Here is a 60948-nt window from a genome sequence, read left to right as displayed (position 1 = left end):
CAAAGAACACACAAGGGCTAGCAAAAATGTTGAAAAATTGCGATCCGCCAAAGCCAGAATGGGAAGATTATGATATTAAAACCTACCGGAAAGGATGTAAGTATCTATTTTAAAGATAAACATAAAGCAATTTCTTTGTAAATATGAATTCAGTGAATAAATTACGCCTTTAAACTGATCCCTCAGTAAAATATAATTGTTTTACTTTAAATGACATTTTCTCGTGCACGAGAACTATGCAGCAAAGCTGAAGTAACATCAGATCTAGGAAATGAAACAGATTTAGGAAGAGGAAAGCGATCCAGAAACAAGAAACGACACCATTCTAGCAGCAGCAATGAAGAAAACAGTGATAACTCTAAGAAGAGAAAGCTCTCTAAAAATAGAGATGAGAAATCAAATACAAGTAGTTCTTATCATTTTAAATAAATTATTAATAGTTTTAATCATGAAATTAAATATTAGATATGGACAAACCAAATGAAAAATCCAAGCATAAAACAAAAACATTACCTCAACCACCCCAGTTCAAACCAAATAAGGAAATGGAGTGTAAGACGTCTAAAAAATTTTAATAATGCATCTTAATTGTAGTTTTTTCTAAAACTTATTTTAAAATATAGCTTCCGGCACTAAGCCAAATGAGACTGCTGCTTTGCCCGGAATTAGCGGCGAAAAAGAAAGTAGTTCTGACCCAAAGGAACAAGACTTTACCGAGACAGAAGATTGTAATAATTGCATTTCCACGGAAAAGGAAAAATCGCCTTCACCTTTGCCCACGGAGTCAGAAGCATTTGAAGTTCAGGACGTTATTGGTAGATTATGTTTTTAATCAGTAACTATACACTCATTATTATAAAATCTAATGTTACTAATTAAAATGAAGACAATCCGGACAGTAACGTCGAAGAGTCTGAAAACACCAGCCTGAAATCTGCTGTGCAGATCGTGCAGAAACGTCTTGATAGTGTGACCTCCAAAAAGTCTAGTAATTTCCAATGCAAATTTCCTGCATTCCATATAAATATTTTGGAATTTTCTTTAACTAATATGCCTGTTATGTTTTTAACATGTATAGTCAATATGAGTGGAGAATTGGAAACTTCAAGGGAACACTTTGTGGCGGATAGTGATGGCTGTATGTCGGGTAAATAATATTGTAAAGTCCGAATAGCTCATGTGAACAAACTTTTCTCTTTAGGCTTTGATGATTCAATCAAAAATCCTCGATCAACGCCGAAAGAATTGTCTTCATCAATGACCCAAACACCAATTCGTAAAGAAACTACTAGTACTAATGGTAATGTTGTCAATTCAATTTCCATTTTCATAGCATTTAATGTTATACGTATATTAGTCGCTGCATTTAGCGCATGAATTTATAAAATTTTCATTAAAACAGATGAAAAATTTCGGAAAGCGGTCTTAATTATGCTTTCGGATCTCAACACTAAACTGGATGTAGTTCAGAAAGTGATTTCTGAAAAATTTGAAAGTCCTATTGTGACTAATATACAGGATATTCCATCTCTGTCTCTTAACTCTGAAGATAAAGTCAATGAGTTCGAAGAGTATATTAGTTATCCAGAAAAAAGAAGCAAAGCTGTAATATTAGCAAAATCACCTCGTATAATTGCTCTAATGGTATTCAAAAACCTGCTCCTTAATTTTTAGGTAATTGTTTTAGGATCTTGGGGTGGTAAAAAGATAGGCGATACAACAAGGCGTATATTAGTAAATACTATATCACACACCCTTGCCCTCAATATGAATTGGAATGGAGCCAATGGTAAAATTGGAATGAAAAGTCTGCAGCTAAGACGTCTGATTATTGGTATGGTACGGTAATATTTTCTTTTACCAATTTCTAACGTATTTTTTTAGATGCGGTAAGACAAAACCCTAAGTTGAGACTTGCTAGAGAGTATGATATCGAGCAGTCAATGCAAACATGGTTGAAGCATGCCCCAGATAGAAATGGCGGACGATTGCAAAGAAAGAGTAATGCTAGACGAGATCTACCTTTAGAACGTGAACGGGGAAGACATTTATCTGAAACTTCGGAAAGAGACGGACAATTACAACGTGAACGGGGAAGACGTTTATCTGAAACTTCGGATAGAGACGGACAATTACAACATGAATCGCGAAGACATGCATTGGTTAGAAAAGAACCGGAAAGAGAGGATTCTGCAAAAAGGTTTCGCGAGTTACGCCACCACAAAAGCAGAGGAGCTCGACGCAGTATTTTTGACGATTATTACTAAAGAAGCAAGAACTTTCAATTATTTTTATTTTCAAGTCTCCAAAAGTTTTGGAATTTTCTATATATTTCGTTAATAAAACTGTAACGTGGATAACTTCATTAAAGAAATGTTTTTCGAAAATATTATGTATTTACGCGTCGGATTTCAATGCTAATTAGTCGGGTTTCAACGCTAAATGGGGTCGGGTTTCAACGCTAAATGGGGTCGGGTTTCAACGCTAAGAAGGGTCGGGTTTCAACGCTAAAAAGGGTCGAGTTTCAACGCTAAAAAGGGTCGGGTTTCAACGCTAAAAAGGGTCGGGTTTCGACGCTAAAAAGGGTCGGGTTTCGACGCTAAAAAGGGTCGGGTTTCAACGCTAAAAAGGGTCGGGTTTCAACGCTAAAAAGGGTCGGGTTTCAATACTAAAAAGGGTCGGGTTTCAACGCTAAAAAGGGTCGGGTTTCAATACTAAAAAGGGTCGGGTTTCAATACGAAAAATGTTCGGGCTTCAATACTTAAAAGGGTCGGGTTTCAATACTTAAAAGGGTCGGGTTTCAATACGTTTTAATGTCCTTTTTTATATTCCTAATTTGAGTCGGGTTTCAGTCCTTTACCTAAAGCTTACCGACACTGATCCGGAAGGACATTTTACCTCAATGAGGGGCATTGGGCCGACAGTGTTTTGGCTCTCCAAAGAACAGTCGGGCCACCCGAAATCAGGCACTGTCGGACAGGAGACTATTGCTACTGGGGGACATTTAGTGATTGGTTATATTTTTAGAGCAAAACAATGATTAAGGATATCGAAGGTAAATCTTTACTGATTTTGAACCTTGGCATTCCTGTCTATGATTCACCCCACCCATTGTCACCCCATATTAATAACATAATATCATAAGTTAATAAGATATGCTTCATAAGTATGACACAACCTAGACTTATAAATGATAGAGACCTACTGAGAGCTAGTTTGAGAACGACAAGCGAGAATTGACAATACTCGGCTTTGCAGGATTTCTATCTTCCTATTTAGTCTATACTAAGCCTTTGACAGCGCCTCACAAGGCGTCGCTTTACCCTGAATCTAAGACGTTTCAAGACAAGTTCTCATTAACCACTGACAAAGTTTTGGAACATATCATATCCTTTTACTATAATATTTCTACCTGGAAATAATAATTTACGGTTCCTCTGTGCTCAAAAACCACTCGCATGTAGGGGTGTTTGAAGATATCATCGCAACTATATATGTTGTGATCAATGTCTACAGTCAATTTTGTCGACAGGTTCGCTTTGAAGACTTCCAATAAAATGAAAGAGCCGACGAAATAGGTGGCCAAAATAACCTTCTTGGCGGCTTCGTACGCGTTCCCCAATAGTCTAGAGGATTAGGGGAACAATCATGCTCTCTATGAGGAATGCATGAAACTATGCACAATGATAAATAAGTGAAAGCATAGCCCTAGGACTGTTCACGAGCCGAGCTGAGCGAGCTTTTTAAAAGCTCGGCTCGGCTCGAGTCAAAAAAACGGCGGCTCGGCTCGACTCGAGCCGAGCTGGGTCTTGGCTCGGCTCTAGCTCGGCTCGGCTCGAAAATGATCGAGCCGAGCCGAGCTGGCTCGATTAACATATACATGTTTAAAAAAAATTGCTACTACCAACGTCAAACTTGAGAATGACTATAAATGCCATCCCATGTTTAGGAATGTAGTGGTTCAGTAAAACCCGCTCTTTAAAATATGCTCAAGGTTAGAGACGAGAGATTTTTCCCACGCTTTATTTCATGTAAAAATACAACGGAACGCTATTGGTGGAGAGAATAAAGACTAAAAGGAAAGCACTATATCAGTGACTAAGCTCGCGAGCCGGCTCGCGAGTCGGCTCGGCTCGATGCCTATCGGCTCGGCTCGGCTCGACCATAAAAAAGCTCGCTCGTTAATTAATCGAGCCGCAAAAGTGGCGGCTCGGCTCGGCTCGAACTCGGCTCGCTCGTCACGAGCCCGAGCTGGCTCGAGCTCGTGAACAGTCCTACATAGCCCCTTCGAAGAACTGAGATACTTGATCTGTTAGACAACATATATTTGGCATGTTTTTCCTATAGAGGCACCTCATATGAAAATTCCGCTCTGGGGGCATATATATATTTGGAAGCTCGTCGTCATTGTGCAAATTTCCACGATTTCTTCAAAAAGTGTATGATTTTCAATATATTGTCATTTATTTTCTAGCCTACAAAATTTCGTAGACCCCGACAAGAAAACGGTGTACTCTCGGTACCAATCGGTTGGCAATCGTCAAGAAATTGAACAAGAAGAGAAAGAGAACGATAAACGTCCACACTTTCGAAAGACAGTGGTTATTTGGTATATTATTATTATTGTTGTTGAGGAGGGTACGCGCCCTAGCACCGATGCCAAAGGCATATTGTGCATCCTCGTATTCAGGCCTTGAAAAGGCCCGTAGCAGCAGCGTAGCGAAGAATTCACTCCACCGTAATAGAGGAGACCCGCGAGGGTTCCAAAGTGTGTGAATCAAAATATTCTAGTCTAAGCGAGGCGAAGCAGTCGCACTCGCAAAGTACGTGTGCGGATGTTTCTTCCTTCTCCTGACACGACCTGCAAAGATGGTCGTCGGCGAAACCCATCAGATGGAGGTGCCTATAAAGCCGACAGTGCCCGGTCAGAAGACCAGTGGCCAGCCTAATATCCCATCTGCTGAGCGCAATTAGGTCTCTGGCACGAGACCTGCAGGGACCATTGACTAAAAGTTTTGTCTGTCTCTGGCCCTCCATGTTATGCCAGAGCTGGTTTTGTATGACAGTCAACCTGTCATGCACACACCGTTTGACGTGCCTGTAGGGGATGGGGATGGCCGGCTCCGGCCCCAATAGCTTGGCCTCCGCACCCCTTTTCGCAAATCTATCGGCTTGCTCATTGCCATGATATCCGCTATGCCCTGGCACCCAGTACAACAGAACCCTGTTGCAGGATGCCAGTCGCGCTAGCAGATCAAGGCAGCTGCGCACCAGTTGAGAGGTAATCTGACACTGGTTCAGCGCGTTCAGGGCGGCCTGACTGTCAGAATAAATTCTCACAGTCCTTCCGGTATACCCTTTGTTAATACAGTAATCTGCGCAATAACAGATCGCGGCAATTTCCGCCTGGAACACACTAGCGAAGGTGCCCAGGCAAGCAGAAAAGCCGACCCTTGTGGTTTGGCAGTAATAGCCGGCGCCAGCGCCGGAATCAGTCTTGGAACCATCGGTGAACCAAATAGTTTCACCCTCAGTGGTATAAGAAGTCTCTAAAGATGAAACGTGTACGCACCTTCGGAAGAAAGACTTCAATAATTCCACTCAGTGATATTTGGTACTAGGGTTTATGAAAATAAGACAACATGTTATGTTCGTAGAACCGAATCGGGTGGCTAAAAGTTCGATTTAACCATTGCAAATAAGGCAATGACGCAGAGCTCACATATGTGAAAAGAGATTAAATATCTCTTTCCTAAAACAGAATGCAAACCAGTTAAATTGTTCTCTTCCTTTCGCAGTTCCACCTGCACGAATAAGACCGTTCTAGTCCGAATTTAAGACTTACCGTGTTATTCGTATTATCGCTGGGAATATACGTCACGTTAATACTGCCAAAAAATATTCAACACTTAACCTAAACGCCAGTAAGCTGTTAACTTATTCAAAATTTACCTGCCTCTCGGATATCCTACGAATTCATCAACTAGCCTATCTCCTTCTTGTTACTTTCTCAGGTCCATAGTTCTCTTTATAAAGTCATACTTTTTCTAAAATGAGACTTTAAAGCAAGTCTCGACTCCAGCGATGCCCCTTAAATATCTTCCCTGCTTAACACAAAATTTTCTCTCTGTACAGACGCGACCCTTACGGTTAATGTATGAACTACACCTATCAAAGTCTAATTTTTTTAAGTTGAGAAATGAACATTATTATTGTGCTAAACATTTAAAGATTTATTTTAGAATGATATAAATAAAATTTTTTATATTATCATTAAATGAAGTTTATGCAATTTGGAACATATAGATGGCGCTCTAAAAGTAATATTTACTCTTGACCTCTAAAAGATACAGGATCTTGGGGGTTTTTTGTTGTGATGAAGGAGACCAGAATTTACCAGATTTGGGAGAGGAAATTCCTCAAACACCTCCCGGTTTACAACGCAGTAAAAAATATACATTTTGGAAATATTATATCCGAGGGGATGGGCAAAACCTTTTCGTGATAATATTTTAGTCGACTTTAGTATGAATTATTAAAATAAACCAAGACTAATTATAATTTTAACGATTTTATATTTTAAACAATTTAATTTAAAGCATGGATGTAAAATCACTAGCATTATTACATAGTAGTGACTTACACCTCGGAAATAATCCTTTCCTAAATATTTGTTTTTAATTTCGACAAATCGAGCTAACCCCGCCTTACTGATATTTGTCTGAATGGGCATTTTTGATGTCAGACGGTCGAAACACCAAACGATCGCTTTAGAGCTTTGTCTCTGCCTGTATTTGGACTTCTGTCAGTTTTGGTGAATACTGGCCAAAATAACCGGAACAGTCTGGGCCTGATCAAAGTAATCATTGTACAACACCGCACTTTTGACTAAACTAAAACTGTATCACTTATGTGTTCAAGTAATCTTATAATGTGTGAACAAACCAGAAAAAAGTCCATTTCTAAAATGGGACCAGAAAACAAAGGGGCGGTAATTGGCGTAAGCCTCCAGAAAAGTAAATGAAATATAAACATTTGCACAATAGATATTTTATTTGAAACGGCTTGTATGCATCTCTCTTAGAGTGGAAGAAGCTGGCCCATCCACCATACCCCGATTTCGGTGAATTCTTTTTGGGTGGTCTGAATCCAGTTCTTTTCTCTTCTTCATAGAACCCTATAATACGAAAAGCCTTTCAAAATTATATTCACTAAAGGAATAGCTTATTTACACATACAGTGAAATTTTCTCTTTTTGAAAAGATAAGCCTCATTAGGTCTGGAATATATGCATAATCCTTTGGTTCAAAAACAGGTACAACGTACCAGGCTTTTGTCCTCTTGCTGAAGGCTCGGGTATCACTATGTATAAGCGCAAAACTGTTAATAGGTGAAAGGAAATAAATCATCCGCATCTTATACCGAAGTTTGCCATCTTTTGTAGTGGCTTGTTTTCTATCAGTGTGATAATTATGATCAATGCAAGCAAGTACAATCCTCATGTTGTAGCTCTGATAGCTTATACGTGAATTTAAAAAGAGATTATTAAACTTAACATTAATTTAATAATAATTAGTTCATACCTGAATGCAAATCGTTTTGGAGCATACACCAAAATAAGACTATGGTAGCTCTCTAGAAAGCCAGTGTGTCTATGAAACGTCGTACATTAATAATTTTAGTTGAAACTAGATAATCATTGAGTGACCTTCATTTTTGGTCGAATGAATACCTCTCAAAAGTCTTACCTAAATCTCACGTAATAGTGCATATTTCTCCATAAATATGGGCGTTTTATAATATTTTTCAACTCCTTGAAAGCTGGTGAATTTGGTTTCAACCACTTATGTTGAGCTATTTCATCTTCTGTCAGATCATCATGCTTGCAACGTAAAGGGCCCCTAAAACCTAATGGCATCCCCCAGGAATGCCGGTTTATAACATGATGAAGTGTCATATTCCACAAACACTGTATTCATTTTATCAAATTTCAATGAAGGATAATAAATAGGGATGCGCATTATTGGCCTACCTTCATCCGTTCTACACTACCCTCGCATTTTCTTGCACGGTACCAAAAATGTCGTCTAATCATGGGAGCCCAGTCAGCTAAATCTTCACAATCCGTTTTGTTAGAAGCCTAGAAATGTATTTTGGACTAAATATATTCGTTCAGACCGAAAAGATTGAGAATTCATTTGACAATTACTTCAACCAGCCTACTAGTAATATTTTTGCTACCATGCCAAACATCCAAGGAGTGTTTAATTCCTTTAAACTTCCCGCCTCTTTCTATAAATTTTACATTTGTTTTTAGAGCGCAAGAATTAAAAAAATATTTTTATGGTTATGCCTACTCATAGCTGCAGCTATTGATGAATGGGCATCAGTTGCTATTTCAATCATTTCAACTCCGAAATTTTTGCCTAATTCAATGGCTTCGGATGTTGCCAATTCGAAGGCCATTAATTCCATATTGGCGCTCTTCCCTTTAGCATGCCTTACATCTCTGTTTTTGACTGAAATAATTTTTTTGCTTTTGCAATCAGCTAAAGTGTAGGAACAGAACATGGATGTGTGACCAGGGCTGTCATTACGCCCATCACCCGCCAAAACTAAACGTTTTCCACTCAAAGTCTGGAGAGTTTCCCTCTGAGTTTTCTTCCAAAATTCTTTAACCGCTAGTGCAATAAAATGCTCTTGATAACTAAACATATTAGAATTCGTTCATTAATGCAAGAAGTTGTGCTGCCTGAGGTGGCTAACAATTCTATCGAACTTTTGATCTTGCAGAGAAGCCAAACACACGGGCGCCAAGAGTCTGTGTTTCTTGGTGCAAAGGAAATAACCTAAGTAGGCGGCCCATCCCTGTGATGTTTGCTTCTCTTATGGAATTAATAAGATGGTTTAGAGAGAGTAAGGATGACGGTATAAACCCAAAAATTTTACCCCCCTTCTTTCCCCCCTTTTCAGGGGGGGGGGGTAAAATTTTTTGGTTTATACCGACATCCCTGGGGTAGGGGGATATGGGGGGGAATTGATGAAGTCACGTGATGGTGTTGCGGGGGGGAGGAGAGGGGGGGAATTGACGACGTCACGTGATGTTGTTGGCGGGAAATTTGAATTGGTGCGTCCTTGTTGATGGATGTTTTAGGGGTATATTTTAGCGTCTTTGGTGATGCTTGTTGTCGATTGTTGCGCCACCTAGTGGTGGGGTTTTCTTTATTTTATGATGTGGCTAATTTTAGGCTTATTGTATGGTAGATCTTCCTTGTTGGTGGATGTTTTGGGGGTATATTTTAGCGTCTTTGGTGATGCTTGTTGTCGATTGTTGCGCCACCTGGGGGTGGGGTTTTTTATTTTATGATGTGGCTAATTTTAGGCTTTTTCTATGGTAGATCTTCCTTGTTGGTGGATGTTTTGGGGGTATATTTTAGCGTCTTTGGTGATGCTTGTTGTCGATTGTTGCGCCACCTGGGGGTGGGGTTTTTTATTTTATGATGTGGCTAATTTTAGGCTTTTTCTATGGTAGATCTTGAAAAAAATGCTATTGTAGGCTTAATTCTGAGAGAGCGGTATAAGGAGGGTTTTTTGTTTGGATGTAGTTTTTTTTGTATTGTATTAATTCATTCGAAAAAATTCCACAGAACTACAATTCGGGCCCTTAATATGTGGTTAAAATTTCAAAGAGATTCATAAATTAGTTTATTTTATGAAAAATAAAGTTGCTAAGGGTGGTTTTCATTTCCATAAAATTAATCACACCTTTTGATGAAAAACAGGAATTTTTCCCATAGAAATAACATGGGAAATTTTTCGAAAAAAACAAATCGGTTATTCGTGATTTAGGAAAACTATACGTTGGTTAGTTTTGGGAACGGTCTTAAATTAAACTTTAAACCTTTTTCTAGGACCATTTTTAAGGTTTTTGAGAAAAATTAATTTTAAGTATGTTTAATTTTAAATTTCAAAAACTACCCCAATCTGCGATATTTTGGCATGGATACACTGTTTTATTAGCAAATATCAGCGCAACCAATATTGGCCTTTTTTACGTATAGTTGCCTCATAATAATCCGATTGTTTATTCTTAATGCCTTTTGGTTGAAATGGCCTATCGATAGTCAGATAAGACTGCTTTAATAGCTCTTTTCCCCTTTTTCACCCCGTTTGTGGCCGCCATTTTTTTTAAGGGGAAAAAAATTTGAGAGTGGGTCCTTTTTCGTTGTCATTTTCATATATTTTGAGGATTTGCTCATGGATGGATTTTAAATATAATATAAAGTAGGTTTCAAGCTTTAATATAAGCCCAATTTCATAATTTTCCACCTTTTTATTGTCCCACAATCTATTTCTAAACTTGGCACTTTTTTTAAGGCGGTGAAATTGCGCTAAGCCTTGGCTTATCGCTAATTTTGCCATTTAAAAAAATGTTTACCTCTCGTTGCCCGTTACTTCGCCTTCTCGTATCGTCGAATTTTTAAAGTTTAGACTTTGAAAGTAGTGCTTAGTTTTCTTAAATATTACTTAATTGTATAAATTTTAATATTATAATTGCGTAAAACGAATTCAATGTTTTTTGTTGATGGAACGCGCCTTGCATTTGAATTTCGTTCCCTCGAAACTACCCCCTTTAAGTTACTGGCCGGACTCCGCCGGAGGCTTTTTCTTTATCGCCGCGGTCGCTCCTTCAGCCCCAAAAACAGCTGTAGTGAGAATTGTTATTTACTAAAATGTATACGCTCAGTGTGTTGTTGTGTTTGCATTTTAATGCTTCTAATCGTAGTGCGTGTCGAGGTTTACGAATCCAACGTGTGTTGCGAAATGAAAATCAAGGGTGGATACTATATGATCTATGCTTTAAAAGGAATTTGACGGCGAAAGTCAAGCAAAACGGTATTAGGCCTTGCCAAAAGTTGACAGCTATAGCAAGCCTTCCTCCGATAATCATTATCACATGTCAATGATGTAAGAAATTGACCCTCGGATATCCTGTGACTAGGAGATGGTTATAAAGTTACTAAGTCTCGATTTTGGAGGTAGATACTGTCTAGTGACACTTAAAGTAACGATTTAATCTTATAAACAGACTACCATCATAAGCCCATATCGTAAATTAACCGATGTTGATATCAAAGCTTAATAATTTTTTTTAACTCCATGAATCTTAAATATCAACATCAAAAATTATCTACTGAAAGAGATAACTACTTATATTCCATTCAAATTTCTCGCAACATATCAAATTAACGAGTAGAAATGTGCAAATGAAGTTCAAACTGATTAATTGGGCAAATTCCTATATTGTTCACCGTTACCGATCACAGATAGATTTGCGTCCTTCAGTAGTGTTTATTATGCTTGTGAAATGGTAAGCGAAATCTGCGATTAAAGTTTAAAATAGACATGAGCAAAAAGGGCTTTATAAATATCAACTCGGTGACTAAAATTAAATTTAAAATAAATCATTTGCATAATGCACATTTTAGATTTTTAATTACAGTACTAACGCTTCCCACGAAAAGAATGTATAATTGTCAGCCTTTTCCAACAGTATCATTAGGTGTTTATGAAATTAAAAATAAATAATTTTTTTTGGTTTAATTATTGATGGTTGTTAAAGAGGTTTGGACTACCTTAATCTGGTCTCTGATGGAGAAAGCTCTGCGTTAGTGTAAACAATAGTTTTTAAACTGAATCATGGGATGGTTTAGTTATTATTTAGTGACAATTATTAGGTAACAGTTAAATTTGAAAATTTTTTGCTGTCCATAACTCTGTTTTAAAAATTATAATTTCTAATTTTGTAAAATAATTATCTCTTTACGATAAATACAGTTTATTTCCCTAACTTTCAACTTAGGCCCTCGACTATGGGAGCATCTAGTTGTGCTGCCCCCAGATAGTTTCTTATATCACTCTAAGAAAAATTAATTATGTTAGGAACGAAATGATTAACGTAAGTTGATGAAGAAATTCATTATTATTTAATAGATATTTTTCATAACAGTAATTACATTAATCACCCATTTATGTTAGTATAAATGATTTGTGTTAATATACAACATGTGATTTAGTGGAATAATTATAAAAATTGATGAAGCCAGAGCTAAAGAATTAAAATTGAATAGGCATAAAACAGCGATTAGAGCTCGACTTTATCTCTCCATTGTCAACGTCACTTTATCTTAATCCATAATTGAAAATTATCCACAGATCTTGCGTGTTAAATCGTATTATATCCACAACTTTATTTATAAATAATTGGTTATCCACTGATTTGTGGATAATGGATAGAAAATGTCGAGCTCTAATTGCGATATAGCTAAAATCAATCCCACTGGCTATTTATAATACAATATAACCTTTGTCCTATGTCTACTGTTTTGAAAAAGTACTGATATGATTTACTGTGTTAAAAAAAATAATTATAACATCAGGATTGTTTGGCTCTACAGCTTTGAAAATGATTAAAAACACGTTTTATTTTGGAAGTATTTTTATTTGTGGAATTTAAAACATAAAATACTAATACAGTTTTTTTTAATTAAATAATTATTAATAAATTTGAATAATTGTTAATAATTTTAAATAATTGGTATTTTGTAAATTTTAAATAATTGGTATTTTGTAAATTTTAAATAATTGGTATTTTGTAAATTTAAAATAATTTTTAATTAGTAAAATCATGTAAAATCAAGTAATGTTAGAGAAATAATTATGTTAAAAGATGTTTGGATGATTAATGGTTTATATATTTTAATGAATAATGATGAGTGGTTAATAAATTTTTGACGTTAAATGATGATGCTACCTAAAAACCATAGGATTGTATTATAAGTTGGAACACAAGAAAGCAGTTGACCTGTATAATATCAAAAGTTCATAGAAAACAAAAAGTATCATTCCCTGAATTGAGTTAGCATCGTGTAATATGAGAAAATCGCCATAACGCTTACAAAACCGTGTGTTTTTGTTTCCCTTGCAACCGTAGCAAGTGTCATAATAAAGTGGACGATGTTATAGTTTGGATCGCTAACATTGAGTACTTATAGCTTACATATATCGTAAATCTTTGACCACAAAAATTTTATTTATTGGTTGAGGTGGGTCGTTTGCTTCTCATTTCACATGGTGCTATAGACAAGGGCTGGGAACTATGATAAAAGTATACTTTTGGTTTTCAACTATAAGCCTTTGATAATACCATAAGTTAACGTTTCGATTGTTTTTAACTTCTAACACGAAATGCGTTGTGAATGATTCTTCTTTCAATACCGTTTTACGTTTTCCACAAATTTTTGATAACGCTGCCGATAATTTTGATAAATATAGTACGATTAGGTCAATGCTTCGGTCTAATGATATATTGCCTTTTTTGTTGACGCAACGGAAACATCTTAAACTTGTTGAGACTTGTCCTAATAATGCCCTCGGGGCAACCACCTGTAATCAATTAAATGCTTGAACCCCCTTGTAGGATGAATCACCAACCCCTATTAATAAAGCAATAAATCACTCTAAAAATAAATTCCATTGATAACCTTGCACTACAAATGGTTCTACAGAAAGCCATTAAGACACGCCTGGACATGTTCACGTATACCTAAAACACAGATGGGGATAAAGGTGTACACCCCCCCCTTTTCAATGTCATAAAACCTGGTGGGTGGTCCAATTAAAGAAAGGACAAAATAAATTCCATTGATAACAATACAACTGGTTCGACCACGCCCCCAAAAGCCATTACGACACGTCTGAACGTGTTTACGTATAAGTAAAAACAGATTGGGATAAATTCTTTTGTTATGAACCATGTTCGACCCCCCTCCTCCCCCCTTAATGTCATATAACACACACCTGGGTGGCCAAAAGGCGATTTTGTAAACTATAGAGAGTCATTTCACTTCCGAACTCTGGAGAGAAAGGTTGGTGACAAGGCTAGTAAGAGATCACGTGTTTCCTCCGATGCACCTTACGTAATATGTAATTCTTGTTTTGGTAAAAATGTCCCTTAAAATGTGTGCTAAATAGAAAACATATGAGACAGTCTAGCCATATTCGTGTATACTTTACTCGGAAATGTTAAGATCGGTAAGTTTTTTAGCATAATAAGTTATATTCCGGTATATTTCATTCATCTGACCACATCTCTTTCGGTATGGCCGAAAATGTTCATGAAAACCTCAAAAAACTAGGGTATGCCCCCATGCCACGTACGGGTCATCTACACTGCCCTCATTGTGATGGGACTTTAAAAGACGTGCCTGACTGCGGCCAATTAAATTATTTCTGCACATCACTTGACTGTGCGCACTTCAGACGTTGTGTTTTAGTTCAAACCAAAAACCTTATCCGTATGTCGACCCATAAAGAGCGAAGACATCTTCTTGACGAGCGAAACTTTTGTACTCTGTGCGGTGAGTTTAAAGACCGAATTAAGGACTTGTGCCCGTGTTACAAATGGACAGATGATTCACCAGAGATTTAAATCAGGTACGGCAGTGACTTTTGAGATGAAATAGAATTTTGGAAGCATCATAGTTAATACAAATCAACTTTTGCTTCATAAAAAAAGGGTATGTTTCACTTTGCATCATAACAATGTTTGTATTTTAGTCGATATTCATGTGTACTTTAGTAATAGTCAGCTATAACCTTTGCATGTATTTTATATAAGTCACGTGTAATCTACTATTATTCGTATGAAATTCAGTATTAGTTTATAATAATAAGCCACTTGTGCATGATAAAATTGGTGTTTTTTAAGGTAGTATTATATAAATGCCAGTATTTTATTCAATATTCATGTGTATTTTAGTAGTAGTTAGCTATAACGTTTGCATGTATTTTATATAAATCACGTGTAATTTAGTATTATTCGTATGAAATTCAGTATTAGTTTCTAATAAGCCACTCGTGCAGGATAAAATTGGTGATTTTTTAGGTAGTATTATATAAATGCCTGTATTTTAATCAATATTCATGGGTATTTTAGTAGTAGTAGTCAGCTATAACCTTTGCATGTATTTTATATAAATCACGTGTAATTTAGTATTGTTTGTATTAAGTTCAGCATTAGTATATAATAAGGCACTTGTGCAGGGTAAAATTGGTGTTTTTTAAGGTAGTATTATATAAATGCCAGTATTTTATTCAATATTAATGGGTATTTTAGTAGTAGTCAGCTATAACCTTTGCATGTATTTTATATAAATCCCATGTAGTTTAGTATTATTATTCGTATAGAAAATCGGTATTAGTCTCTAATAAGCCACTTGTGCAGGGTAACATTGGTGTTTTTTAAGGTAGTATTATATAAATGCCAGTATTTTAATCAATATTCATGTGTATTTTAGTAGTATTCGTATGAAAAAACGGTAGTAATTTTTCTATGAAAAATCAGATTTTCGTGCTCATTAAATGTTCTAAACCTAATACAAACTCTGATTCTTCCGCCTATACAACTAGAATAACCTAACATAAGCCATTGTTTCAGGATCTATCATAGAATAACTTAGCATAAGCCTATGGTTCAAGAACTAGTATAGTATAAACCTACCAGGATCTACAATAGAATAACCTAGCATAAGACTATATTTTTCAGCATTTACCAAGAATAAACCTAGCAAAAGTCCATGTTTCAAGCTCTAATATAGTATAAACCTACTAGGATCTACCATAGAATAAACCAAGCATAAGCATATCTTTCAGCATTTACCAAAGAATAAACCTAGCAAAAGCCTATCTTTTCAGGATCTACCATAACATAAGCCTAGCATAAGCCTACCCCTACAGGTATCAGCCACGTGATGTCATCAAAAATTAGTGCTGACGCCATCAAGAAAACCACCACCAGGTTATTCTACCTATAAATAAAAAGCCGACGGGGATAAATTCCATTCGTTACGCTTTAGCCACGCCCCCTTTTAAGGTCCTAAATCACCTGGTATGTAGCCAAGAAAGGACAATATAAAAGCATCAGTCAATATACCCTCAGGCTAATTATCAACCCGAACTCTCAAGAAAACCGCGCAAATGCACTCGTTAGACTATGGGGATGAATGTTATGCCGTTTTCGGGGTGAATACGAGCCAAGTCTACTTTTGACAGAAAAGGATAGATTCATTGTTACCATATCAGAAGACGTTTTGAAGGAATTTATGGAGGAGTGGACGGAGATCTATTCAGCGACTGGGGTAATTATCGTTACTTAAACTTGAAAATAAAAGTAACCGTTATGGAGGGGAGATAGTATTCAACGCGGGTAGCGTCTTCACTCTAACACAGACTGAGGCATGGAAACTGAACGATAAATTTAGTTTTATGAAATTTCACTACAACCTTTTGAATGATCAAGTTATAAAATGCATGTACGAAGCTATTTTAAAACGCCTAGGATCTACCATAGAATAACCTAGCATTAGAGTATATTTTTGCAGCATTTACCAAAGAATCTAATACAGCATAAGCCTGCCAGGATCTACCATAGAATAAGTCTAAAATACCAAAAGCCTATCTTTTTCAGCATTTACAAAAGAATAAACGTTGCATAAGCCTATCTTTCACGATCCAATATAGCATAAACCTACCAGGATCTGCCATAAAATAAGCCTACAATAGCATAAACCTATCTTTTTCGGCATTTACCATAAAATAAGCCTACAATAGCATAAACCTATCTTTTTCGGCATTTACCATAGACTAAGCCTATCATAAACCTATCTTTCATGATCTAATATAGCATAAACCTACCAGGATCTGCCATAGAATAAGCCTGCAATAGCATAAACCTATCTAATATAGCATAAACCTACCAGGATCTACCATAAAATAAGCCTACAATAGCATAAAAACATATTTTCAGGATCTAATATAGCATAAACCAACCAGGATCTACCATAGAAAAAAAACCTACCTTTTTGAGGATACACAATAGCATAAGCGTAAGAGGATCTACCATAAATTAAGCCTACAATAGCATAAGCCTATCTTTTCAGGATCTACCATAGCATAAGCCTATTTTTTTCAAGATCTACCATAGAAAAAGCCTAAAATTAGCCACATCATAAAATAAAAAACCCCACCCCCAGGTGGCGCAACAATCGACAACAAGCATCACCAAAGACGCTAAAATATACCCCCAAAACATCCACCAACAAGGAAGATCTACCATACAATAAGCCTAAAATTAGCCACATCATAAAATAAAGAAAACCCCACCACTAGGTGGCGCAACAATCGACAACAAGCATCACCAAAGACGCTTAAATATACCCCTAAAACATCCACCAACAAGGACGCACCAATTCAAATTTCCCGCCAACAACATCACGTGACGTCGTCAATTCCCCCCCCTCTCCTCCCCCCGCAACACCATCACGTGACGTCATCAATTCCCCCCATATCCCCCTACCCCAGGGATGTCAGTATAAACCAAAAAATTTTACCCCCCCCCTGAAAGGGGGGGAAAGAAGGGGGTAAAATTTTTGGGTTTATACCGTCATCCTTACTCTCTCTCTGTTTAGTCATAGTTCTACTACTATAGTGAGAGCTAAATTCCATTGATGTGGTCTAACTCCCTTTCCAAGCCTTATCTCAACATGCTGCTTTTTCTTGTTTTCACTAACTGCTTCGTTTATAGTTCAAGGTAAATTGGTTTGCTATATGAGATTTCCATAAGAAAGGACCATTTCACTTGACAATATGACGAACCTTATAGATCTTTCAATAGACCGTTTTAGTAGGGGGTAGAACAGGTTCAATATTGGGACATACAAAGGGGCTGATCCGTTGCAGGTGCTAAAAAGGGAGATGAAAGGCAAAGGATTAACACCCCCCCCCCGCGTATTTTCCTCTGAATCACATTGAAGTGGTTTGTACAGTTCTTCGTTTCAATATTCCCATTCCATACCGTAAAGTTTAGTCGTAACCCTTCCCAAAAATATTTTTCAACAATTTATTTCTTATGTTGCCAATTGCAATGGCGGAATCAAGCCGGATGGCTACAACTATGTCGTGCAATTGTAAAAACAATTGCGATAAACGCGTTAGTCGCAGGGGCTTATGTCCTTTTGTAAAAGCGGGCAAAATTTGCAATAGCAATTGTACGTGCGGAGTTGTTAACGGTAAAGTAATAGGGTGTGTTAATGTGGGAACAAAGGAGAGCCGTGAACTTAGGGAGATAGCTTCAGACAGTGAAGAGGAAGACATCATAAAAAAACAAAGGCAAGCAAGAAAACCGTCACCAGAGAGTGAAGACCTAAGAAATTAAAGAGAAACCCCTGAAAGGGACGATTATTCAGTAAGTACAATTTTTTCCAAATAAAGCAGGACCAACTTGTATTTGTAAAAGCCATTCAGGAAAATAAAAGGGAGAACAAAAGGCAAACTTTGGACGCCAGCCCTGAAATGCGTCAAGGACCTGTTGGGTTGGGTGGCCAGAGAAGTCTGATCTCTTTACTTCTCCTTTTCATTATTCCTCCATGGCAGATGGAAAATATATTACCATCGTCATTTTAGGTTTTGAGACCTCATCAGTGTCAATAGTAAAAAGTATTTTAATATAAAATAGGATAATAATCAGCAAGCGAAGCGGCCCAAAAAGATAAAGAAAAAGAATTCTATGCCAAAGACAACTGGCAAAAGGCCTAGAGGGTCTAAGGCCAAAATGCACAAATCTCTCGCCGATGAAATGGCAAAAATAGACAAAAACTACAAAAAGCAATTAGAATCCAGTATGAACCAGATGAAAGAAGACCTACTGGTAATTAAGGAATTGATTTTTACAAAATTCAAGATTAATTGTTTCATTCCTACCCGCCCCACATAGAAGAGCTTTCGCCTTTGAGTACAGCCCAAAAGTACGAACTGCTCCTAAAATGCGGCTTACTTTTACCTAATTTTCACCAGCTTTTTGGAGAAGGTATATATTTATCAAAAGCTTATCAAACTCGATCTCCAGAAACTAAAAATTAATATTTATATTGTTAAAGCTAGTAGCAGTTCTGGGTCCCCCCTCCCAGTCCAGAAGACCCAACTGCTGCACCTGGTTTTTGTGTTTCTCGAATGTGCAGAGAAATGCCATTCGAAAATGAAAACGTATGTTGCGGGAATTTGGATTGCTATTCCGAAACAATTATTTTTACTGGATCATGCCTTCAGCCATTCTTCCTCGTAATGAACATGAGGATGAGGCACGAAGTTTTGGACGAAGAGGACATGAGAGAAATTAACCATGATAGATTGCGCTTCGCTGCCTATAATAATTTATTTTTGATGCTGCACGGAAGATTGGGGAGAAATAATAGGGTCGTATTGCCAGCATGCTGTATTCAAAAAATTAGAGATAGGTTTCCAAGCCCCGATGGGCAATATAGAGGGTTTTCAAATGGATACCCCGATTTAAAAGCACTGGCAATCCATATTTTTTATTTTTGTAAATTTCTAATAAAGAAATAATACGGCGCTATGAGCACGCCATGCCCAATCATAGTTGCATTTTTTTACACCGATTCAGGCTGAACATTTTACAGAACATCTAGTGACATTTTCTGGGATGGACCATTCCATGAATTACTTCCAGGGAAACCAACACTGATATTCGGGGCTTTCCCCCTCACGCCATAGAGAGGTAGTCAAAGCTCACTACATGCGGTGGGCTATGCGGTAGAGAGGGGGTGTAGACTATGTTTCCCTCCATCTGGGGACGCTGTTGTAAAAGCTTTGGTCCCATTGAACCGAATTCCCATTCGACAGAAGGGGGTTTTTTTTGGGGTCCCATTCGACCGAACGTAGCCAAAGGTGCGATTTTATTATAGTCCCATTGGACCGAAATTCTATTGAACTGAAAGAAGACATACTGTGTGGTTTTGCATTAAATATATTTTTAATTTCACAACTTATTATTGTTAAAATAAATGTGAGTTGAAAATGTATTACTGCACTTATTTTAACTACGTTTTAATTACGGCGAACCTCACCTCACCTACCCTATCCTAACCTAACCTAACCAATCGTAACCTAACCTAACCCAACCCAACCTTGTTTGGAGGTAAAAAGATTATTTATATGAGTATTAAAAGCCCGCCTCTTACCACGAACAATTTATAAGCAATAATAGAAATATTTTGGAAAAGATGTCAGATAATTAATTGGAGAATATTTTGGAAAAGGTGGCAGCTAATTAATAGGAGAATATTTTGGAAAAGGTGGCAGCTAATTAATAGGAAAATCTTTTGGAAAAGGTTGCAGCTAATTAATAGGAGAATATTTTGAAAAAGGTGGCAGCTAATTAATAGGAAAATCTTTTGGAAAAGGTGGCAGCTAATTAATAGGAGAATATTTTAGAAAAGGTGGTAGCTAATTAATAGGAGAATATTTTGGAAAAGGTGGAAGCTAATTAACAGGAGAATGTTTTGGAAAAGGTGGTAGCTAATTAGTAGGAGAATGTTTTGGAAAAGGTTGCAGCTAATTAATAGGAGAATATTTTGAAAAAGGTGGCAGCTAATTAATAGGAAAATCTTTTGGAAAAGGTGGCAGCTAATTAATAGGAGAATGTTTTGGAAAAGGTGGTAGCTATTTAAAGGGAGAATATTTTGGAAAAGGTGGTAGCTATTTAAAGGGAGAATATTTTGGAAAAGGTGGTAGCTAATTAAAAGGAGCATATTTTGGAAAAGGTGTCAACGAATTATTGGAACCAAACCAAACCAAACCTAAACTAACCTAAGCTAACCTAACCTAAGCTAACCTAACCTAAGCTAACCTAACCTAAGCTAACCTAACCTAACCTATGCTAACCTAACCTATGCTAGCCTAACCTAACCTAACCTAAGCTAAACTAATCTAACCTAACCTAACCTAACCCACCCGAAACCAAAATATTAAAATTTTAATTTAAAATTTGAAGACATTGATGGAACTACCATTAAGACTGCACTTCATTTTAAGCACAATTTGTTTATTAATTCTATATATCACTTGCCTTGAAAGGAATGAAAGCGAGCGTTTTAATTAGTATTACGAAACATTTACTTTTAATATTATTAACATATCTTTCGGAGATTCGAACCAACAACCTATCGCTTCGCAGTCCAACATCGTATCCACTACACCACCGAATCGCTGACGGCTACAGTGTTTCAAGTTATATTCATGTATTTTTAAGGGGCATATTCGGACGATTGGGATTTCGGTCCATCAAGAATATAGCCATTGGGCTGGAAATCTAAAATCATTGCGGGATATTCGGTCGAATGGGATTTCGGTCCATTGGGAATTCGGTTGAAAGGAACGATACCTTGTAAAAGGGGATACTGAACGCGCACAGTAGGGGGATTACACTGAGTTAAAGATAAAGAGTATGACGTTTGCATACGTAGTACTGCCATTATACTCTTTCAAAATGATGCAAAGGTTCACTAATGTCGATTATGAAACCACTACAACCGCAAACTACGTGTTTATTTCGAATAGCGCTACATTTATTGTGTATTAGGCAGATCCTCTTAAATATCACCATGTTTCAGATGAATACTTCAGTGCCTTCAAAGCTATACTAAATGTACTTTCAATAGCGAAGAGAAGTACAGCTCTAGTTTTATAGGTATTGTAGTTTCAAGAAAAAAACTTTATAGAAATTACAGGGGGGTAACGGCGTCACGCAAGGGGCAAACCACAAAAATAAATTTCCCGCAACATTCTCAGGTGTTCTCAGGTCTACTCTTTAAGTGAAAATGGTGAAGGCGAACATCCCCTCAGGTTCAGGTCGCTTTCTATCCCTGATCAGTCACGCACGCCCTTTCCCTTTCACCGGTTATCTTGTTATCTTAATCGCGCATAAAAAAAATCCTATTTTCAAAGATGCAGATCAGGTTCGTCTCACCTAATGTTCAATACATTAAAGCCTTCATACAGGTATTTCTATCGGCATTACTATAGCGTTATTTAATTATAAATTATTAGCTGATTTCTGGAACAGGGATGGTTTATAGAAGGAAAACTTCAATATATCCACTATAACATATACCACCAAACCACAGGGGGGCTGATCTGAGCGACGTCGTTTGTAAAAGATTAGAACTTTAGGTCAGTGCTCCTCCCCCTTAATCGGCCCTTCAAATTTCCCTCTTCTTTCTAGTCAGGGGGGAGGGGTACGTATTTAAAGCGCTATTTCACCAGGTTAGTGACATTCATTTTGCACCAGTCCTAGGGCATTTGTAGCCCTTCATTCCCCCACTAATGTATCACACCTCCTCCTTTGAGCAAAGTTTCAGAGCTACCTGTTTTCACTCCAGGGGTTTTTTTTGCCATCCTCCCCCCACAAATATAGTGGGGCGATAAAATAGTATCATTGGTTTGCCTAAGGGAAGAATGGGGTGGGCTTGGAAGAAAGTTAACATTGTAAAAACCATTTTATGGTTCTAAAGGGTCCCAAATTTACCTTATTTTTATCTAGCATCGCCTCCAAGGGGTCGGACAGGGTCATAAAATCCAAATAGATACATAAAAAATGGTTCACCAATGTCAATTCAAATTAAGACCAAAATTTAACAAATGGCTACTCATCTTCCAAATCCAACATCCTGCATGCTATCACCCAAAGTGTCCGTCCCCACCATAGTCTATCCCTGACCGAAATGAACCAGTTCCCAAAAGTTTCCACAAACTGGGATTCCAACTATTACCCTTTCAACGCGTTTTGCTGTTTTTTGTGTAGATCTACCAAAGAGGAGAGAGAGGGAGATAGAAACGCGCTTTAAAAAATCCGCCGAAAGATGGGAAAATAAGGAGGTAGTAAAACAACTTTCTTTACGTTTAGTTTTAGGACGCACATCCTTTGACCATGGGGGGATTAACCTCCTCGCCTTATCTCTGTCATCCCCTACGTCAACTGTGCGCGAGAAAGCTGCGCTCAGGCGCCGCGGTGGGTGTCCCGTAGATATACCCCTCGTTTTCACCACGCATGGATCACGGCTGCCTAAACTGATTTTCTCTCCCTCTTTCTCTCCTCTTTGGATCTACCAGGTGTTATTCTTAATTTCTTTGAACTGAAGATAAAATGGAGAAAAACGGCCCACCCTCTTTTTCTATTCAATATGATTTCTTAGAAGGACCTTTATTCCCCATGGAGGAGTCACACGTGACTAAGAGTTCTAGTTTTGATTGTTCGTTTTTTATGATGTGTTACTGGCTAAGGGCAGAAAAAGTTGTGCAAAAATGCTGTACTCACTTATAGAAGGTATCACTTCCAAAAAAGTAAATATTTGCCATTTTCATGAATAGAGCAATCTTCCCATACATGTTTCCTGATAAGGGAATTGCACTAGCCACAACTAAATTCCCCGATCTAATTCCTTCAAACAAAGGTTGACTCTCCCACTTTCCCTAAACATTAAAAATAAAAACAAAATAAATAAAAAGTATGGCGCTCAGAGTCTGGTATTTTGTTTTCGTTGAAAACCTATTTACTTTAGTGTGCCTAGAAGCGTCACCTCCTGACCCAGAGCATTGCCATTGGAACATTATAGCTGTTCCAATCACTTTCATGGTGTAACTTAGTGGCATACAACATCCGTTGCACGTTTTACCATACGCTTTCTTAACAAACTGAGTTAAAATGCTAATATTAATTAGCGCCAAGTAATCAGCGACATCTCGCTCGTCACTCTTTGTAGAAGAAATTGTTGGCTAAAATTTAAAGTGAACATTTTATAAGAATACTAGGCATAAGATGAGTATCATTAATCTGTTCTTACATGGTTAAGTTGCTCAACGATAAGGTCAGGATAATCAGGTCAGGATAATCAGACTCATCATTTTCCTATTATTACATTCCAATTATAAACAAATTAGTCAATAACTATTATATAATACATTCTTCCTTCCATAATAAATGGTCAATTTATATATAATTCCCTCCCCCCAAGTATACATAGTTGTTACTGAAGGTTTTTTATCTCAGTGAGGCAGGGGACTGCCCAGAGAGAGGCTAGCAGTTCAGTTAGAGCCAGTGCTTGACTAACTTGCCTCTAGCCCCTTTAGTGAAAACTATCTATATGAAATCATTCAAATTAACTTTACCTCATCTTCATCACACTCCGTAAAAGTATTTTAAAAGTTTAATTCATTTTCCACTTCATTTCTAAATTATAAATATATGTTATGTAATAGGACTAATAAAACCGCCAAATAAATACATACTCTATTTCTGACATAGACCCATAGTCTTCTACGTGATTTTTGCTGATGCTACTTTGAGTAGCTAAGCTATTGGTTTTATTCGCCCTGATTTGAAAATATTTATAATCATGATAGGAGATCTATTTATAAAAACTTACAGATCACCAATTTCTTCATTTTCATTAATTACAGTAAGGCCTGTCTTTCTATAAATAAATGTAAATTAAAATTTTCATATCGGAATTAGGATTTAAAAAACTTGCATTGGTGAAATCGCGTCAAAAAGTTTCTTTCGTTTTACAGACGGACTTTTATTTTGACTAAAAGGAGTTGAAACTGAAGGCTTTTTCCTTAATTTACTTTTAGGAGTGAGGGACTTTGGTGAAAATTGGTTAATAACCTCACGCAGCCGCTCAGGCGTATCACAGTCTGATTCTACAGCCAAACCATATGTAATATGGCTAACTAAGCTGACAAATGATCTTAAAGTTATAGGCATATCTTGATAAAAGGATTATAATTAATTATTCTTCATACCAGGCTTTACTGTTGGCTCCCTAACATACGTGTGAATCTGAAAATCAGTTTGAGTTGAAATACTTCTAGTGAATATTTCAGTTTGAGATGAAACTGATGGTGGCATTTGTTTTCTAGTATTAGATTGCTTTAAGCTGAAAATGTGTTATTGAACATGACCATTTGGGTAGGATTACAGAAAGACTGACAAAACTCATTTCTTACAATATTCCAAGTAACATTTCGGCAAAAGCTTCATTTGTTACACCAATTTTGGTTCTTTCCAATTGCCAAAGCTCGAACACTGAGGCAATATTTATTTTTTTGACCTGTGGTGGTTTACTACTAGGAAGCGGTTTCGCTTTGCCTTTATACAAAATTTAATTTTTATATCAAGCATGCCTTGGACATATTTACGAGTTAATTTAGAAGAAATATATATAAAATTACCTGTAGACATCTTCTTTTATCTTCATTTATTCTCAAACGTTGAAAAAACTCGAAATGCCGCCTCATTCACAAAGAGCTTCGAAAACCTCGCGACTGACTTAATCCGCCTATCCGCGTCTCCCTCCCGGACCGGTCTTATGAGAAAAATACGGCAAAAAGAGAAAGCCAACCACTTATCCGAGATTTTTGGACTTACAACTAACCGAGTTTTTTCCCCAGAAATCGTTTGGCTGTTGTGAGTCCTGAGCTTACTATAATAGAGAGTCTTAGCAATGAATAGCCAATAGTAGTTTAGGACCAGTCAACTCCACCCCTTGACTGTGGTGACATCTAGTGGCCCGTATTTAAACTAGACCCCAGCCGAGACTTGCTTTAATGGTATAATAGACAGCTCTACCGTATGCGTGCAATATCTGTAGCTTCGTGTTGTTATCAACATCAGCTTCGACACAATCATTAAAGTTGAAATAAGATGATAGGCAATTAAAATCATTTGCTATTGAATTATGCCAATCAATTACGGTTTTCGTGTTCTTCTCAACATTCTTTTTAAGTTTACCTCGACTTATATTTTGATAAATATTTAAAAAGTCATTGCACAATCTTTTCACGAGTCCCGTTACTCCAAAGTTTGGTCGTTCTTCCGCTGCTGAAGGATAATTATTTGTAAATCTTAAATGGAACTCTCTTTGAAATTCATTTCAAAAGTTTTTATCAAAATTGCGGTCGCTTAATTCTAATAACATTTTATGAACAACCTCGACTAGCTCAAATTGTTCCATCTAGCCCGTAATCAGAAAAATATCACAGTTAACGCCACAATTCCACTAAACTATAAGCCTTTGCATTAGTGAGTCTGGCAGACTACGTACAATAACACTAAAAGCAGTGCCGGAACTGTACATGGGTCTTCTTGAACTATTTTTTAGAAGGCAAAAAGAAGGGCCCGGATTTAATTCTCATATTTCCCAAGCTTGGGTGGACGGTGGAAAAATGGATCCTAACGAGATTGAAGTTAAAAAGTCTTCTTTAAGGCATATTAAGACTGATCGCCTTTACAATAGACTTGGAGGTGGTACTTTAGGAGAAATGTGGAAACTGAACTAAAACAATATGCAAAAGCAAAAACAAAGAGACGAAGCTCATTTGTTATACAGAAACACCGAGCTCCTACCAAAAGATGACACCTGCGTTAGTTATGCTGAACAGCGGGAGCATGTTTTTACCAGCTACAGTTTTAATTCCATATGAATCTGAAATTAGCAGAATTGTCGTCGCAGAATACAAGAAGTGGATGCTCAGCAATAGTCCCTCAAGAAGCATTTGTAAGTAATTTATTGAGAATTAATGTTAGAATATTGACCTATTATATTAATATCTGCCCTAATTAATTGTATTGAAAATAATGGCCCGTGTCACTAGTGCTGAGCGATTGAAACAAATGTTCCATTAAATGGTAATAACTATCCCGGCTGTTATGCAACAAGGTTTTAAACACAAAGATTTAGAAAACCCATTTAGCAACGAAAAATTGGTCATGCTAAAATTGCAGATATGGTCAGGGGGCAAATCAGTAGACGAAATGAAATAAGAGGCAAGAGAAGTAAAGGTGGCCAAACGTTACGCTGCAAGCTAAGAAAACCTAAATAAGAGTATAAAAATTGAGGGAAAAAAGTTGAAAAAACCAAAATAATACCTCTCCGAGTCAAGAGGTCTACTACTACAAACTTATTTACCTAGATATGGAATTATTTCTCTTTTTTTGAAATAAAAATTTACAAATTATTGAAGCAGTATTCCAAGCATTGCGAATATAAAGTAGAGCAGACGACATTTTACATCAAATAAGGATAAATCTTGGACACATGGAAATCAGTAAATGGGGAAAAGAACAGGAAATGAAGTGTATAGATTTTGGAGAGATATAACCTTTATGTGTTCGAAAAGGCCCAATTGCCTACGCATCAACTGTTAACCCTATATTCTTATAGCTACATTCACAACTGGTTAGCAGTATAAACACTACTGTCTCGTTTCACCTCAACGATTTTCTTAGTTTGCCAACGTGAGTGTTAACGTTAAATATCACCAAACCTGACTTGACGTTAGACGCACTGAGAGTCAATACGCACCACAATAAGAATGAAAACTTCTAAGCTATAACCCGATAACGATTAGTCCTTTCACTGATCTAATTGCCACCATGATGCATTAATCTATTATTAAATCTAAACCTGATTATTTAAACGTGTAATTAACTTTCGGCTCACTCTGAACCGTTAATGTTCCTTCACTACAGACACGAAATTAAAAACCAACAGTTTAGTTCACCTCAAGTCTTAATTATTTACTCTTTGGTTCACTAAGCCTATTGCTGATAATACTTGATTTACCCGATTGAGTCCAGGCCTAAGCTTCCTTCTTGAAATCTTTATAGCAAGGATCATTCTATATACAGATGTAGTATAGCTTAAGAAATACACAAACAGCAATTTCAAATAATAATATTAAAAAATATCCTTGGAATATCAAAATGAAACATAGCTTTAAAGCTAGAAAAGTACTAAATGCTTCGTAGTCACGAAAAATATTTCCACATATTCACTTTATATTATGGAAAAAGTGAGTATTAAGGTTCTGTAGGATTTCTTTACACATCAAAGCAAAGCGAACTGCTAACGCAGCGCGCTAGTGTAACAACGGACGGACACACACAGACAAAAACATAGACTGCTTTTTAACTCTTTCCGTATTAATTTTGAATTGAGAAACAAGATTATCTTAAATATTAAAATAAATAGGGTACAAATACTGTATAAGTACCCTGGTAATAGTAAAACAGTCAACGTGGTCGTCCCTTAGCAAAAACGTTGAACTGACCGGTCCCAGGTGCCTAGAAAGGCTTAAAAAAGTGTATGACAAACATATTTCGACCTGACTCCATCCCATGATGAGACTTTGCATGAGACTTTATACAGTGTATAATAATAAATGTGTTTATTTCCAAATCAAGTTGGCAATATGGATCGCCAATTTACTTTTTCCGAAAATACAACGGCAAGAGTTCAACTCTTCTATGGGGATGAAGCTATTCCCGCAAGAGGGCGCGCAAGAGGCCGCCGAGGTGCATTAAGGGCCATAGGGCGACCCGCCCGAAGCCGTGGGGCGGCGATCGGTTGACCAGGGAGACGACCTGGAAGGCCCCAAGGCCCTGGGGCGATCGCTCGACCTGGTTGTGAAAATATGAGCGTTAGGTGTAGAAGTAGCTGATGGAAAATTGTTTGAGCATTATCCCATGGAAACCAACACATATATAGAAGTTTCCTTTTAAAATGAATGATTACAAAACTTTGCCCAGGAAATGACGATACTGACTTGGTTTCAATTTACCAATCACGTAAAAAAACCGTCGCAACGCTAAAAGTTCTTATTCAGAGAGCTTGAACTCTGTATATAGCAATGATTGTCACGGTCTTATTCGAAAAAAAGGAAGAAATATGAATCGTGCTATATACACAGTCGAAGTTTAAGGGTTATGAGGCTACGTTTCCGAGTTTATCTTAAAGGACCACCGACAACAGAATCAAAATTTTCTTGTTTTCTGTACAGGGTGATAGATTTTATATCAAATATTATTCCTCTTAAAGGATTTAATTATTAAAAATTTATTTAAAATGTTATTACAAAAAGTTCAAATTGTATAGGATAGCCGCTCAGATTTTAAAGATTCTAGGTTTAACTCCCGTGCAGCGCCTCTCTAGGGAATTTAGTGTAACTATCGACGCCAGCTGATCGTAACTTCCGCTCATTTCTAAGAGATAGACCGTAGCTCCCACGAGTGCGCGTCGGGTCTAGCCAAGGCTTACAGGAAATTTTTCGGATTATGTTAGTTTACTATAATTATGGCTGAGTGTCCAGATCCCGCAAACGTAAGCTATTTAGAGGAATCGTCGAGCAATGACAGTAATTCAGATAGCTCAGAAGATGACCAACAGGAGTATAATGATGACATAATTAGGCCAAGAAGGGTTGTGAATGTGATGCCATATAGGTTTGAACCTATTGAAAGTAGCAGTTCAGAGTCTGATACTGAACTATCAGGGACAGAAAGTTCTGATTTAGATGACAATGCGCATAATGTAGGACCTAGGCAAGGGAACACAGATTGGTATGTTTTATTCAACAATTTGAAACCAAAAATAAGCTTCACTAAAGCGATATTTTTCTTTCCAAAATCTAAAAGGTGTCAGTGTTTTTGTTGCGTTCCAATGTTAAGCGAACATGAAAGCATCTGTTGTTTTGAAAATCCGAAGGTAGTGGAGCTTAAGAGTGATGCTAGAAACTGTGTAACCGGAGAAGATTTCTTTGTTCAAGGATGTTTCAATGTTCACGCCTTGTATTATGCGTTCCACCGATATAGCAGGCGTCAGAGAAATCCCGAAGATGATATACACCAGTATGGTTTCAAATGCTTTTTCCTTTTAACTTTTATCATTCATATTGTTTATTTCTGCTATAGACAGTACCGCTACTGTGCATACCGCGCTTTTACAGCACGCGTTTATGGGCAGTTGGGTAAAAATGTCAGGAGACCATTGCCAAGTTGCGCTGTATCAAAAATTAAAGAAACCTTCCCATCTGAAGAATATTCAGGATTCAAATATCCACGCCGATGAAAGAAATGCATTATAACTTTTTTAACTTTCCTGTTATTTTAATTTTAAGGGAATTTCAATATTTTTGCGCTAGTTTACCAAATGAAACTTTTTTGTGATAGTTGGCCAAATAATTAACAGAAATACTGTTAATGATAAAATAGTATTAGTATGATAATTACGGCTTAAAATAAGAATTATTCCTGTTATAATAATTTTTTATTTTAAGGGAATTGCAATATTTTTGCGCTAGTTTACCAAATGAAACTTTTTTGTGATACTTGGCCAAAAAATTAACATAAAAACTGTTAATGATAAAATAGTATTAATATGATAATTACAACTTAAAATGAGAATTACTACTGTTGTAATAATTTTTAATTTGAATAGAATTGTAATATTTCAGTCTGTGATTATTATATTATATAAATCACAATATTTAAGATTTATTAAATTTGTGATAATCATACTATGTGAGTGGTATTACTATTTTTATATATATAAATGAAATTAAATAATTTTTCATATCAAAAACTCATACATTTAGTTTCTTTTCACGTACCTAGACTGAAAATCTTTAATTGCGTCTTCCATTTTTGGTCGTTTGTAGGAAGACGGGAGGCTTGGAAGGGGCGTAAAAGTGGTTGTTTTACCTTCTTCGTAACTTGAAATAGTTTTTAATACATCGAATAGTTCCGTCATCAGTTTTTCAAAATATTCATATGAGCTTTCTACTTTAATTTTCTTTAAACTATGTTCGCCAGCTTTCACTTTGGGATAGACCAGTTTGTAACGTAAAGTTCCTTCTTCAGTTGTAGCTTGCTTTTTGTTACTGTTTTCGTTGAAGTGCAAGGCAGCTATTATTAGTCGAGCATTCATTCCACGTAAAGAATAGTGCGTTGACTTGGGAGCAAAGTGGTTTATTACGCTATGAAAAACTTCCGCGCTGGAAGTCTGTTCGTAAGGTGAAAGCTGCTTAATGTCCCGCATGAGCCTAAATGACATTTTTTCCAATTCTAAATACGCATCACTTTCTCTTATCAACCATTTTCGACTTGGTCCTTCAAGTTCTCCATGTTCACAACAACCAAATGGCCCGTCGTGTCCCTCATGAATGTCGAGAATGTGATTTAACATGGATAGCCATTTTGCCACCATTAACTCTGGATGACCATCACTTGTCGAAGCTAGCCAGTAGATGTGGTTAGAAATACTATTGGCCCATTCACTAAGAATTGAAAATTTCTTTTTCTTCCCCAGTGTTTTCAATTTACTGGCAAATCCTTTGCTTATATGCCAACAATCAAACATATGCACTATATCTGGATGACACTTTTTCAAATATGACCTAATTTGAACGTGACGATCCGTAATAATATGACTGATTGACACCTCGTTTTTAAGGAAGTCCAAGCAGCGAATCCGGGCTTCTTTTTCCATGTAGGAGCTCCCTCCAACTTCATTTGATTGTACCAATGAGAAATGTATAACTTTGTTTTCAGTTGTTTCAACAATCGTATAACTTCCGTACTTGGCCTAGAAACCTGGAGAATCTGAGCGACCATCTCCAGCCAGAATTAATTTCTTTCCTTTGTAATTTTCAAACATACGTTTTTGTTCATTCTTCCATAGCCGCTCAATTGACGGAAACAAGTAACTCGACTGAATTCTAAAATAAGTTTTATAAGAACAAGTTTCCACACCAAGAAAATTTAACATTCGTAGAACAGTTTTAGGGCAAGATCCTGTAAACAAAATTGCGGCTGAAAGTAAAATATTTCCTTCTACTCGCTTCTTAGTGCTGTTGATTTCATTTTGCCAGTAAGTTATATTTCTACATGTCATCTTTTGACACGTTGCAGTCACTTTCAGTAATGATCCTTTCACTTGAACCACCAAAAAAGAATTAGACAGGCACAGGAAACACAACTTTAGCAGTTTTAAAATGCAAGATTCATTCACAATGAACTTCCTGTCTTTAGCGGGTGCTGTGCTCATTATGGATTTGGCAGGACTAGTTTCTACTTCTGATATTGATGGGCGGTAGCTTAAATCAAATGAGTTTGGCTCAATGATATCGGAATCGTATTCCGCATCACTAACACAAGGTGTTGAAGAAAATATCTGTTCCCTGAGGTCAGTTTGTAATCCCCTATCTTCAAATGTTTTTGCTTCTGGTAGCAAAACTCGAAGAGTTTCGTTTGATTGAAACCATTTGAACCCAACATCATTTTGCAAAGATATTCTTGTCTGTGTACCTCTTGTCGCCATTGTTACAGAAGCTTGCGAAAATTTACATTTGGTGATTGGTTTTCCGTTTGAACGCTTATTCCTTTCTTGGAGGGTGGTGAGACGCTTGGTCCAGAGTAACTAGTGGAACTGGCCGTTAATCTTGATTGGGTTGGAATTTCATTGTCGTCACAAGCTTGAACGTCTTCTGGTATATTATTATGACCATATGTTCGTAAACGTTTAGGAACCAAGCCTTCTCCAGGGTCCTTTTCCATACTTGTCCCAAGAAATGGTACAGAAAGTGGTTTAAGAATCTTCCTTTTTTCCCTTTAGTAACGATAATATCGTCTTGGCTAAAATGCTTTGAGCAAATAACGGAAACTTTGTTAGGTCTCCACTCTTTACCACGATTTGTAGCCAAAATCCACTTTCCAGTAAGCTCATCATTACCTTTAGAGAAAAAATATCAGTCAAAACTGCCCACAAAGCCACAAGTGCAAAACGCACTTTTTTGCTAAGTTTATTATTACCTTTAGGAAAGAAATGTAAACTGTAGGTACCATCTTGAGCTAAATCGTCACTACAACTTGTACATCCAAGAATCGCGCATCGTTTATTGTAAGGCATCGCAAAATAAATCTCGATCAAATGGTAATTAACTAGCGATAACGGATAATTGAAAAAATTAGCCGAGGCCTTATACCACAAGACCGCCGCCATAGAATGATAGAAATTCGATCACTGTCAGCGGAAAACCGGAAATGAAACTCGACGCGAAAGATGGCGCTACACGTAGGTTCTTTCTGGCGGTCTAACTAAACTTTTGGGGGGGGGTGAAACTGTATCTTTCGTTGTTAATTACCTAATTAAATTTTTATCGTATTCTGATGAAAATTGGAGATTAACCATTTTTTGGTGTCCTCTAAATATTTTCATGTTTTTAAACAATTTTTTTCTGGTGACGGTTCTCCTTTAAGAGGATTTTAAAAATTTTCTTCGCTTTTGTTAAAGAATTAATGAAGTTGTTCCTACTGTACAAATCTTTCTCAGTTTGGTACGATTATCTCTTTTTATAATAGTACAGAAATGAACCAAACAAGTAGGTAGTAAATGGCGTTTCTAACTCAGTGGTATTCAAAGGTATCGACGCCATTTTTTTTCTCGGTGGTATTATTTTCTGGGCGCCATTTTGTTTTTCTCTGACGTCATCTTTTATCCGAAATTTCTGGCGGAAAGTTTGAAAATATTAAGCCTTGTCAGATAAGCAAGGTCAAAGTTCATTGTGATATTCAAAATCCCTGGCTTGCTGATAAGCAAGCAATCAAAGATAATTAATTTTGTTGTCCACACAATCGAACCAAAAGATTCAATTAGAAATAAATAGCCCCTAAAACAATTATGTTTATTAGGAGTGAAACCTTCCTCTTTCATAAAATTTTCATAATTGGCCCCTAATTTATGGAAGACCCCCTTAACAACTCTAATAAAAGCGCCATCTAGTACACACATAGGGTGAAAATATTTCCTCTATGAAACTGGATATTTCCCCACTTAAAATCGACACGCACAGGCCTAGATATCTCGGAGACTCCGATCTGACCAAATGAGATCTCACTAATTATAGTAATTTTGCGTTTAAAACGTCACACAGCTGGGATTAAAAAAAATTACTTCGAAATGCCAAAAAAATAAGACGATTTGTGAAATTATAGGAATTTTAGGACCTCTGGTGGCCGTGGCAATGTATTATTCTAGAGGGCCGGTAGGCCCTTCTAGATAAGAACCCACACCCTCCCGTAATGTTAAAGAAATAATTCACAGATTTTAGGCTTAGCGTCCCATAGAAAAAGCATGGGATTTTTGGTGGTCCACTCCATCGAATAACTCAGAAACTACTGCGAAGTTAAGGTTCGGAACACTTTTGAATTATCAAGCAACTATTAAATGTTGAACTTCTGAAGTTTGATTAAGAACAATTAAGTCTAAGTATTTTATTTTAAATAATTTATAAATCATGGTAAAACCGTTAAATATATTACACTGTTTGCATAGCATTTTATTCAGCCTCCATCGGGTTTGTGGCGCATAGGATAACGCGTCTGCCTATAAAGCAGAAGATTGCAGGTTCGAGTCCTGGCAAGCTCGTTGTTTATTTTTACAGATCTTTTATTCAACTTAAATGAAATAATCCTATAAATACAATGTTTAGATAATTTTTTGTTACGAAGTACGGGCTTGTGGCGTAATGGATAACGCGTTTGCATTCGAGGCAAAACATTGCAGGTTCGAGTCTTGGAAAGCTCGTTGTCCATTTTTGATGAAGAATCTTAGAATATATAAGGGAAAATTCTTAAGTAACAAATTTTCAATGAAATGTGCGCGTGCTGGCGCGTGGTTTAGACATAACTTTTTTTTAAATCTATACAAAAAGGTCAACTAAACTTAATTGAGTCACTAACCGCCTTTTCATATGAAATAAGTTACCACCCGCCTATCTATGGTGAATTAATTTACCACCCGCCTACCAATTGTGAATTAATTTACCACTCCCCTGCCAAATGATTTAAAATTTTAATCTTTCCCATAAAATAATGAGAGGCACTTGGAGTGAGCCAATATGCTCATGAACATCTTACTGGAACATCGAATTAGTGACGTTTGACAATCATATAATTATTTTTATAATATATTAATACAAATTAAGGCTGAAGGAACAGATATTATATAAAAAAGACTTGGTTTGCCCAAGCCTTAAAAACAAAACGATAAGAGTTTTTCCAGTTGTCTGAAGCGCCGATATTATTTTTTTCTATTGAATTTTAAAGACAATCCGTATTTTACTACTCTTTAGAATTTAATTCAATCACCTGATTTTACTGCTAATGGATTAGTTTCCTATAAATAAATTGAAATAAAAAATTACTTATCTCAGATTTTTCAACAACAACTCCATTTTCCTGAAGCATTTTATCATGCATTTATTATGTTGAGGGATATTGTGTAAATTTAATCAAATTAACACTTTCTTTTTTAATTTCGGAGAATTTTCATTTCAAAAAGTTTTAAACACATCAAGTTTTCATGATGTTGTCAACAAAAATAGCAACTCAACCAACACTTCTAAAATCTTCCCCACAAGCACTGATATACACAGTTCAATAATTGTGACTGTGCCTAAAGAAGAAACGAACCCCTTCATCAAATATAAGAAAGGTGATAACAGCCCCCTTTGTATTCGAAAAGACCGCATATAATACATTATTAATGAGAGTATTATTTGAAAATTAAAGTACGTTCTCCCTTGAAAAGAAAAAAATTCACGATAAAATGTTTCACGAAAATGGAATCGTTCTTGAAAAATCTGAGATAAGTAATTTTTTATTTCAATTAATTTATAGGAAACTAATCCATTAGCAGTAAAATCAGGGGATTGAATTAAATTCTAAAGAATAGTAAAATACGGATTGTCTTTAAAATTCAATAGAAAAAAATAATATCGGCGCTTCAGACAACTGGAAAAACTCTTATCGTTTTGTTTTTAAGGCTTGGGCAAACCAAGTCTTTTTTATATAATTTTACTAAGCATTGACATCACAATTTTCTAAGAGTGGCAGTTTTGCCAGTTTAATGGTAAATTAGGGGCAGCATAAGCATTAAGCAGACGGTATTTACCCATTGTAGCTGACAGCCTAGGTAAGTATTAATCTGTCTTAACTCACTGTTCACGTGGCAGGAACAACATATCTCCAATGAGGAATGGGCTGGGGCTTGCCTTCACAGTAAACTGCATGACATTTTCCTTTTTTCCGACGCTTCAACGTGTAGTTTTTCTCTACGGCTCTTACGCATTTTAGCCCAATTTTGGACTTTTTAGTTACTGAAGCTTGTTGAGGGCCTTCCAGCTCTGACAGTAGTTTCAAGTAAAAAATTCGGACTATACTGTATAAGGAAAATTTCGAAAGGGCCCCCAAAAGCCACAGGCCCGCCCGCAGTTGCGGGCTCTGCTCCCCTGTAGTTACGCCACTGTAGTTACGCGTCAAAGTCCTGGACCCCCTTCCACGGGACGGGGGAGAGGTATGAAAGAAGAGGCGGGACATAGCGACAGAGGTAAAAACGAATTAAGAATTTTTCGCCGTCCCTGTCAGCAATGTCATCAAAACGTAGTTTAAGTGATAGGGCTCGGGGATCGGTTAACTATTATTCAAACATATTGACATACCAAATTTTACAAAACGAAGATTATTAAAAGTATTCCGTCTCGATTTGTTTTAGAAAAATGTTTATTGATGCAATTATTAGTCGTAAGTACTTTTTCCGAAAAACTAAATTTTTCAACATAATCAGAAGACTTTTACTGAAAAAAAGTTTCTTTGCGATACGTTTCATACGATTTCCAATAAAAAATTATGATCCATACGTTTCTAAATACAAGAGCCGAGACGAATTTAGTTTCTAAACACAGGTCCACCAGCCAGTGAAAAAAACCGGAAATACATAGTTCAAATTGGCAAAATATTGCCAAGGTCTTTAGCAAAGGCTTAAGCGTTTAACAATTTCCTCTGTATCCCCAATAATTCTAATGAGGACCTAAAATGTATCACTGAAGGGTGTAATTAACTTTCGGCTCACTCTGAACCGTTAACACCTCTTGTAAGAGGACACGAAACAAGGTCAATTCTGGTTTAAATCTAGGGTATCTTATTTCATAGACCCAATCACTTCAACACTTATTGAGAGGCGAAGTATTAAAATCCATATAATGCAGTGAAGTTAAAAGTTGCGTTTACACTATATATAAATGTAGTAAAGCTGAATTAAAAAGTAAACACCAAATTTGAAATGTTAATATCAAAAGATGTTCTTGGAATATTGAGATGAAACAGAGATTTATAGCTACACAACTACTAAAAGAATCGTAATGCCGAAAAATATTTAAAATATTGCCATTTAATATTCTGCAAAAAGGAAATGTTATCGTTTTGTAAGAGATCTTATCATCCTACTCGCTTTATATTAACTTTGATACGCGTATAGTGTTTAGATTTAGATGCAATCTTCATTACTCGTTCTATATAAACTCTCAATTGTGTCATTACATAGAAATAAGTTTATCTTAAATAATTAATTAAATATAAATGATATTAATTATTTTAATCGCCAGTAAATAACTTTAAAAATAGTTAAATCGTTTAAAATAAAGATGTTCCTATTATCTTTCGAAACTTTGCTAATATTGCCTTTTAAAGTGAAGGGTACCCCTCTTGCCCGCTTTTTTCAAATTTTGGGATATATATACGATTCGTTTCCATTATAATAATAGATAAATAACGCATTCGCGTGAACCGATGGTGGAAGCCCTGCCATTGGGAGGCTAGACGTTTCTCGTAACCCTTGCCGATCGCCGCGTATATCTTGAAACCAAACGATGACGAAGGAAAAGAAGCCAGAATGTACTGACTGGCGTCCATGTGGAATGGACAAAGACCTGAAGATGGTGGTGCATAGAAGCTGGTGTCAATGTGGAATTGACGAAGAATAGAAGATGGTGGTGCTTTGAAGCCAGCAAGTACAGACTGGTGTCCATGTGGAGTGGACGAAAACCAAAGCTGGTGGTGTTGGAACTCAAGTTGAATAGCCAGAGGAGACAAACCCAAATTTCCGTGAACTGTCAATGCAGTCCGGAAATTGGCAACACGTTTACTCCGATACGCAAACTGCGAACGCGGTCACGTGGGGTCTGACAGACAGACACACAGACACGGCCGGTGTAATACCTCTCCGTGACATACGTCACTCGGAGAGGTAAAAAGTTTCTTTACGGATTATCGTCATTACTATTAATTAATACTTAATTAATATTATATTTGGCTATCTCCATATTTCATGGTTTTTAGGGTCAAAAAGCAAAAAAAAGGTCTTATGAACAACGTCGTGTCACTTTGCCGTTGGCATGTATATATTATGCAAAATATTCGCGAAATTTATGGTAAACCTGGAAAATTCCGGTTGCCTTAACACTGTAGTGTATAAAGATTAGTTTAGTTTTGATTTTATCCGTTTGAACGAAACTTAATTGGCTGGATCAGTGTTAAAGTATTTCGAAATTAAAAGTAAATTTAATAGCTTTTAGAAGAACAAACTTGCAGTGTATATAACTTAGTTTAGATTGGAGTAGTTTTGTTTTTATCGATTTGAACTAATTATGGTTCTGTTAATAATAAAAGTAAATTTAATAGCTTTCAGAAGTAGAAACTATAGGATATATCATTTTATGGATATTAATAAATAAATGTTTACGATCTATTTCAATAGCTTATTTTTCACATTATCGTGATTAAACGTTATTAGGAGTGAGTAGGCGACTATTAACTTTCCGCAAGTACCATACCGGGACTCGAAATAGAGTCGTTTCCATGCATATCTAAGTTTGTTATTCTCTTTTAGGATACGAAAAATCCATTTAACAGTTAATTTAGTAAAAGCAAAACAGCAGGAACACTTACTTTTTAACTTAATCTACTATACCATTTTTATACATATTTAACCATCTACCAAATTAAGTTAAGCACGCGATGAAATATAAAACGACTCATTATTCTTGTTATTCAAACCAAAAAAGAACGCTCAGTATCTTTATCAAACTATTCGCGCCAACTGTCCGATAACGAAGACCAACTGAAGAAATTAGCAATGAATCAGATTAAAATTGAGTATAGGCCGTCCAGTTTCTTCAAATACCGGTACGTTTTAAAGGTGCCTTTTTACATCGATAAATCATAAAAATATGGTGTATTAATCCAACTAATATATAAGTAGAACTCAACAAATTATTTCATACATTTCAGATACTCTGAACCATTCCCTACCAATTATGGGACAATTGCTGTAATATGTTCGTCAATCTTACGCTGTTTCTTTATAAAATTGCATAAGTTTTAAACCCTTGTTGCAGGAGTCATGGGGCATGAGCAATCAGGCTTTAAAATACAAATACAGCAAGGAGTATTTAGAACGTGCCTGCAATGTCAAGTAGGAATTTAACAAAATATTGTCTCTTTCATTAGACAGTTACTTTAACAATACAGGGTGTTTCTGGAAAGTCTGGCACAAATTAACAGGCATGTTCCTTGGGTCAAAAGGAGTCCGAAAGGTCCTATGACGTTTTGGGGTAAAGCGCTCCGTTGCGACGTTATGGGCTCTCAAAAGTAAGCCGAAAAACAAGGAGATTTTGCAGAATTATAGCACTAGAATTGTGGTTTTGACCCAATTGTTTTCGATTATTGAGCATAAGTCAATAATTCGAATGAACCCCTTAAGTTTTACAATATTTCGAATGAATCCCTTAAATTTTACAATAAATCGAATCGGACCCATTAATTTTACAATAATTTGAATCGGACCCATTAATTTTACAATAATTTGAATCGAACCCATTAATTTTACAATAATTCGTATTGAACCCATTACATTTACAATAATTCGTATTGAACCCATTACTTTTACAATAATTCGAATCGAACCCCATTACTTTTACAATAATTCGAATGAAACCCAATTACATTGTTCTACAAAAATTGTTCAAAATGGGCACCATCAACGTTTAAGCAAACTTGCGCGCGTACGCCATGAAGCACGTTAAGGTACACACATTTAAGCCGTCTGTAAAAAACCTACAACTTCTGACGTTGAAAATTACCCTAATGTTTAGACCAACACAGCAGGGGGGAAATTCGAATTATTGTAAATGTAATGGGTTCAATTCGAATTATTGTAAATGTAATGGGTTCAATACGAATTATTGTAAATGTAATGGGTTCAATACGAATTATTGTAAAATTAATGGGTCCGATTCAAATTACTGTAAAATTAATGGATCCGATTCGATTTATTGTAAAATTTAAGGGGTTCATTCGAATTATTGTAAAGGTTAAGGGGTTCATTCGAATTAATATTGTTAAAGTAATGGGGCTCATTCGAATTATTGTAAAAGTAATGTGTCTAATTCAAATAAAGAATAAAAGACTGGTCAGTTACCAGTACATCTGAACAAACAAGTAACCGATATCTGAGCTACTTTCCTTACCTTTAATTACAATCATTAATAATAACAAAGGGATTAACGCTTTTGGCCGTTTAATACGTTCATTGTCTTCCACTAGGTTTGAACTTATTTCGATCCTTGACTTATGCTCAATAATCGAAAACAATTGGGTCAAAACCACAATTCTAGTGCTATAATTCTGCAAAATCTCCTTGTTTTTCGGATTACTTTTGAGAGCCCGTAACGTCGCAACGGAGCGCTTTACCCCAAAACGTCATAGGACCTTTCGGTCTCCTTTTGACCCAAGGAACGTGCCTGTTAATTTGTGCCAGACTTTCCAGAAACACCCTGTATATATTTTCTCTCGAAGAATTAATTACGAAGACCATAAAATAGATTACATGGACCTTGTCAAAATATTCGATTCACCAATGGATTTCTATGTATTATTCATACCTTTAAAATTTTGTGAAATAAGAAATTTTAATTTAACCATTATTTTAAAGGATAAACACGTCATAGCTTATCCTGTTCAAAGTTCATTCTTTGAAAAACTGAAAGGTGTATTTATACCTTCCTCGCCCTTTGTTACCAGTAGCACCGTCATCGTAACTGGTCCACCAAAAAAAATAGTCTCAACTACTCTCTCATTTTTAGCCATTAATTTGCAGGTGAAGAATTATATCCTAATTTATTAATGCTACGAACAGTTATAACCACAAAATTCCGGTTGTGTACCCTAAAACAGTATTGAAAATATTCAAATAGGTCGTAACGTTATTGATCACGTCAGTAATTTTAGTCTCGGCAATTGTGACATTTCATTGGATTCTCAGGCGTCGATTCCACATATTGTCTCCGAAGCGAATTATCAAGAAGCTTTTAAATCTTATGTTCAATAACATGTGGAACAACACGTCATTGCTATGCGCTGAACGTGAGCAGCATCTTAATACCATTAAATATACACAATCACTCGTAACTAATTGATTTTTCGCAGCGATTAATAATATATCACAGGAAGTAACCGTTCGACTTATTTCTTCAGTTTGGTTGATTAGCGTTACGATCATTTTATTCTTTTTGGGATGTTTCTTGAGATCTGAGTTTACAACAGAGACATACGACACCCTCAACTCATTGGAAGACGTAATGGCGTCCAAATTAAAACCCAAAATTCTTGAAGGAGGCTCTGCCCACGAATATCTTAAGATTTTGGTAAGATTATCTTCATTAATGATTGAAAATGACTCCAATTTGAACTACATTCATAATATTAAAGTTAACCCCTTTGCTGTTTCCACTCATTCGTGTTTCTTGCAAAGTAGTTTGCATCAAATAATTCAAAACTAATCATTTTCAGGCTACTGAGGATGAAGGTGTCAATAAGTGGTTCAAAAGTCTGACAAAGAACAATTTCTGTACTCTTGTGGATCTGTTAGATATAGACGGATTGTATTGTTGTTTTGTATTGTTGAAAGGGGTGACGCGTTGCCGCGTCGAGCACCGATACCAAGGGTATATTGTGCGCCCCGAGCTAGTTAGACTGCGAAGAGTCCTGTCGCCTCGATGAATCGGAGAATCCGATTAGCCGAGACAGTAGAGAACTGGTGAGGTTCCATAGTATGCATGTCAAAATGCTCAAACCTCATGGCCGCGAGGTAGTCGCAGCTGCAGAGGATATGGGAGGAGGTTTCTTCTACCTCCCGGCAGAACCTACAGAGTGGGTCATCAACGATGCCCAATAAGTGCAGGTGTCTATTCAGCCGGCAGTGTCCAGTGAGGAGACTGGTGACCAGCCTAATTTTGCTTTTGGTGAGGGCAAGCAGTTTCTTTGCCCTAGTGATAGAAGGACCCGGGACAAACTCCTTGGCTTGTCTCTGCCCATCCATGTCAAGCCAGAGCTGCAGTTGAAGTGCAGACATCCGGCAGTGAATCCTATGACGAATGATGCCATGGGGGATGGGAACCGCAGGCTCAGGTCCAAAGAACTACGCCTCAGCCCCAAAGAACTTCGCCTCAGCCCCCCCTTTTGGCATACATATCAGCCCTTTCATTGCCCAGATATCCGCAGTGTCCTGGCACCCACAGCAATTGAACCTTGTTGCGGGCAGCCAGAGAACACAGCAAATCCAGACAACTGAGGACCAGTCTTGAGTCAACAAGGCACTGATTCAGTGCCATGAGGGCGGCCTGACTATCCGAATAAATCTGAATCGTCCGTCCGCGGTAATTTTTCTTGATGCAGAAATCCGCACATAAACAAATGGCCATGATTTCCGCTTGGAAAACACTGGCAAAGTTGCCGAGGCTCTCGTAAAAACCAAACTTCTTGGTCAAGCAGTAGACCCCGGCACCAGCTCCAGAGTCCGTCTTCGAGCCGTCTGTGAACCAGACGGTCTCCCCCCCAGTACCAAGGACTGGGTTGGTCTCCCAATCAGTGCGACTAGGAAAGTGCACGCTGAAGGGCTTGTCAAAATGATATGATACAACAGACTTGTCTGAGACCATCGCAAGTGATGGCTCGAGACTGCTGTACTCACTGAAGAGCTTGGTGTGACTGAAGTCCCAGTGCTTGGGCTTCCACCAGCCGTGGTTGTTGAGCCTACAGGCTCCCATAATAGCTTCCTCCTCAATAAAGAGGTGGAGAGGAAGCATATTCAGAAGGATCTCCAGAGAGGCTGTGGGGGTAGTCCTCATGGACCCCGTGATGCCGATGCACGCCAGCCTTTAAAGCTTGCGTAGTTCATCTTGGGCTGTTTTAAGGCGAACCCTGGACCACCAGACAAGAGCTCCATAGGAGACCACTGGCCTGATGATTCTAGTATAAATCCAGTTCACGGCACTGGGGCTTAAGCCCCAGGATTTGCTGACTGAACTTCTTATACGCCAGAATAGAATTTTGGCTTTCTTGATGCTAAGATCAAGATGGGATTTCCAAGTAAGCTTGGCATCAAAGGTCACGCCAAGGTATTTGACCTCGGTGGACTTCTTCAAAACCTGTCCAAAGAAGGAAATATCATTGAAGAGGTCATTGGTCCTCTTCCGAGTAAACGGTATAAGGACAGTCTTGTTGGGATTGACGGTGAGGTTAACATCCCTACACCATTCCTCAACAACATGCAAGGCAGTTTTCACCAGTGCAGCGATCGTTGCAGGGAACTTCCCCGTAACAATCACTGCTATGTCATCCGCATAGCCACATCAGTGACACCCCCCCTCCCCGAGTCGACCCAGCAGCTCATCCACCACCAGGCACCACAGAAGAGGGGACAGAACCCCTCCCTGTGGACAGCCACGGTCGGTGGAGATCACCCTGCGATTCGTGAGCATGGAGTGTATCCAACGACACAGAGTGTCGTCAATACCAAACCGCTCCGCAGCGCGAAGAATAACTTCACTAGAGACCCTATCAAAGGCTCCCTCAATATCAAGGAAGATGGCTAAAGACATCTCCTTGAACTCGATGGCCCTATCAAGGCAGTTCAAAATGCCATGGAGCGCCGTCTCCGTAGATTTGCCTTTCTGATAGGCAAACTGAGCAGTGGACAGGGGAGTATGGGAGAGAATTCCATCCCGCAAATACCTGTCCACCAATTTCTCTAAAATCTTTAGGAAGAAAGAGGTAAGACAGATGGGTCTAAATGCCTTGGCCTCAAGATAGCTCGCCTTCCCAGGTTTGGGAATAAAGATAACCTTCGAGCGCTTCCAGATATCCGGAATATGCGCCAGAGCAATGCAGGCCCTGAATATCCTGCACAGATAGGGGCCAATAGCGTCTATACCTTCCTGAAGGAGGGCAGGAAAGACGCCATCTGGGCCAGGGGACTTATAGGGCTGAAACGAGTTGACAGCCCACTTAAGTCTGGAGTATGTAACTATCTTATTGGCAATGCCCCAGTCCGCCCTGTGTGCTCTCCGAAAGTACACGGGGAGAGCATCGGTGCATGTGGGGACAAAAACCTTGGAGTCCGGAAAGTGTACCTTAAGCATATACTTTAGGGTATCGGTCCCTGACTTGGTAAACTCACCTTCTGCCACCTTAATGGTGCTGAGCTGGTGAGTGTTATCATGAGCCAGGATCTTCATGATCTTGGCAGTAGCGGGGGCATCGGAGATACTACCGCAAAAGTCCCTCCAGGAGTTCCTCTTAGCCTCCCGGATGGCTTTATTGTACTTGTTAAGGGTCTGTCTATAAATAGTCCAGTCCCCAGTCCTCTTGGCTCTATTAAAGAGTTTACGAGTGAGCTTGCGGAGCCTGCCAAGTTCCGAATTCCACCAAGGAACGAGCCTTGGCCGGCTGGCAGGCTTCGCTGGACAGTTATGGTGGTAGGAATTGATAATGGCCTGTTGCATGAGATCAACAGCCAAATCAAATTCCAGCACCGAGGTAAGTTTAGGAGCATTACCTCTGAGTAGGAGGCAAAGTTCCTCCCTGTAGCCGGACCAATCGGTCCGACGAGGGTTGCGCAGTTCCGTCTTAACCGAAGTTGACTTGACTGCGACCGAGAAGCAGATGTGCCTATGGTCTGAGAGAGATAGACGGATACATGGATATCCTGTCTGGCGAATCGGTTCTAATTATCAGCAAAACTCACCTCACTTGGGTTTTCGGAGAAGTGCGGACGGGAGATGATGAGACGAAAGAAATAATCTCAAGCATGGGAGGACTCTACATTTCGGAAGAAATTCACTCCGATTATCTTCACATCATTTACAACGCGTCATTCAGAAATAAAAGCCCAGAAATCCGGAAAATAGGCCAAATAAGGTACGAGTACCCCTAGACACTTAGGAAAGTCCTTTAACCAAGTTACATTAGCACCCGTTTTCTTAATAATTACCATCTTTCATAGTATCATAAGTTTATAAGATATGTTATATAAATATCACACTTCCAATACTTCATAATGCTAGAGCCTTTTTGAGGGCTAGTTCGAGAACGACACCAGAATAAACTACACGCGGTTTTGCAGTCCATCTTACTATTTAGGCTGCTCTAAGCCTTTGACCGCGCCTCACCAGGCGTGGCTTTAGAAGAATCTATGACGTTTCAAGTTCGTTACTTCATTACAAGCTCTCAGTAACCAGTACGAACTTATGAAACGTATCTTATGAACTAATGATAATATTAATATAATTTCGTTCTACTTATTACTTTTTAAATTTTAGCGTTTATCCGTATTTTGAACACAAGCCATACGCTTATCTGGATTTCGGTTTCATTCATCCGCTTGAATACGTAACTTGGGTGTAACCGCAAGAAAGCGTCTCCGAAATGAGCATTTCTCAAATGACACCACCTTTCAATCTTCTACTTACGCTAGCTGTTGTATCAGCAATATTCACTACAATTGAAATAATATTCTAAAAATGCTTTCACGAATATGCTGATGCTATTCGGTTCTTTGATTTTAATTTGGGTTTTCGAAAAATGCTTATCTTGGTTGAACTAAATGCTTTTAGTTCACAACCAAAAGTAACTGGAAAAAGGTCCTGTTCTAAGTGCACTATTCAAAATCTTTTTCTATAAACTAAAATCAAGTGATTGGAATTTTGGCTGAACGTTTTTAATCCGTGACCATCTTTAAAAATGGCAGCCGGAAATGTAAAAACGTTTTTTGGGTGGAACATCATTATTACATTTAATTAATACTTTTCTAATATTATTATATACTGTGGCTTTCGGGTACCATATTGATATCTACTAAAATAGTGTGTTAAAAGTGAAGGTGTTATGAATAACGCCGTGTCACTTTCCTGTTAGGTTGTATCAGAAGTGAGATGAGACCAGAAGTACTGATCTAACCAAATTCTTCACTCGGCGAAAGTGAATATTCTTGATAACACACCAACGGTTGGCCCTCTGGTGGCGGTTTCAGAATTTTCCCTTCAAAATGTGAGACGCTCGCGGTGGTAGACGGCCGAACTAGATCCAAGCAGCCTCGTCAGTGTTCCGCGGCTTTGGGTTGAGGTGAAGGAGGTAGGAAATGTTTTTGGAACTCGACCAATTTTTTTCTCTCTAGTTTCAGCGCGTGGGAAGCGGCATAAAATCCTCAAATTTGTTCACTAGTGCCAGGATCTACTATCAATGCTAGAGCCCTTCACTTCTACACTCTTAAAATTAAAGGTGTTGAATAAGTGTACAATGGTGTGATACAGGTGTTAATTGGGTGCACAATGGTGTGTTATAGGTGTTGATTGGGTGCACAACGGTGTGATATAGATGTTGAATAAGTGTATAGCGTAGTGATACAGGTGTGCGTGTATTGATTAAAGGTGTGTGTAGGTGTTGTATGGGTGTATTCTGGTGTAATATAGGGTTGGTTTATTTGATTAATGGTGTGGTATAGGTGTTGTATGAGTGTGTAACAGTGTGATATAGGTGTAGATGTATAGACTATCGGTTTGGTATGGGTGTATAATGGTGTGCTATGGGTGTATAACGGTGCGCTATGGGTGTATAACGGTGCGCTATGGGTGTATAACGGTGCGATATGGGTGTATAACGGTGCGCTATGGGTGTATAACGGTTCGAAATGGTTGTAAAAAGGTGTGGAATGGTTGTAAAAAGGTGTGGCATGGGTGTAAACAAGTGTGGCATGGGCGTGAAAAGGTGTTGAATGGTTTTAAAAAGGTGTTAAATGGTTGTATAAAGGTGTGGAATGGTTGTAAAACGGTGTGATATAGGTGTTGAAGTATTGACTTAAGGTGTTAAATGGTTGTAAAAAGGTGTGGAATGGTTGTAAAACGGTGTGATATAGGTGTTGAAGTATTGACTAAAGGTGTTAAATGGTTGTAAAAAGGTGTGGAATGGTTGTAAAACGGTGTGATATAGGTGTTGAAGTATTGACTAAAGGTGTGGTTAAGGTGATGTATGGGTGTGTAACAGTGTGATATAGGTGTGGATGTATAGACTATCGATGTGGTATGTGAGTGTGTGTGTGTGTCTGTCACCGCGTTCGCAGTTGGGAAATCGGAGCAAACGTATTGTTAGTTTTCGGACTGCGTTCGCAGTTCACAGAAATTCGGAAAACTGTCGCTACTTGATGGCCTTTAATACCACCTTGCACTAGTCTTCCGTCTATACCACATAGACACTTCTAACATCACCATCAAGTGGTCCTTCATCTATACCACATAGACACCAATATGCAACACTGGCTTCTACTCTATTACCGCTGTTATGGTTAAGATATACGCGGCGATCAGCTAGGGTTACGAGAAACGTCTAGCCTCCCTAAGGTGGGATCACCACCGAAGGTTTTCGCAATTGCGCACTTTCTTAATATATACTGGGAGACGATTGCTATATATACCCTAGATTTCCAAAACTTTGGCAAAGGCAGTACGCTAGCGGGGAAACCAAAACAATAGTTTAAGTTCAAACGATATTACGAATAAAGTTTCTTAAAACGATGTAAGTATAACTAAAGCAAATATCTGACGAAGATAATAATTAATATCAAATAAATTTAAGAAATTGTTTAAGAAAAACCTCTATCAATCAAAAATTTCTAGTCAAAGTTTATATAGGACGAGTAATGAAGATTGCGTATGAAGTCGAAACACTATACACATTTCATAGTCAATATAGAGCGAGTAAAAAAGGCGTTACTCCATTGTATTACAAAACACGGAAACTCTTTTGCAAAGCTAATATCGGACAAGTAATGATAACGTTAGTTAATAAAAAACTGAGTAATAAGGATACAGCTTCCACTCCATGTTTCATATTTTATAATCCTTCCTTGTTTTAGTATTCGAGATAATCGTGTTTCTCAACTCAGAATTAATACGGAAAGAGTAAAGTAGAAATCTATGTTTTTGTCCGTGTGTGTCCGTCCATTGTTACACTAGTGCGTCGCGTTAGCAGTTAGCCTTGTGTTGATGTTGTTAAGAAATCATACAGAACCTTAATATTCCCTTTTTCCTTAATATAAAGTGAATATGTGGAAGTATTTTTCGTAATTATGATGCATTTAGTACTTTTGTAGCTTTAAAGCTCTGTTTCATTTTGATATTCCAAAGATTTTTTTTAATATTGTAATTTGAAATGGCTGTTTATATATTACTTAAGCTATACTACATCTGCATATAGAATAATCCTTGGTTTAGTGGTTTCATGAAGAAAACTAAGACCTAGACTCCGGCGGGTATTTCAAGTATTATCCGCAATAGGCTTAGTAAAACAAAGAGTAAATAATTGAGGCCTGAGGTGAAGTAAACTTTGGGCTTTGATTTTCGTGTCTATAATGAAGAGACATTAACGGTTCAGAGTGAACCGAAAGTTAAATAGACTCTTAAATAATCAGGTTAAGATTTTATAATAGAAGAAAAGATCATGACGGCAATTAGATTAGTAAAAGAGCTAATGGTAAACGGGTAGTAGCTACAGACTTTTTATTCTCTTTATGGTGCGCATTGACTATTAGTGCGTCTAGCTACAATTTAGCTTTGGTGTTATTTAACGTTAACATTCATGTTGGCAAACTAAGAATATTGTTTAGGTGAGACGAGACGATAGTGTTTACACTTCAAACCAGTTGTGAATGTAGCTATCAGAATAAACGGTAAACAGCTGAAGCGTAGACTTCATTTTCTGTTCTTTTCCCCATTGACTGATTTCCATGTGTCCGAGATTTATTCATATTGGATGTAAAATGTCGTCTGCTTTACTGTATATTCGCTATGCTTGGAATACTGCTTCAATATTTCATAAATTTTACTTCAAAAAACAGAAATAATTCCATATCTAGGTAAATAAGTTGGTAGTAGTAGACCTCTTGACTCGGAGAGGTAATATTTTGGTTTTCCCAACTTGTTTAGGTTTGTGGCCTCTAGGCCGTAAGTACGAGGTTATCTCACGGTAGTTTACTTCGGAAGTGTGCCCCACCTACGAATTAAATTAGCTTGGTACTTCGTTATGATGGCGCTTTTTACTAATCGCGAAAAGTTCGATATGATTTACGTTATGGGTGAATGCCGAGGAAATTCTCGCCTGGCAGTTATTTTGTACACCAAACGCTTTCCGAACCGAAGGCCACCTGCTCGAAGAACTTTTGGTAAGCTAGAAGCTAACATACTAGCAGAAGGTAGCTTTACGGTTCAAAAAACGTCAACGTAGGGTTGACCGGATAGTTGGAAACAAAGCCCGAGAGATGGACATTGTGGCAAGGTTCGAAGGAGACCATCACATGAGCAGTAGAGCGGTACGAGACGAGTGTGGCATTAGCCATCGTACATTTCTGTCGATTTTGCATCGGAACCGATTCCATCCTTATCGAAATCACCTACACCAAGCGTTAACAGGGGATGACTATCTTAGGCGTCAGGACTTTTGTATGCCAATGCGGTTCCTCGATGAAGAAATTCCAGGTTTCCTTAGCAAGGTTATGTTCTCTGACGAAGCTACATTCCATCAAGATGGAACAGTCAACAGACATAACCTTCACTATTGGTCGCAGCAAAATCCTCACTGGCTTCGGGAGCATTATTATCAGGTGCGTTTGAAAACCAATGTGTGGGTTGGCATCATTGGCGACAGAATCATTGGGCCATTCATTTTTGACGAGAACATCACCGGGCAACGTTAATTGAAGTTTTTGCGTCAAGAATTTACTGATGCCATTAATAATTTACCCTTGGCAGTAGTGAGGGATATGTGGTTTCAACAGGATGGCGCCACCGCACTTCGCCGTACCCGTAAGAGAGTGGCTGAATAACGAGTTCCCTAACCGATGTATTGGTAGGGGTGGACCAACGCCCTGGCCTCCAAGGTCTCCTGACCTAACTCCGTTAGATTTCTTCCTCAAGGGAAAGTATACGCAACTGAACCAGATTCACCCGACGACCTTAAAGCCAGAATAAGAATCGCCATTGCCAACATCACCCCAGGAATGCTTCGCCACGCCCGTGAATCAATGGCCAGTAGACTTGAAGAATGTCTACATCAAGATGGTAGACACATCGAACATTTGCGCTAAAGGACATTAATTTCCTGTTTGTCACAGGATTAATCTTGCAAAATTTATGATATCATACAAAATCTAATTTTTCATTAACATTATTGTATTGATTTCTTACAAATTCTCATTTTTGTGATAATTTGAAACTACATGAACGATTTGTTTAGTGGATGCCAGAGAATTCTTTAATTAAATTTCCATGAGTCTGGAAAATGTACTACAATTAATTTCCTCATTGATCTCGAGGTTTTTTTTGTTATAAAATGTCCGAAAAATGTGAGCACTCTGATCTTTTCCACACTGTATTATTGGAAACATATTTCCGTTGTACGGTGCGTGAAGAATGTAAACTTGAGCAAACTGCTTGGGACAAGCAAAATGAGTCCCATCCATGAAAACTGTAGAGGCCTCACATAAAATCTTGAAGAAATCGGCGGTAGCAAATGCAATAATTCTATCGTCTAGCCCGTCATTCATTAAAAAAAATTTCAGAAGTCTCTGCAATTTTCGTCCAATCATTTGGAAGAACGATATCGCTCCGTTTCGGCGGGTCACTTGGTAGATTTTTCACTTTTTCTCGGTACAACGTTGACCGTACTGATGAATATTCTGGTAGAATTGCGTGCACTTCAGATTCAACTATACCATCTCCCAAAGCTATCCGCTTTGCTTCCTGGAAACTTTCGTTGAATATATCACGGTCTCTCTTCTTCGACTTTTTATCCCCGATCATAGAAATCATTTTGTTCTTGGCTTTTAGCTCCAAAAAGCATGCCGTATCCGGTCCATGAGTTGGGTGAACTTCTTTAACGTCACTATAGGGTCACTATCCTTATTTTACAAGACTTATTTTAACAAACAAAATAACGTGACTGGTCTGTATTTCTATTAAGGTTAAATAAATAACCGTTATTAATTTACAAAAACCCTACTTTATTAGCAATGCGTTTCATTTCATGCGCACGTTAAACGAAAAACTAGGACTCCGTGTAGGAAATTTCAGCTTTTATAATAAACATAAAAAACGATTCGTCTGCAAAAATTACAAAACCCTTTAACTTAAAGTAAAAAGTCTAATAATTTTTTCTCTTTTTAATTCAACTTGGTTGTTTCAAATTGAATAGTGTTCTAAAATAAGTTTCCAATGGCATTTTCATGAAAAGTACGAAACATTTACGTCGCTCAACCTAACCGAACCTAACCTAACCTGTCCTAAATCAACAGGCCCCCCGTTGCACTCAAATCGATGGGATCCCCTCCTCTTACGCAAATCCCAGTGGTTCGAAAACCCGCAGTTCCGCTAGTTTCTTATCTAGTTTGGCGTATTTCGGTTGAATGGGATTTCGGTCCATTGGGATTATACCAAAGATTAAGAGGCCTATCTTATCCCGATTAATAAATAAATAATTAAACTTGGACGTTCCAAGGTTCGCGCTTAAAGGATTTATTGTTCATGACTGATTTAAAACATCATAATTACCAAGTAATTCAATGTATGAGATGTAAGAGTGAACCAGTGGTTGTCATAACAATACTTTTATTTACGTTGAATAGCACAAAAGAAATTATCGCGCAGGTCGCGGGAAACGACAAGTCAAGACTGTCTTATATTCTATTTAGCCCGCACTTTTTACTGCGCACAAACAATACTAGAACAAGTTATGTCAGTCTCCCCAGAGCAGACGACGTACTTTCCTAGGGTAGTGAGGGTTACAGTACTGGTGGTTTTTACCTCTCCGAGTGACGTATGTCACAAAGAGATTCTAATTTCGACGTGCGTGTGTGTCTGTTTGTTGTTATTGACTTACACCCCAGGGGACCGCGTTCGCAGTTTTCAAATAGGAGCAAACGATTTCCCTAATTCCGGACCGCATTTACAGTTCCCGGAAATTTGGAAAATTGTATTCCACTTACAATGGCTAGTATCCAACACCACTCTCCTCTGGCCATTTGTCCATCTCATATGGACACCAGTCTTTACCTACTGGCTTCTATAGTCCACCAAAGAAATGAAATTACCGTAATTTTTAAAATCGGTAATTTGCCGAGTAAATTACCGATTGAAATTTTGGGAAAACGAAAATTACCGTTCCGTCGGTAATTTTTGGTAATTTTTAAATTTCTTTGCTCACAATCCATTACTTAAAACAACGTTTACTTGTGAGCACTATCTGACTGCTTTACACGTATTTGCGGCTTTTGCTACCAAGACGACAGCCTTGGCCCTTCTTATCTGATTTCTAATTAAAGATTCATTAAAAGAATAATTTTTAGCGCAACTTTGTAAGTACTGACTAGCGAATAGCGCCTGGTGAGTCATTTTGGATGTAAACACAGAAATTATTGAACATTTAAGTAAAAAATGAACATTTAATGCGCAATAAAAATTAAAACTGTTTGGTAATTTACCGCCGTAATTTACCGGTAAATTACCATTGTAAAATTACGGTAAGATATAAAACGGTAATTTACGTGATATTTGGTAAATTACCGGTAATTTACGGACGGTAAATTACCGACTCACATCTCTAGTCCACCATCATCTGCTCTTTGTCCATCCCACATGGACACCAGTCTGTACACACTGGCTTCTACACACCACCATCATCCGGTCTTTGTCCTTCCCACATGGACACCAGTCTGTATACACTGGTTTCTACACACAACCATCTTCTTGGCATTGTCCATCCCACATGGACACCAGTCAGTAAACACTGACTTGTACACACCACCATCATCTGCTCTTTGTCTATCCCACATGGACACCAGTCTGTACACACTGGCTTCTACTCCATCATCTTTAAGGTTAAGACGTACGCGGCGATCGGCTAGGGTTACGAGAAACGTCTAGCATCCCAATGGCGGGGTTTCCAACAAAGGTTCACGCAGTTGCGCTGTTCTTATCTATTTGCGACTCGAAACCTTTATATACTATTTATTTGAGTAAAGCGAAGCAACAGGCGTATGCTTCATTTCAAACGTCAATATTAGTCAAGTCTTTCAGGAATGTTTAATTGTTATTTTTTAAAACGATGTAACGTTCAATAAGGCACATAACTAACGAAGAAAATATTTTATATAAATTATATTTATTTTATTATTTAAGATAATCTTGTTTCTCAACTCAAAATTAATACGGAAAGAGTTAAAAAGCAGTCTATGTGTTTGTCTGTGTGGGTGTCTGTGTGTGTGTCTGTTGTTACACCCACTTGACCGCGTTCGCAGTTTCCAAATCGGAGCAAACGTGTTCGCCATTTCCGAACTGCTTTCACAGTCACGGAAATGGCTACTCTATTTGAGTTCTCACACCACCATCTTCTGGTCTTTGTCCACCCCACACGGACACCAGTCTGTACTTACTGGCTTCTAATCACCACCATCTTATGGCCTTCGTCCATCCCACATGCACACCAGTCTGTACACACTGGCTTCTAACACCACCATCTTATGGCCTTCGTCCATCCCACATGCACACCAGTCTGTACACACTGGCTTCTAACACCACCATCTTCTTGTCTTTGTTTTTGTCCATCCCACATGGACACCAGTCTGTACTTACTGGCTTCTAACACCACCATCTTCTGGTCATTGTCCATCCCACATGGACAACAGTCTGTACACACTGGCTTCTAACACCACCATCTTCTGGTCATTGTCCATCCCACATGGACACCAGTCTGTACACACTGGCTTCTAACACCACCATCTTCGGGTCTTTGTTTTTGTCCATACCACATGGACACCAGTCTGTACACCTGGCTTCTACAGCACCATCTTCTGGTCTTTGTTTTTGTCCATCCCACATGGACACCAGTCTGCACACCTGGCTTCTACTCCATCGTCATCGTTTGGTTTAAGACATTCGCGGCGATCAGCTAGGGTTACGAGAAACGTCTAGCCTCCCTAGGGTGGGTTGTCCACGATAGGTTTTCGCAATTGCGGTTGTTCTTGCTTTTAACTGTAGTTCGACACCTTTATATACTACCTATTTGAATAAGGCGAAGCAACCGGCGTATGCTTCATTTCAAACGCCAATATTAGTCAAGTCTCTCAAGAATGTTTAATTGTTCTTTTTTAAAACGATGTAACGTTCAATAAGGAGAATAACTAACGAAGAAAATATTAAATATTAATTATATTCATTTTAATATTTAAGATAATCTTGTTTCTCAATTCAAAATTAATACGGAAAGAGTTAAAAAGCAGTCTATGTTTTTGTCTGTGTGTGTCCGTCCGTTGTTACAGTAGTGCGCTGCGTTAGAAGTTCGTTTTGTTTTGATGTGTAAAGGAATCCTACAGAACCATAATATTCCCTTTATCCTTAATATAAAGTGAATATGTTGAAATATTTTTCGTAATTATGACGCATTTAGTACTTTTGTAGCTTTAAAGCTCTATTTCATTTTGATATTCCAAAGGTTTTTTTTAATATTATTATTTAAAATGGATGTTTATATATTACCTAAGCTATACTACATCTGTTTATAGCATAATCCTTTCTAAAATGAATACAAGCACAACGCTACTATGTTGGTCAAATGAACTTTTATTTGTCAATAGGCCTAGTGAACCAAAAAGTAAACGCTTGGATTTGGATTTCGTTTCTGTAATGCAGAGACATTAACGGTTCAGAGTGAACCGAAAGTTAAGTACACTTTAGGCTTAGATATTATAATCATGGTGGAAATCTGGGCCGCGTTCAGCAGAGCCCAGCGCTGTTAGCAGTATCCTACATAACGGGATTTTGTTTTTGAATTTTGACATCACGGTGCTTAGCGCTTAGCTAGCGCGGTTTCAAAGAAAATAGTCGGCTCTTTGGATAACGTGACCTAAAATGCGTATTTCTCAGCTTGGCGAAAAAACCATGGAGGAATTAATACAAATAGCTCTATGGGACTATAGCTAATTAATTGGCGTGAAACCAGTTGATCACGCGAGAATTTTAAGAGATATGTTAGTTTCAAATTTTAATTATTAAAGTTGTTATCTATCTCTATAAATATGTTACCATACAATTTTTGTTAAGCCTTGGTACCTTGCACGCTTTATTGCGCTAGCGTCATTTATAAAACGCCGATGACCGGAGAAAAGCTATGACGACAGAGCTCACCGGTAAACATTTCCATAATCCGCTGTCTTTTTTGGTGAGCTCTGCTGAACGCAGCCAGACCAGTGAAAGGTCTGATCGTAATCGGATAATAGCTTCGTGTTTTTATGCTTTTTATGGTACGCATTTACTTTCAGTGTGTGTAGCCACAAATAAGATACACTGTACACATTTCATAGTTAATATAGAGCGAGTATTTAAGAATCTAGCCCACTGTATTACTAATCATGGAAACCCTAGAAAGTTAAAATAGGTCGAGTATTAATGTTAATAGAGACGGAGTAGAGGAGTTGAATTAGGATAAATAACAAATGCAGTTTGTTGTGTCACTGTCTCAGTTAGAGAGGTAACGGTTGGTAAGTGTGAAACTATCGTAAGTGTGGTAGGTTGTGTTTCTCTGTTTTGGGCTCATTCGCGTTGTTGGTACACAATTAGAAAGATGTTTTCAATTCGCGGCCATCTTTGAAACTTCCACACCTCTGTTCATACTCCTTGGGTGTTTTCAATTTCTTTTCTTAAAGAATTGAGAAGTTGAAACTATATATTTTATTAGTGGCGTATTTAAATATTTTTTACCGTCGCGAAACACCACAATGATAAGGAAAAATTTTTTTAAAACATAATCAGACGAATTTGAGTTATAAAGGACTAAAATCCTGTGCATACCTAGGAGTAATGGAGTGAATTTTTACCAATGTCCAGAGATGATAAACATAAGCGGGATTGTTTCATATTTCAATAAAAATACTGTTTCCACTAATGGGTTTATACTCCTTGTTTGTGTAAGAGTAGTGTAGCTGTAGAGTGTAATCATGATAAAAGCTTAAATTAAACTGACATTTTTTAATCCTCTTGATTTATTATTAATAAGAATATTAAAGATTTATTCTTAGTTAAAAAATATTTTATGAGCTTTGATTCTAAGATTGCTTTAGAAAAATCCGAACTTGTTGGGCAGGGTTAAAAAAGATATTTTTAAGCAAATTGTAGAGATTGAAATTGATATTTATGTTTTAAATAAGACTAAAGCTTCCACTAATGTGTTTACACTCCTTGTTTGTTTGACCTAAAACCATCTAGCTTTAGATAACAGTTCGAAAAAAAAAATCACAAAAATTATATTTTTAAATCTAATGAGATAACGCATACCTAGTTGAAAATTGACCTTTTTAGTCCGCGGGAGCTATTCTTAATGAGAACTTCTATGCTCGTAGGTTGTCAATTAAACTACCGGTATATTATTGTTGTTGGAAGTTGGAGAGTAAGTGAAATTAAGTGGTTGTAAAGAGCCAGCAGGTTTTTGCCGCTTCTTTTTGTGAGTATTTGACTTTTTGTATGTAAAATGGAGGAAGATAATGTTGAGAGTAAAGAGGAAATGTGAAAGCGTAAAGCTAGGGAAACGATGAGGGCAAAAAGGTCGGATCCAGAGTTTAAAAAGAGAGAAAATGAAAGGAGACGAGTTTTAGCAGCTCAGAAAAAAGCTAAGGGTGAAGGTAGCGGTGCTAGAACGTCCAGTCCTAATATTTTTGATAGATCTATGGCGTCGCCAGTCGGCCAAGGTAGTTCTGGTTCAGATCGCTCTTTTGTAAACCCAGAGCTGGTTACTGACGATGAACCTATGAATTTAATTAGTAATAATGCTAATAGTTCGACAATGGTAGCGATCGATGAACAATTACCTTGTACGTCTCATGGTAATGTTTACCGTTAGAGAGAATGAGAATTTTGAGACAGAATTAAGAGTATAGAATGAAAGAGGCGCGATCAATGGTCAAAAAGCGGGAGAATGAGTCATATCGTGAAAGGGAACACCAAGTTGGTATACTGACCAAGAGAGTTAAAAGGGTGGATGAATGTTATAGAGCAAGCGAAAGAGTTAAGAACCAGTTAAGTATGGCTAATAAACGCCAAGATTTAGAGTACGTTGAAACTGAACGTGTTAGAAATCAGTTGGCTATGGCTAGTAAACGCCAAGATTTAGAGTACGTTGAAACCGAACGTGTTAAAAATCAGTTGTCTATGTATAATAAACGTCAAGATTTAGAGTACATTGAAACTGAACATGTTAGAAATCAGTTGGCTATGACTAGCAAGAGCCAAGATTTAGAGTACGGTGAAACTGAACGTGTTAGAAATCAGTTGGCCATGGCTAGTAAACGCCTAGATTTAGAGTACGTTGAAACTGAACGTGTTAGAAATCAGTTGAGTAAGGCTAGTAAACGCCAAGATTTAGAGTACGTTGAAACTGAACGTGTTAAAAATCAGTTGGCTATGGCTAATAAACGTCAAGATTTAGAGTACGTTGAAACTGAACGTGTTAAAAATCAGTTGTCTATGTATAATAAACGTCAAGATTTAGAGTACATTGAAACTGAACATGTTAGAAATCAGTTGGCTATGGCTAGTAAACGCCAAGATTTAGAGTACGTTGAAACTGAACGTGTTAGAAATCAGTTGGCCATGGCTAGTAAACGCCAAGATTTAGAGTACGTTGAAACTGAACGTGTTAAAAATCAGTTGAGTAAGGCTGCCAGGCGTGAAAATGTAAATGTTATAAACCCAGAGCGTTCTAGAAATAGATTGTCTATGGCTGAAAGGAGGACAAATCCTTTGTTAATAGAGCAGACTTATTTTGAAAGTATTAAAGACGGTCCAACGTGGCCATGTGAAGGGTGCTCTGGTCTTTTTTTTTAAAGCATCGGGTAGCTTTGTTAAGTCTACAGTGCTTTTGGCTGTTCCTGGGATTCACGGTCATGAATTAGGTGACAAAGTATTTTTATGTAGTACTTGTAATAAAGCTGTGAAAAAGAACGAAATCCCCAAGTTTTCCAGAGAAAATGGATTTGAATTCCCTGAAATTCCAGCAGAACTAGTTAATTTGTCTAATTTGGAGGAAAGAATGATTTCACCAAGAATACCTTTTATGCAAATAAGAAGGTTAGGTTGTGATCAACAAAGGGGGATTAAGGGAAACGTGGTCAACGTTCCTATAAATGTAGAGTCTACAGTGTCAGTGTTATCACGGTTACCTCGTGAAACAGATACTATTCAAATTGAGTTGATGAGGAGAATGCAATATAATACACCCTATTTGTATGAAACTGTTAGGCCGAAAAAAATGCACGAAGCTCTTAAGGTTTTGGTGAAAACACCGTTGTATATTAAGCATGGGATAACCGTTAGGAGCGATATATTAGATCCAATTCCAGAAGAACTTGAATTTATTGTTGACGAAAATGACCGTCAGTTAAACCATGGTGATACATTAAGTGAAAACCCACAAGGGTCAATGAATGTAGAGAATGAGAATGATAGCGACGAAATTTGGAATGAATCTAACGAAGTTAACTCATTCCCAGTTGGGAATCAAGACACGTTGTTAGTGTCATTGTCTGATTTCCTACCCACTAATACCATGCATGTTAAGTTTGCTCCTGGTGAAGGTCAAACGCCAATGTCTTTACTCTATGACGAGGACGCGGAGGAATTGTCATTCTCCAGTATTTATGTGGGTCAGAAGAGAGACCTTAAGGTTAAAGGTAGTTTTGGGGACATTGCTAAGTGGGAGCTTCGTAATATTGATAGGCGTTGTGCTAAAAATCCGTCTAAATTGTTTTACACTTTTGTTAAGTTGGAAACTATGAAAGTTAGAGATTCCATACAAGTTTGTATGAGAAAAACCAAGAGAAAAGATGGCTCAAACTACACTGCTGGGTTTTTATCGTCTGCTGGTGCACTCGATTCAATTGTTAAGCAGGATGATGGTTTTAGAGTATTAGAAAATTTGCAGTCCTCGCCTTCATATTGGCAGCATAGGCAGAAAGAGTTAATGGCTATGATTAGGCAGCTTGGTACGGCTACCTTTTTTATAACGTTTTCAGCTGCGGAAGGCAAATGGCCTGAGCTTTTGAACATATTGAGGGTGAATTCGGGTCAGGATCGCTTAGCGAATGATGAAATTGGCAATTTAAGTTTTTCGGAAAAGGCAAAGTTGATTCAGGATGATCCTGTTACTTGTGCTAGATATTTTGACCACCGTTTTCGGGCTCTTCTTAAAGCTCTGCAAAAGCTAGGCCCTCTTGGTGTTATTGAAGATTATTACTTCAGGGTTGAAATACAGCAAAGAGGCTCTCCTCATCAACATGGGTTGATATGGATTAAAGATGCGCCTAAGCTTAAAGATGACTTGTCAAATGTTAAAAAGGTAGAGGAATATATTGATAAAGTTATTTCTTGCGCTGGTAAAATGAACGATGATAATGGGGATTTGTTAACGTCATTGCAAATGCATAAACACACGACAACGTGTAGGAAGAAGGTTAATGATAGTTCAGTTTGTCGTTTTGGAATTCCATTTCCTCCCATGCCTAGAACAATTATTTATGATCCGAGTTTAAGAGAACCCGGTACTCTTGACGAAGAACTTAAGTGTAAGAACAATTCCAAGAAATTGCATGAGCTTTTGCAATCGAAAGAAAAAGAATTGTGGGTAGATAGTTTTGAGGAGTTGTTGGAAAAGTTGCGTATAACCGAAGATGATTATATTAAAGCCATTACGTATGATCTCAAAAGGAAAGTGGTTTTATTGAAAAGACACCCTAAAGATACTAGGGTTAATCCGTACAACCCGTGCACTTTGCGCCTCTGGCAAGCGAATATGGACATTCAGTTTGTTCTTGATCCTTACGCTCTGGTTATGTATATCGTGTCTTATATAGGGAAATCTCAGCGTGGTATGTCAATGCTTCTGCGTGAAGCTGCTAAACGAGCGCAGTCAGATAAATGCACGGTGAAGCAAAAGTTGAAGGTGATTGCTAATCAGTTTTTGAACGCGCACGAGGTAAGCGCGCAGGAAGCCGCTTATAGCGCTTTACAAATTCCCGTCTCCAGGTGTAGTAGGGCTTGCATTTATGTTAATACAAATGTGCCCGAGAATCGTGTTCATATTCTCAAAAACAAAGTTGAGCTTGAACAATTGTCCAAAGATAGTTTGGATGTTTTCGCTTCTGGAATGTTAGACCATTATGTTCAAAGGCCAGATGATTTAGAGGCAGTAACGTTAGCTCAATTTGCGGCTTGGTATGAATTTTCCATAAGTCGTAGAGTTTCGAAAAATCAAAGTCATATTGATGACGGTGAGAGAGATGAAGTTCAATGTGGTAAATGGTTAAAACTGAAAAATGATTCAGGGTTCATTAGAAAACGTGGTCATTCTAAAATTATACGGTATCGTAGATTCAATTTAGTGAAAGATCCCGAGCAGTTTTATCGTGAACAAATCATGTTATTCTCGCCTTGGCGTGATGAGAGTAGAGATATTTTGACAAAGGATGTAAAATCTGAGTATGAGCTTAGACTTGAGATTATAACAGAATCTAGAAAAGAATTTCATAATGAAATTGACGAAGTAGCTATTGAACAGGCTGTGAGAGATTTCGAAAGTGAAGCTATTGAAGCTGATCTTACTAATATCCAACCTGAATTGGAACATCAAAATGAAATAGATAGGTCTTTAATTGTTGAAGATTCTGAATTTTTAATTAATACAGTGGAAGAGGCAATAGGAAATATTAACAGAGATATTCTTGATGGTAATGCGGAAAAAACTGTTGCTCCATCAGTCACGTTAGTTAATGATTCAGAATACAATGCCCTTGTTAGAAAGCTGAATTTGAAACAGAAAGAAATATTTTATGAAGTTTTGCACCATTTAAAGTGCAAAGAAACGCCTTTACGGCTATTTGTTACAGGAGGCGCTGGTGTTGGAAAAAGCGTTTTGATAAGTGCCATATTTGAATC

General features: G+C 37.6%; 3 protein-coding genes and 2 long non-coding RNA genes across 5 annotated transcripts; 2 read left to right on the top strand and 3 right to left on the bottom strand.

Moving 5' to 3' along the window:
* The first annotated feature begins 210 nt into the window (after positions 1-210).
* Positions 211-2267, top strand: LOC149623871 (uncharacterized). The gene is made up of 8 exons (XM_089852226.1): positions 211-406; positions 466-552; positions 624-815; positions 887-1147; positions 1202-1300; positions 1403-1605; positions 1675-1834; positions 1885-2267. Exons 1-8 carry the CDS (start codon positions 211-213, stop codon positions 2265-2267), a joined length of 1581 nt encoding a protein of 526 aa, XP_089708352.1.
* A 4767-nt stretch (positions 2268-7034) lies between these two features.
* LOC149623870 (uncharacterized) lies at positions 7035-8224 on the bottom strand. The gene is made up of 6 exons (XM_089852219.1): positions 8033-8224; positions 7749-7969; positions 7584-7652; positions 7423-7518; positions 7239-7362; positions 7035-7177 (listed from the first exon to the last, which is right to left on the bottom strand). The coding sequence occupies exons 1-6, from the start codon at positions 8093-8095 to the stop codon at positions 7052-7054; spliced, it is 699 nt and encodes a 232-aa protein (XP_089708345.1). The 5' UTR covers positions 8096-8224; the 3' UTR covers positions 7035-7051.
* Positions 8225-8285: 61 nt separating this feature from the next.
* Positions 8286-23654, bottom strand: LOC149623868 (uncharacterized). Its single transcript, XM_089852220.1, has 3 exons — positions 23470-23654; positions 23231-23385; positions 8286-8707 (listed from the first exon to the last, which is right to left on the bottom strand). The coding sequence occupies exons 1-3, from the start codon at positions 23563-23565 to the stop codon at positions 8314-8316; spliced, it is 645 nt and encodes a 214-aa protein (XP_089708346.1). The 5' UTR covers positions 23566-23654; the 3' UTR covers positions 8286-8313.
* On the top strand, positions 10682-12494 carry LOC149623869 (uncharacterized). The gene is made up of 2 exons (XR_016374647.1): positions 10682-10711; positions 10787-12494. It is a non-coding gene; the product is annotated as an uncharacterized LOC149623869 (long non-coding RNA).
* Positions 23655-23789: 135 nt separating the features above from the next.
* Positions 23790-25083, bottom strand: LOC149623867 (uncharacterized). Its single transcript, XR_016374642.1, has 3 exons — positions 24202-25083; positions 24082-24142; positions 23790-23821 (listed from the first exon to the last, which is right to left on the bottom strand). It is a non-coding gene; the product is annotated as an uncharacterized LOC149623867 (long non-coding RNA).
* Between the last annotated feature and the right edge of the window lie 35865 nt (positions 25084-60948).

Source organism: Phalangium opilio, unplaced genomic scaffold (genome assembly GCF_054372755.1).
Source record: "Phalangium opilio isolate 3A_F unplaced genomic scaffold, DU_Popi_V2 ptg000106l_1, whole genome shotgun sequence".
In the NCBI taxonomy this organism is placed as follows: Eukaryota; Metazoa; Arthropoda; class Arachnida; order Opiliones; family Phalangiidae; genus Phalangium; species Phalangium opilio.
This window is presented reverse-complemented; position numbering and strand designations above follow the sequence as displayed.

What these genes read in the sequence shown, in the direction of transcription:
- LOC149623871 (XM_089852226.1), top strand. Translation starts at nt 211, where the DNA reads ATGACATTTTCTCGTGCACGAGAACTATGCAGCAAAGCTGAAGTAACA. An exon ending in AGATGAGAAATCAAATACAA is followed by an intron (nt 407 to 465) that starts GTAGTTCTTATC and finishes ATTAAATATTAG; the next exon opens with ATATGGACAAACCAAATGAA. An exon ending in TGAAGTTCAGGACGTTATTG is followed by an intron (nt 816 to 886) that starts GTAGATTATGTT and finishes ATTAAAATGAAG; the next exon opens with ACAATCCGGACAGTAACGTC.
- LOC149623868 (XM_089852220.1), bottom strand. Translation starts at nt 23,565, where the DNA reads ATGCCACTAAGTTACACCATGAAAGTGATTGGAACAGCTATAATGTTC. An exon ending in ACGCTTCTAGGCACACTAAA is followed by an intron (nt 23,386 to 23,469) that starts GTAAATAGGTTT and finishes TTTAATGTTTAG; the next exon opens with GGAAAGTGGGAGAGTCAACC. An exon ending in GGAAGTGATACCTTCTATAA is followed by an intron (nt 8,708 to 23,230) that starts GTGAGTACAGCA and finishes TAATATGTTTAG; the next exon opens with TTATCAAGAGCATTTTATTG.
- LOC149623870 (XM_089852219.1), bottom strand. Translation starts at nt 8,095, where the DNA reads ATGATTAGACGACATTTTTGGTACCGTGCAAGAAAATGCGAGGGTAGT. An exon ending in GTAGTGTAGAACGGATGAAG is followed by an intron (nt 7,970 to 8,032) that starts GTAGGCCAATAA and finishes AAATGAATACAG; the next exon opens with TGTTTGTGGAATATGACACT. An exon ending in CACTATTACGTGAGATTTAG is followed by an intron (nt 7,653 to 7,748) that starts GTAAGACTTTTG and finishes GACGTTTCATAG; the next exon opens with ACACACTGGCTTTCTAGAGA.